At 45.5% G+C, this 72,089-nt stretch overlaps 1 protein-coding gene and 4 gene segments (V, D, J or C); 4 read left to right on the top strand and 1 right to left on the bottom strand.

The window, feature by feature from the left end:
- Positions 1-18,496: 18,496 nt before the first annotated feature.
- Positions 18,497-38,678, bottom strand: suclg1 (succinate-CoA ligase, alpha subunit). The gene is made up of 9 exons (NM_001030418.1): positions 38,578-38,678; positions 33,768-33,871; positions 31,493-31,609; positions 31,083-31,295; positions 28,983-29,040; positions 22,723-22,806; positions 21,188-21,339; positions 19,994-20,182; positions 18,497-18,734 (listed from the first exon to the last, which is right to left on the bottom strand). Exons 1-9 carry the CDS (start codon positions 38,609-38,611, stop codon positions 18,708-18,710), a joined length of 978 nt encoding a protein of 325 aa, NP_001025589.1. The 5' UTR covers positions 38,612-38,678; the 3' UTR covers positions 18,497-18,707.
- Positions 38,679-46,601: 7,923 nt separating this feature from the next.
- On the top strand, positions 46,602-47,367 carry LOC116408418. The segment is given in 2 exon segments: positions 46,602-46,671; positions 46,761-47,367. Coding segments are annotated over 2 exon segments (357 nt in total).
- A 4,529-nt stretch (positions 47,368-51,896) lies between these two features.
- LOC116408417 lies at positions 51,897-52,951 on the top strand. The segment is given in 2 exon segments: positions 51,897-52,020; positions 52,110-52,951. Coding segments are annotated over 2 exon segments (357 nt in total).
- Positions 52,952-55,887: 2,936 nt separating this feature from the next.
- On the top strand, positions 55,888-56,448 carry LOC116408262. The segment is given in 2 exon segments: positions 55,888-55,982; positions 56,072-56,448. Coding segments are annotated over 2 exon segments (369 nt in total).
- Positions 56,449-59,725: 3,277 nt separating this feature from the next.
- Positions 59,726-60,548, top strand: LOC116408415. The segment is given in 2 exon segments: positions 59,726-59,850; positions 59,940-60,548. Coding segments are annotated over 2 exon segments (366 nt in total).
- The last annotated feature ends 11,541 nt before the right edge of the window (positions 60,549-72,089 follow it).

Below are 72,089 nucleotides of genomic sequence, written 5' to 3'. Positions count from 1 at the left end.
TTTTTTAAAATTTTTTTATTTTAATCGGCGAGTCTGGCGTCTGTGGCAGGAAGGCAGTTCAGGGAGACGTAGAGAAGAGCAAGAAGATTTCAGTTTTTGCCGGTGAAATAAAACAACTTTCTTGTACTTGAAAAACTTCTCTTCTCTAATGTAACTGTGGGGCAAATGGTACGACCTTTGTTTAATTCTGTTTAATGTTATGTGTCGCAGCCTGAATTCCTGTTCTCCCAGGGTAACTGACCCTACTGTAACTGAACCTTCAAGCAGGCTAAACTGGGCATGCTCACCAAATGGCACTCCATTGGCCCAGTAGTATAGACTATGATTGGCACTATTACAATTCAGGGAGGCTTGCCACTACAATGGCCCACTGTCCGGCTTTGACCTGGACAATAGTGATATGTGGGTCAAGAAATACTCAACCCGCTCCCAACCCGAACCCTACCAAACCCGGCTTCCTGCCTCTATTTATAGACCTGCACCCACCCCGAGATGACGTCACAAAAGGGGGCGGGGCGTGCAGGGCGCTCGCCTATAAATTAGAGCTTAGGGAGTGTAAGGTTGCGGGAAGGGAGGGTGAGTGGACGCGCTCAACCTGAACCCACCTGCAAACCACAGTTGATGTGATGAGGTCGGTCCGAACCCGCCCAAATCATGGGTCCCATGGGTATGAGGCCGGCCCACACATCACTACTGGACATCCCTGTTTTGGTAGGGCTGTCCAGATCAAAACTGCCTGCCCTGTTTTCCCAGTTTGGAAAACCACGCAGGATTCTCGAAGATTGACCCGGCTATTGGCCCCGCCCCCCATGATGGTGACTGCCCACCCCCCTGGCTTCACTGCCCTGCCCAGTGATGTCACGCCCCGCCTCCCTGCCTGAAGTTCCTGTGCAGGAGAGGTGCCAGCCCTACTCTGTGCCTACTCAGCCCTCCGTGTTTGGCAGAAAGAATTAAACCCTGTTCTGCATTTATGACAGTAGCTGTTTCCTTTCTGGCTCACAAAGGCGGCTGCCAACAATTCCAACTTTGTAAGTCTTTTTCATACACAAGGAAGCTCACAGAGACTGCCCAGCTATACCCAGTGACCGACACTAGCAGTGCCCAACCCTGGCCCCCTCTGCTGGCAGAACCGCTAAGTGCAGGCTGCCTACAATAGAAACTCTATGGTAATAATATTATTATTATTAACATTTATTTATAAAGCGCCAACATATCCCGCAGCGCTGTACAATAAGTGGGTTCCATACATTGGACATACAGAGTAACATATAAAGCAATCAGTAACCGATACAGGAGGGGAAGGGAGCCCTGCCCAAAAGAGCTTACACTCTACAAGGAGTAACATATAAAGCAATCAGTAACCGATACAGGAGGGGAAGGGAGCCCTGCCCAAAAGAGCTTACAATCTACAAGGAGTAACATATAAAGCAATCAGTAACCGATACAGGAGGGGAAGATAGATAGATAGATAGATAATGGAAAGATTATTATTATTATTAACATTTATTTATAAAGCGCCAACATATCCCGCAGCGCTGTACAATAAGTGGGTTCCATACATTGGACATACAGAGTAACATATAAAGCAATCAGTAACCGATACAGGAGGGGAAGGGAGCCCTGCCCAAAAGAGCTTACACTCTACAAGGAGTAACATATAAAGCAATCAGTAACCGATACAGGAGGGGAAGGGAGCCCTGCCCAAAAGAGCTTACACTCTACAAGGAGTAACATATAAAGCAATCAGTAACCGATACAGGAGGGGAAGGGAGCCCTGCCCAAAAGAGCTTACACTCTACAAGGAGTAACATATAAAGCAATCAATAACCGATACAAGAGGGGAAGAGAGCCCTGCCCAAAAGAGCTTACACTCTACAAGGAGTAACATATAAAGCAATCAGTAACCGATACAGGAGGTGAAGAGGGCCCTGCCCAAAAGAGCTTACACTCTACAAGGAAAAAGGGTTGAGACACAAGGTGTGGGAATGGTATAAACCAATGTTCTCCCCTACATTACATACCCAGTAGCTATTTACCTGCTTGGAAATTGAAATTTTTCAAAACAATGTCCTTTTTCAGGTTACGATGGAACCAGCCAGGGTCCATGTCGTGAATAGTGTTTAACCCCCAGAGAAGTACAGTATGTGTTGCGTTAATCAGAACTTTTCATTAGGGCCCAAACCATCGGTGCATTAAAATAAATTCCGTACGCCGGGCTGCTTCTCTCCGCATCTTCCCATCAGTGGGGAGCTCGCCGAATTGCACTTTTTGTTTTCCCTCGCTCACTGACATATGTCTGGAATAAGTTCCCAATATACATTATATCACCTAATCCGCTTTTTATGACAGAGCGGAAAGATAGCGGGAATGGAATGTTAAGCAGAAGGAACGGTAATTCATTTTTTTTCTCCACGTATGGCAACTGCATTAATAACCTGATTATTCTTTAGTCTCTATATATAGATATATATTACTCTCGTAGCCCGGAATAAATCTGTATGTCGCTCCGTCTTATTGGAATTAAAAAAAGTGTCATTATTTCCTTGGCCCAATGAGACTTGGGAAATACAACAGGGGAGGGGTTTGCAGTAACATTAAACATGTAAGTGATGCATACAGATATATATATTATTATTGTTTGTCCTTGCGTTCTGCTCTCCAACCCGCAGGTCAACTTCATGCACATTCGTCATGTTACGACCCAGAAATGTCTGCACATCCGTGTTCCAAACAGAAACCTATTAGACTACAGGGGGTACGAAGGACCATAAGGTTAATAAGAGAAGGAGAGGGGGAGGTTTGTGAACTTCAGGCTCGAGAAGAAATCAATAAAGTCAAGGACCAGGAGTTATATTGGAAACCTAAACCAATAGGAACACTTTACAGGGTATTAGAGAGTAAATGGTTTGAGGGTAGGGTTATACTGGGAGATTAAACCAATAGGAACACTTTATGGGGTATTAGAGAGTAAATGGTTTGAGGGTAGGGTTATACTGGGAGATTAAACCAATAGGAACACTTTATGGGGTATTAGAGAGTAAATGGTTTGAGGGTAGGGTTATACTGGGAAATTAAACCAATAGGAACACTTCATGGGGTATTAGAGAGTAAATGGTTTGAGGGTAGGGTTATACTGGGAAATTAAACCAATAGGAACACTTCATGGGGTATTAGAGAGTAAATGGTTTGAGGGTAGGGTTATACTGGGAAACCAAACCAATAGGAACACTTTACAGGGTATTAGAGAGTAAATGGTGTGAAGGTATGGTCAGTCCAGGTAGAGCCTTTATTTATCCGAGTGCAGAGTTCCCACCATCAATACCCTCACACCCATCTGTATCCTGATAGTCCACTCCCTGCCCACTGGTGTTTATATTACTTTCTCAGTCCAACAGTTGCTCTAAATGCCCACAGTGTATCCATGAAGGTACGTTTCCCACGGTGACAGATCTCACTGGGCTTCTCCCTCCAATGGCTCCCTCAGGGAGTTACCTAGAACCTTGGCTGAAGAATGGGTGGAGTCTTTAGTATCCTATAATAAGCCTGGGTTGGCATCTTCTAAAGGGCACTGTACTATGGCAATACCGGATAGGTGGTTAATTTATAGGGTATGGATAAGAGGAAGATGCTGGGAGGGTTTGTGCTTGATCTGATGGATAATTCATAGGGATAGAGACATGGAGAAGGTGTTGGAAGGGTTTACGGCTGCTCTACAGTCATAGGAGGCAGTTTTATTCCATATACAATTCGGTTGCTTTCCTTTTCCTCCAATTCTAATGCCCAGTGGGTCTTTTTAAATCAGTAGCTCCCAACCAGTGCACGGAGGCAACATGTTGCTCACAATCCCTTGGATGTTGCTCCTACTGGCCTCCATTATAGGCTGCCAGTCCATATAGGGGCTACCAAATAGCCAATTACAGCCCTCATTTGGCACCCACAGGTACATTGTTCATGTTTCCTTCACTTCAAACCCTCAGATCTCTCTACTCTACCATTGTATCTCCTCTTACAGGGGACGGCTACCTACCTTTGCCTTAGTTGCCTTTGGGTGAAACTACCTTCTACCCAGCCAGGCTGCCTGCTCTTGTAAGTGCCGTACTGCTTTATTATTGTAGGAATGATATATGGCGGCTATAAGTGTTATGTATATCGGTTTGCAAGCAGGATTTCACATTTACATTTTTAGAACACCTACATTTCTGATTAATCTGCTTAAGCGCAAGTGCCATCAATCTGCGGCAAACTGCCGTTACCAGGGGGCGATGGAAGCCGAGGTTTAGAATAACGGCCAGTAACAGCCAGTCAGCTGCAGATGGAAATACAAATGGTTATTCCTATTGCCATAATTTCATCAAACGAGGGGGGTCCCGTTTGTCTCGGCACAACCCAATGGCAGCACCACCGGAGGAGGAGACGTTAAATGCAAAAATTTAGGGCTATAAGTTACTTTGTGACTATTCTCAGCGGTGTATCTGGGACAGCTGCCCCAATGCCCCCCACCCCTTGCCTATTCTGCACTTACCCAGGTTCTGGGGGGCCGTGGCGTTAGTGCCTCGTGGCTCAAACCAATCTTTAGTCTCCAGTAGGGATGCACCAAATCCACTATTTTAGGATCCGGCCGAACCTCGAATCCTTTGCGAAATATTCTGGCGAATTCCAAACCGGATCTGAATTTGCATATGCAAATTAGGATAAGGAAGGGTTAAAGACAACTGTGCGCAAAGTGCGTGGTGATAAACGTTCAACTTCCGTGTTTATGTGGCAGAAAATCATGATTTTAAGGATTCAATTTGGTTCGGCCAGGCTTGTGGATTTGGCCAATTCCTGCTGAAAAAGATAGATACATGATAGATAGATAGATAGGTAGATAGAGAGATAGAGATAGATAGATAATAGATAGATAGATAGATAGATAGATAGATAGATAGATAGATAGATAGATAGATAGATAGATAGATAGATGATAGATAGATAGATAGATACATGATAGAGAGATAGACGATAGATAGATAGATAGATAGATAGATAGATAGATAGATAGATAGATAGATAGGTAGATAGAGAGATAGAGATAGATAATAGATAGATAGATTGATAGATAGATAGATAGATAGATAGATGATAGATAGATATAAATAGATAGATAGATAGATAGATAGATAGATAGATACATGATAGAGAGATAGACGATAGATAGATAGATAGATAGATAGAGATAGATAGATAATATATAGATAGATTGATAGATAGATAGATAGATAGATAGATAGAAAGATAGATAGATAGATAGATAGATAGATAGATAGATGATAGATAGATAGATATAGATAGATAGATAGATAGATAGATAGATGATAGATACATAGATAGATACATGATAGAGAGATAGACAGATAGATAGATAGATAGATAATAGATAGATTGATAGATAATAGATAGATAGATAGATGATAGATAGATAGATAGATAGATACATGATAGAGAGATAGACAGATAGATAGATAGATAGATAGATAATAGATAGATAGATAGATAGATAGATGATAGATAGATAGATAGATAGATAGATAGATACATGATAGAGAGATAGACAGATAGATAGATAGATAATAGATAGATAGATAGATAGATGGGTAGATGATAGATAGATAGATAATAGATAGATAGATAGATAGATAGATAGATAGATGATAGATAGATAGATAGATAGATAGATAGATATAGATAGATAGATACATGATAGAGAGATAGACAGATAGATAGATAGATAGATAGATAGATAGATAGATAGATAGATAGATAGATAGATAATAGATAGATAGATAGATAGATAGATGATAGATAGATAGATAGATAGATAGATAGATACATGATAGAGAGATAGACAGATAGATAGATAATAGATAGATAGATAGGTAGATAGATGATAGATAGATAGATAGATAATAGATAGATAGATGATAGATAGATAGATAGATAGATAGATAGATAGTTAGATAGATACATGACAGACAGACAGATAAATGTAAGTGGTTGCTATAGAGACAGGGCTGCAGCAGAGGGAATGCTGGGAAAGTCCAGGCCTTTAAACATTCTAGGTTGCATGATAAATCCCCCGGTGGCGCAGCGGGAGAGGCTTTGGCAACCACATCTATTAATATTGTAAATAATTCCAGAAAGTGCTGCACCAGCGCTTGGCACGGACAGAGCCCGAAGCTTTTATGGCATTTTTTTTATTCTTATTTCTATTTGCCATTTTGTTTAATGTTTTTATTGGGCCGTATTTCAGCCGAGTGCAATTTACAGTAAAGTTCCGCTCAAAGTCCAAGCCGAGAGAATCTGCTAAACAGGGCGATATTGCCGCCGCCGCCGCCTCCGCCGCCGCGCTTACTGAGCTGTCAGGATAAATAGGCCCCCTCCTTTCCCTGTCAGCCTCCCCTGCCTTAGCCAACCATGAAATCATTTAGCCACAATAATGCAGGGCAACGGGGCCACTGCGATTGGCTTATATAACCTTCAGCTAAACAGCCGGCTCCGGCCACTTATAGGAATTGCTATAAATATAGAGATATATAACCGGGCTGGATTACCTATCAGCGCTATTACGGGGGGATTCCCCTTTAATAACTTTTTAGCTTGTTATCGATTGGCTTATTCCAAGCAACGTCTCAGGTGGTCTTAATTTTCATGGGTTTCAAATTATAAATCTTCCCAATCGATTTTCTTTATTTACTTCTAGATATTTTCAAGATTTATGAATGGGTTTTTCGCCAGTACTGGATTTTTCCGATATTGTTACTAAAAAAAATTCTAGTTTTTCAAAAATAATTTGTGATTTATTAACGTTTAGTTAACTTTTTTGGCAAAAAAAAAAAATTGGTAGGTTTCATCTGTCAAGTACCATTGAGTCCTATGGAGGAATACAATAGTCAGTAAATGGGATTAAATCCCCCTTGAAAATGGGTTAATAAAAAATAATGATGGGATTAAATTCCCCTTGAAAATGGGTTAATAAAAAATAATGATGGGATTAAATTCCCCTTGAAAATAGAAAAAAATTATGGGATTAGCTTCCCCTTGAAAATGTGTGAAATAAAAAACAATGTTGGGATTAAATTCCCCTTGAAAATGTGTGAAATAAAGAATAATGATGGTATTAAATTTCCCTTTAAAATAGGAAAAATTTATGGGATTAATTTCCCTTTGAAAATGTATGAAATAAAAAACAATTATGGGATTAAATTCCCTTGAAAATAGAAAAAAAATGATAGGATTAATTTTCCCTTGAAAATGGGTGACATAAAAAACAATGATGGGATTAAATTCCCCATTGAAAATAGAAAAAATGATGGGATTAACTCCCCCTTGAAAATGTGTGAAATAAAGAATAATGATGGGATTAAATTTCCCTTGAAAATGTGTGAAATAAAAAACAATGATGGGATTAAATTTCCCTTTAAAATAGGAAAAATTTATGGGATTAATTTCCCTTTGAAAATGTGTGAAATAAAAAACAATTATGGGATTAAATTCCCATTGAAAATAGAAAAAATGATGGAATTAACTCCCCCTTGAAAATGTGTGAAATAAAAAACAATGATGGGATTAAATTCCCCATTGAAAATAGAAAAAATTATGGGATTAACTTCCCCTTGAAAATAGAAAAAAATCATGGGATTAACTTCCCCTTGAAAATGTGTGAAATAAAAAACAATGATGGGATTAAATAGAAAAAAATATGGGATTAACTCCCCCTTGAAAATGTGTGAAATAAAAAACAATGATGGGGTTAAATTCCCCTTGAAAATAGAAAAAAATATGGGATGAACTCCCCCTGAACTTGTAATTAGAAGAGCCGAACCTGCAGTTAGAAGAGCTGAACTTGCAGATAGAAAAGCTGAACTTGGCATTAGAAGAGCTGAACTTGCAGTTAGAAGAGCTGAACTTGGAATTAGAAGAGCTGAACTTGAAGTCAGAAGAGCTGAATTTGGAATTAGAAGAGCTGAACTTGCAGATAGAAAAGCTGAACTTGGAATTAGAAGAGCTGAACTTGCAGTTAGAAGGGCTGAACTTGGAATTAGAAGAGCTGAACTTGCAGTTAGAAGGGCTGAACTTGGAATAAGAAGAGATGAACTTGCAGTTAGAAAAGCTGAACTTGCAGTTAGAAGAGCTGAACTTGAAGTTAGAAGAGCTGAACTTGGAATTAGAAGAGCTGAACTTGAAGTTAGAAGAGCTGAACTTGCAGTTAGAAGGGCTGAACTTGGAATTAGAAGAGCTGAACTTGCAGTTAGAAGAACTGAACTTGGAATTAGAAAAGCTGAACTTGCAGTTAGAAGAGCTGAACTTGCAGTTAGAAGGGCTGAACTTGGAATAAGCAGAGATGAACTTGCAGTTAGAAAAGCTGAACTTGCAGTTAGAAGAGCTGAACTTGAAGTTAGAAGAGCTGAACTTGGAATTAGAAGAGCTGAACTTGAAGTTAGAAGAGCTGAACTTGCAGTTAGAAGAGCTGAACTTGGAATTAGAAAAGCTGAACTTGCAGTTAGAAAAGCTGAACTTGGAATTAGAAGAGATGAACTTGCAGTTAGAAGAGCTGAACTTGCAGTTAGAAGAGCTGAACTTGGAATTAGAAGAGATGAACTTGCAGTTAGAAGAGCTGAACTTGGAATTAGAAGAGATGAACTTGCAGTTAGAAGAGCTGAACTTGGAATTAGAAAAGCTGAACTTGGAATTAGAAGAGCTGAACTTGGAATTAGAAGAGCTGAACTTGGAATTAGAAGAGCTGAACTTGGAATTAGAAGAGCTGAACTTGGAATTAGAAGAGCTGAACTTGGAATTAGAAGAGCTGAACTTGGAATTAGAAAAGCTGAACTTGAAGTTAGAAGAGCCAACATTGTAATTAGAAGAGCTGAACTGCAGTTACAAGAGATGAATTGCTGATAGAAGAGTTGAACTTGCAGTTAGAAGAGCTGAACTTGGAAATTAGAACAAGAGCTGAATTTACAACTGGAAGAACTGACACAAAAATCACACACACTGTAACTATTTGCAAGGAAATTTGGCTAAACTGCACGGTTCTTTCTCACTACAGATTATTACCTAAACAGCTTTTAATGAAATAATAGTAGAGGGTATGACCATAAAACGTAAACTACCAATGGGGGCACATTAACCCCTTCCTAACCAAGAGTAACGTAACTGTGTGTCCAAAGGAAAAAGGGGAACCCCTAGAGATTCGAATAAAGCAGGTAACATCCTCAGGGGTTTGTTTACAGTGGCAACACGGAAGAGTTTTCACCATTAACCCTTTGTTCTACTATGCACGTGGCACTCTCTTGCAGATCTGCCCAGTGGCGCCACTTCCATTTCTCATTTTTGAGTCAGGAGGGACTTTTTAGGTGGCTTTTCCCACTTTCCTGTTGATCATCTATAAGCTAATGATGAGTTCCTGTAGGGAAGAACTGAGCTGGATACAACATAACGGAACTTGTAACTGGCCATCTTTGTCTAGTCTCAAAGGAGAACTAAACCACCCATCCTGGATTTTCAACAAATATCACCCACACACAGAGCCACCCCCCCAAACACATTGCTGGCAGCACATAAACATCCAGGGGCCCCAAAGTACTGTCTCTCTTACAACATAATAGCAAAGTGGAGGTAGTGGCTGCCATCTTTGTTTGCATCTCATCTTTCTTTGATGGCTTCTACTGCCCAATTGCCAATCGCCAATGGCTCTCTTGCCCATCTGCTCAATGGCGCCACTTCCAGAGCTCCAAACCCGCATATCGAACCCTTAAAGACTGAGTGACTGCTCCAATTCTCATTTTTGAGTCAGGAGGGACTTTTTAGGTGGCTTTTCCCACTTTCCTATTGATCATCTATAAGCTAAGGATGAGTTCCTGTAGGGAAGAACTGAGCTACTGGATACGACATAACGGAACTTGTTACTGGCCATCTTTGTCTAGTCTCACAGGAGAACTAAACCACCCATCCTGCATTTTTAACAGATATCACCCACACACAGGGCCACCCCCCCAAACACATTGCTGGCAGCACATAAACATCCAGGGGCCCCAAAGTACTGTCTCTCTTACAACATAATAGCAAAGTGGAGGTAGTGGCTGCCATCTTTGTTTGCATCTCATCTTTCTTTGATGGCTTCTACTGCCCAATTGCCAATCGCCAATGGCTCTCTTGCACATCTGCCCAATGGTGCCACTTCCGGAGCTCCAAACCCGCATATCGAACCCTTAAAGACTGAGTGACTGCTCCAATTCTCGTTTTTGAGTCAGGAGGGACTTTTAGGTGGCTTTTCCCACTTTCCTATTGATCATCAATAAGCTAAGGATGAGTTCCTGTAGGGAAGAACTGAACTGGATACAACATAACTGAATTTGTTACTGCCCATCCTGGATTTTTAAAGAATAGCACCCACACACAGGGCCACCCCCCCAAACACATTGCTGGCAGCACATAAACATCCAGGGGCCCCAAACTACCGTCTCTCTAACAACATAATAGCAAAGTGGAGCTAGTGGCTGCCATCTTTGTTTGCATCTCATCTGGTATCCATCTTTCTGGCAGCCATCACTGATGGCTTCTACCGCCCAATTGCCAATCGCCAATCGCCAATGGCTCTCTTGCACATCTGCCCAATGGCGCCACTTCCCGAGCTCCAAACCCGCATATCAAACCCTTAAAGACTGAGTGACTGCTCCAATTCTCATTTTTGAGTCAGGAGGGACTTTTAGGTGGCTTATCCCACTTTCCTATTGATCATCAATAAGCTAAGGATGAGTTCCTGTAGGGAAGAACTGAGCTACTGGATACAACATAACTGAATTTGTTACTGCCCATCCTGGATTTTTAAAGAATAGCACCCACACACAGGGCCACCCCCCCAAACACATTGCTGGCAGCACATAAACATCCAGGGGCCCCAAACTACCGTCTTTCTAACAACATAATAGCAAAGTGGAGCTAGTGGCTGCCATCTTTGTTTGCATCTCATCTGGTATCCATCTTTCTGGCTGCCGTCACTGATGGCTTCTACTGCCCAACTGCCAACCCAGCTACCCTTCTATATGCCTTTCCCTTTATAGTTACACACCTGCATTTTATATAGGAGGAAATACATTTTACTTCTGTCTTATGATAGAAATAGGGTTGATAGAGAGTGAAATGTCAGTAAGTGCTAATGACAAGTGAGGATGAGCCGCCGTTACCTGGCTGGGCCTCCGATGCCGGGTCACATTCACATTTAGTCTGGAGGGATCCGCCAGTTCTCTAATGGCTGTTATTGTATTGTCAGGAAACATTTGGAGTCATTAAAGCAGCCAGCTGATTAGCTACTTCTTGACATTTCAGTTTTATTTTTAATACAATTTCTGGTATTAGGTAAATAGATTTGAGTCACTTAATAAGAATATCACATGCAGCAGCAGCGGCGGCGGCGGCATTGTGGCTTTGCTAATAGGCTGAACATATTCCAAGTGGCAGAGAATCCCCACAGGCTTGGCAGCTGCAAATTGCGCTGACTGAAATGAGCTACGGCGCCCCAAACCCATTAGCATAGCCACTGAGCCGACGGCGGCATCTGATCGGCTCCTATAATTCACATGGGTGATGTATGCCTTATATTATACATCAGCCTAATCTCCCATGATGGCGCGTAATAAAACATTCCGCAAAATAATGAAGCCAAACTACCTGTCCGTATTTATAATTGCTGTTTAGTAGCGCGGCCTGTATGGCGGCTTCTCATATATTTAACCTTCTGATTGTTTCAGGGGGTAACAGCAGCACCGAGGATATTACATGGGGTGATATAGGGGGGCAATTGCCCTTATTTCAGCACTGTCCAGGCCAGCTTTCTAAACAGAACCTTCACAGAATGGGGATTTGCCTTGATATCTGTTCATTGCTCAACCACTGGGGGGCGCATTTTGCAACATACATTAGTGGAATAGCAAGAAGGCTCAAGGTAGGGGATGGGAGACTGGATATAGAAGATGGAGGCACGTGTCCTGCTCTACCTAAAATCCAACAAATCCTTAACAGTATATTTTGCGTCCTGGGAATCACCTGGATCAGCCAGAAGACAACTCTATAGCCCTTACTTTTCACACACTTTTTTCTGGGGAGGATAGGGACACTAACACTCCTCACTGGGACTCAAAACTGCTTATCCCCCTATCAATTCTCTAACTCCTGTTACTATAGCAATATTCACATTACAATGGCACTATCTATAATCTCATTCACTGGTCAATTCCCAGCTTGATTTTCTACAAGGGGTTGTACATGTGCACAGTTTTCCACCACTTCACAAGGAGAGCAGAGCTGGAGCTTAACCACTACCTAAGAATTCATAAACGTGTGGGAATTTCTGGTACGTGTTGGACTACACCCTTCCTACACCCCCTTTCTAGGTGTATATATCACTTTGGGACTTTCTGGTACCTACTGGACTACACCCTTTCTACACCCCTTTCTAGGTATTTGTACCACTTTGGGACTTTCTGGTACCTATTGGACTACACCATTCCTACACCCACTTCCTAGGTGTATGTACCACTATGGGAAATTCTGGTACCTGTTGGACTACTCCATTCATACACCCCCTTCCTATGTCTATGTACCACTATGGGGCTTTCTGATACTTGTTGGACTTCACCCATTCTACACCCCCTTCTTAGGTGTATGTACCACTATGGGACCTTCTGGTACCAACTGGACTACATCCTTACTACACCCCCTTCTTAGGTGTATGTACCACTATGGAACTTTCTGGTACCAGTTGGACTACACCCTTCATCTTCACCCTTCCTAAGTGTAAATACCACTATGGGACTTTCTGGTACCTATTGGACTACACCCCTTCTATACCCCTTTCCTAGGTGTATGTACCACTATGGGTATTTCTGGTACCTATTGGACTACACCCTTCCTACACCCTCTTTCTAGGTGTTTGTACCACTATGGCACTTTCTGGTACCTATTGGAGTAGATCCTTCCTGCACCCCTTCCCCAGAAGATCCAACTTGACACTGAAGCATTAAAGTAGTCCTATGTGAGCACCTAGGACACAAAACTAAGCCCCAGTTTTATCTCAGGTTGCATATCAGAAGAAGCGAAATCCATGCAGGATTGTTGAGTGCTCCTCAGTGCTTCTGCTGAACATTAAACTGTGGTATAAAAACCATAGAATCAGCTCTGAGAGTCAATACAACAAAGGAGATGAAGATATCTATGGTCTATTGTTATCCTTAATACTCTATTTAATGGTGTAATAATAAGAGCGTAGATATGGAGTAGAGTTTATATTCTGTCTCATATGGAATACAAAGCACAGCAGGGGGATTAATTATGACCCTGTATTGAGAAGAAAAGAGGGGGAATAATATTCTCTGGTGGTTTGTCTTCTTTATTGGGCAGCAGAGTGATAACACCTTTGCGTTATCAACCATTGGCCGCTATTCCAGTGCAATAATTATCATGCCTCGTGTAATTGCTCTGGTTGTACACACTGGATCTAAAAAATATGTCCCTTAGAGCTTACAGTCTACTATCTGAAGAGCAAGGAGATAATATAATCCACCGAATGCCACAAGCCAGCAGCATGCTCTGGTCTTCTCCATAGGAATCTATTCAGTATGTGTAGCGCTCCTTCCATCCCTTTCAACACAAAGCCTGGAGCACATTATGAACTTAACTAGAAAGCTCATCTCTTTGATGAGCCGTGCCCTTAAGGGTATCCACAGGTAGCGTGTGTGTACTGAAGGCAAGAGTCCTAGTTCTCAGCCTTGGAAGCCATGTTTGGAGGTATCCCTTGGGGAAGGAATGGTTAGAGGGAATTTATTTTCTTAGAATGTGTAACTGGACTAAATTATTAAAGCAAAGTACACATCATATGCATTGGACTTCAAATGTTTAAGAAGAGTAACAACCAGAATTCAGGTTTCTGCAAGAACAAGGCCAGCTTTTATTTCACGCTCTTCGTCCCCTGCTAATTGGCTTGCTATCAGGACTCCCTAAAAAGATCAGTTAAAGAGGAGTCTACAGCAACCTTAATTTAATTTGGCTGAATTGTATGCTGAATACTTGCAACACATCTGTAACATGGAGAATTTGGTGGAGAATGCGGATTATTTGCAATCAAAAACCTCAGTTGTCTGATGGCTACTGTACATATATCATCACTTCTACGAATTTTATCTAAAGGAACACTGTTATTGGCCATTATTTACAGTATATAGAGCCAACATACTTAGCAGTCATGTTGAATTGTGCTTAGTTCTTATGCTGACATATATTTATGTTAAATAAAGGCTACAAGCACATTTATGGATCCCTTTATATAAAGTCTTAGGTTCGTTGTTTGTCAGTGGAACCATAGATATAACAAATGTATGGCTTGGGTCAAAGAGCATTAGATATTAGGGGGCATTTACCATGAACCTGAAGGCAAGTGCTAGAGCACTGAGGGGTTCAAAAAGCACTTTCTTGTGTCTTGGGTCTGGCTGAGCTCCACACCTATCAGCATATTGGCACAACTGGATGATGGCCAAACCAAATCCTGGATTCGGTGCATCCCTAGTTCAAGTTAGGGGACAGATAGGGGGACGTCTATGTTGATTTTACAGTCTGTTCCGCCTTGATAACTTCACGTCTATGTAAATATTACATTTTTTTAATGCATATTTTCAAATTACTGACTCCATGACATTGGTACCATTCTTGACCACAAACCGTTGAAGAGCAGGAGACTTTTCCCACCAATATGTAGACCAAGGCTGGGTAATTTGTTACTTTTTCTGTACTGCCAATGCCATCAGGGTCTGTGCACAACTGGCTTGTGTGAGTCATGTGACTTCATTCCTTTTGTTTAGTGCAGTTTAACCTTCTATACGTGTTGTTAGGCTAAGTTCCTTGATGAAGATTACTGTAGAACCCAACTGCACCCATGTACAAAACACTTACACATACCCATGGTGGCAGCAGGGAAATACTTCTGTAGGATATTTATCATGCCTTTAGAGTTGGGGTTCAGCATTAGAAGTTTGAATTAGACATTATTGCTGTTTAACCATAATCAATCCAAAGCCTTTCAGGAAAACCCAAGTGCCTTCTAAGCACTTCTATACATTGGAACCTCACAGAACCTCACATATTCCCCATATGATGACTACATGCACTTTTAATTATAAAATTCTGGGAGACTCCAGCTACACTCATGACGAACCACCATCTTGGAATTTTAATATAAATTATTTAGGTGGTAACTATGGTCTTCGTGCAGTAACATTGGGCTGATGCTGAGGCCCATAATACATTTAAGGTTCTAAAGTTGACTGCCATCACGTGATCCTTTGCAATTACTTATTAATTATGTTGAAAATTCTGTTTGAGTGAAATGATCTCAATATCTTGTTCATGATCACCCTCTTCCAATCTCCTTATAAGGAAATGGATCTACTCATAAACTGCCCACCCTAAAATTTGAATGGAATCAAATGGAAGGTCAGGTTGGCTGTGTGTAGGAATACCTTTGTTTGATTTCCTTGACCTCCATGAGAATCTCCTCGCCAACACAAGCCAAGAAGCATCAATACTGTTTTACGTCCTGCTTTTTTTTTTTTTTTTTTTAAGGCCCAACATTCTTGGCTTTCCTAGATTACGTGCATGTAAACACTTAGGGAATATATTTTATGAACGAGATACAATTTCATTGAGAAAGCTCTACAGAAACAGTGACTGGGAGAGAAGGCTGGAAGGACCACACTACAGGTTATTGAAACATCTGCTATTCTGTATCTTACCCAGTCTGTACCTACCCATTCCCCAGCCTCTACATATCCATTTCCCCAGTCTGTACCTACCCATTCCCCAGCCTCTACATATCCATTTCCCCAGTTTGTACCTACCCATTCCCCAGCCTCTACCTATCCATTTCCCCAGCCTGTACCTACCTATTCCCCAGTCTGTACATATCCATTTCCCCAGTCTGTACATATCCATTTCCCCAGTCTGTACATATCCATTTCCCCAGTCTGTACCTACCCATTCCCCAGCCTGTACCTACCCATTTCCCCAGCCTGTACCTATCCATTTCCCCAGCCTCTACCTATCCATTTCCCCAGCCTCTACCTATCCATTTCCCCAGTCTGTACCTACCTATTCCCCAGTCTGTACATATCCATTTCCCCAGCCTCTACATATCCATTTCCCCAGTCTGTACCTACCCATTCCCCAATCTGTACCTACTCATTCCCCAGCCTCTACATATCCATTTCCCCAGTCTGTACCTACCCATTCCCCAGCCTCTACATATCCATTTCCCCAGTCTGTACCTACCCATTCCCCAGCCTGTACCTACCTATTCCCCAGTCTGTACATATCCATTTCCCCAGTCTGTACATATCCATTTCCCCAGTCTGTACATATCCATTTCCCCAGTCTGTACATATCCATTTCCCCAGTCTGTACATATCCATTTCCCCAGTCTGTACCTATCCATTTCCCCAGCCTGTACCTATCCATTTCCCCAGCCTGTACCTATCCATTTCCCCAGCCTCTACCTATCCATTTCCCCAGCCTCTACATATCCATTTCCCCAGTCTGTACCTACCTATTCCCCAGTCTGTACATATCCATTTCCCCAGCCTCTACATATCCATTTCCCCAGTCTGTACCTACCCATTCCCCAATCTGTACCTACTCATTCCCCAGTCTGTACATATCCATTTCCCCAGTCTGTACCTACCCATTCCCCAGCCTCTACATATCCATTTCCCCAGTCTGTACCTACCTATTCCCCAGTCTGTACCTACCCATTCCCAATCTGTACCTACCCATCCCCCAGCCTCTACATATCCATTTCCCCAGTCTGAACCTTCCCATTCCCCAGCCTCTACATATCCATTTCCCCAGTCTGTACCTTCCCATTCCCCAGTCTGTACATATCCATTTCCCCAGTCTGTACATATCCATTTCCCCAATCTGTACCTACCCATCCCCCAGCCTCTACATATCCATTTCCGCAGTCTGTACCTTCCCATTCCCCAGCCTCTACATATCTATTTCCCCAGTCTGTACCTACCCATTCCCCAGCCTCTACATATCCATTTCCCCATCTGTACCTACCCATTCCCCAGCCTCTACATATCCATTTCCCCAGTCTGTACCTACCCATTCCCCAGCCTCTACATATCCATTTCCCCAGTCTGTACCTACCCATTCCCCAGCCTCTACATATCCATTTCCCCAGTCTGTACCTACCCATTCCCCAGCCTCTACATATCCATTTCCCCAGTCTGTACCTACCCATTCCCCAGCCTCTACATATCCATTTCCCCAGTCTGTACCTACCCATTCCCCAGCCTCTACGTATCCATTTCCCCAGTCTGTACCTACCCATTCCCCAGCCTCTACATATCCATTTCCCCAGTCACCCATTCCCCAGTCTGTACCTACCTATTCCCCAGTCTGTACCTACCCATTCCCCAGCCTCTACATATCCATTTCCCCAGTCTGTACCTACCCATTCCCCAGCCTGTACCTACCCATTCCCCAGTCTGTACCTACCCATTCCCCAGTCTGTACCTACCCATTCCCCAGTCTGTACCACATTAAACATTAATAAGATTAAGCTGCAGACACTAGAAAAAAGCTTCAGGGCATTGGTGCAACGCTGACTTCCAGTCCAGCGCACAGAGGAATCCAAGCTGCCTCACCTTTTTACCTTTCTCCTATGGGGCACTTTGCAAGTCAAATTCAAGTTGGAGATTTAAAAAATATCCAAGAGAAAGTAAGCCTTGCCTATCATTATAGCTGGTTTGGGGGAAATTATTTAAAAAAAAAAATGGAGTTACCGTTTCTTTAAGGTTTACTTATCCTTTAAAAGGTCAAATGAGAGAAACCTTACTATTCTTGGCAATGGAGAACTCCATTTTCACTGTCTTTCCTTTCCGGATGACACCCTTGCCGGCCTGGAATGTGTTTGGGTTTGGGCCGGTGCAACACATGGGGCAATATGAGCCAAGAATGCCCCCAGCACTAGATTCATTCTTTCTATCTCCGGCCGTCTGCCTGCTTTCCTTTCCAAACTCACTGGCGTCTGCTCTGTGCCCTCTGGCGGCGTCAGCAATGGGCGGGCAGGGTTCCCGTATGTGAGGGTGGAATAGCGTAGAAGGTTGGGTATAAACAGGTTAAGGACAGAACCTACCAATCACAAACAGTTCTATTTCCTAACAGGGCTGCATCCGATAGGGGTAATAATTGGCGCCAATGAAGGGAGACAGAGGTGACAATGATCAAATATGGTCACCGTGGAAGAACGACGCAGTATCAGACTCATTGGGTCGTGTTTTGGAGGTGAACGAATATCCCATTTCAAGTGGGGTAATTTTCCCTCTCTTTATTGGGCAGAGAGCGATTCGATTGGCTTTGGGTGTCCCTGTCACTGGCGCAAGAAGGAAAAACAAACAGAACCTCGTTAGGATCCAAAATAAATGGAAGTCTTTATTTGGGAAGGTTGAACAGATCAATCCAAGATGGTGGCGCTAGGAATAAAGACGGTACCGGCCAGGCCTGTATGGGTCTGAGCGACAGACTGAGGGGCGGGGCACGGAAGGTGACGGACGCAATTTAGAGAATACGGATAAGGTGGACGTGCTCTGTGCAAACGGCATCATCTCCTCCCGCGCTTACAGCATCTTTCTCTTCTCAAACTCCTGTAAGAGGGAAATCACAGCAATATTTACTAAAAGACCTCATAGCAACAAAGGGGAGGGGCTTATACACCACACGGGATTGGTACGTTGCTGTAGAGGCGACACACACGCAACCAGTGCACATCACCCCCTGCCTCAATTACTACGGAAGAAATCAAATTCAAACCTTATAAAAAGAATACAAAAAGTCTCTCGATTCCCAGCAATGTTTAATATGGAGGTGCTCTGCTGCCCCCTGGAGCCCGCCGCCGATATTACGCAAACATCTCACGTAGCCTCACAAATCACTCAGCAAAGCATTCGCAGCCGTAAATATGCAGATTTGTCAAGTGCTTTTATCCCGACTTGTACATTTACTGAGCCGAGCGTCTTTAAAAGCAGTTACGTTAAAGAAAACTTTTCACTTCTTGTCATTATTCATTTATAGCTTGTGCCTAAAAGCAGTGACGGGCAGTGTCGGGAATTGGCATCAGTCAGTCTTTGTGGGTTTATAAGGGGAAACCTGTAACAGAATTATTGCATCTCCAGGCTTATTAACTATATAGCACCCATATAATCTGCAGAGGTGCAGCCCAAACCCCAAACCCCCCCTAACTGGCCTTCAGGCTGGGCCCCCTTAGCCCATAACAAGGTTACAGATATATAGAAACATTGGGGTAACAGTCACCCCGCTATAGTTCCAGGGGTACCCAGGGCACAAATAAGCACTCACCCCAAATCCCCCCCTAACTGGCCTTCAGGCTGGGCCCCCTTAGCCCATAACAAGGTTACAGATATATAGAAACATTGGGGTAACAGTCACCCCACTATAGTTCCAGGGGTACCCAGGGCACAAATAAGCACTCACCCCAAATCCCCCCCTAACTGGCCTTCAGGCTGGGCCCCCTTAGCCCATAACAAGGTTACAGATATATAGAAACATTGGGGTAACAGTCACCCCGCTATAGTTCCAGGGGTACCCAGGGCACAAATAAGCACTCACCCCAAATCCCCCCCTAACTGGCCTTCAGGCTGGGTCCCCTTAGCCCATAACAAGGTTACAGATATATAGAAACATTGGGGTAACAGTCACCCCGCTATAGTTCCAGGGGTACCCAGGGCACAAATAAGCACTCACCCCAAATCCCCCCCTAACTGGCCTTCAGGCTGGGCCCCCTTAGCCCATAACAAGGTTACAGATATATAGAAACATTGGGGTACAGGAGAGGAAGGTATAGCGGGGGGGGGGGGGGCAATGTGCCTAGAGGGGGGCTACGTACCTTGTGCATGGTGCTGCCCAGCTGGGCAGGGGACATACTAACAACCACACCAGCTTTCTGCAAAGCTGCAATTTTCTCCTTGGCACCTCCTTTCCCACCGGCAATGATGGCGCCAGCGTGACCCATTCTCCTGCCGGGGGGAGCAGTCAGACCGGCGATAAAGGACACTACAGGTTTGGCATTAGGGCCCTGTCAGGAAGAAGAGGAAAAAATACAATTGTTATCTTTGAAACCTACAAGAAAAAAAAGTTGAACTGATGAAGCTGCTCGGATGAGTAGTGAAACGTCTTCAATGATTACCAAACAAGTCCAGTTGCTTTAGATTTATTTATACTAGATAAAAAAAGGAACATTTCCCACAAGCAGATACAGGACATAAATGCAGCACAGAACCTGTGAGCAGGTCAGCGGTACAGGCGGCAGCAGAACCAGGGGCAGATTTGTGAACGAAAAGCACAATCTGTACAGTGTGTAACCAACTGATTCACTAACCAATCAGATGTTCTGATTTAGGTTTTTTCCCTTTAAAAGTCCAGTTAACAGAATTGTGGCCCTCAGTGACTGCTAATATCCTTATCATTTACAGTAGGGGGTACATTATCCCTTATAATACATGAGTGATACTCAGAGTTCCCTGTATAACTCAGCCTGCAGCCTTGTGCCTTTATATGGGCACAGAACCCCTCAGTGACTGCTAATATCCTTATCATTTACAGTAGGGGGTACATTATCCCTTATAATACATGAGTGATACTCAGAGTTCCCTGTATAACTCAGCCTGCAGCCTTGTGCCTTTATATGGGGGGCACAGAACCCCTCAGTGACTGCTAATATCCTTATCATTTACAGTAGGGGGTACATTATCCCTTATAATACATGAGTGATACTCAGAGTTCCCTGTATAACTCAGCCTGCAGCCTTGTGCCTTTATATGGGGGGCACAGAACCCCTCAGTGACTGCTAATATCCTTATCATTTACAGTAGGGGGTACATTATCCCTTATAATACATGAGTGATACTCAGAGTTCCCTGTATAACTCAGCCTGCAGCCTTGTGCCTTTATATGGGGGGCACAGAACCCCTCAGTGACTGCTAATATCCTTATTATTTACAGTAGGGGGTACATCAGTAAGGAGATGTGGGCAAGAGAACCTTATACCTTAGGATAGGGGGGCGGGTGCATTTATACTCACAGCATTGTTGGTTCTCAGGAATTCAGCGGCATTTTCTTCGGCGCTGCCCCCAATCTCCCCGATCAGAATAATGCCCTCAGTTTTGGGGTCGCTCAAGAAGACATCAAGGCAATCGATGAAATTCGTTCCATTGAAGGGGTCACCGCCGATACCTTCAGGAGAAACAGAGGGGGGGGGGGAGGTTACTGCTATGTCTATTTAACATCATTTACCCCATTCAAGTGGCTGAATGGTATGGCCCATAGGGAGGGGCCCTCACAACTGAGGGCATTTGTCTCAGGCATTTATTTGCCCTTATTGCCAGGAAATGGAGAACGAGGAGCTGCAGGAACAGGAAATGCTCAGTACTAAGTATATTTATTCCCAAACATTGGCCTTTCAGAGAGAAACACATCATTTATTTCATGGATATAAGTTCAGGGAAACACAGGGGGCGTGGCTTATTTTGCACTAACACCGACCAGACTACTGGGCCGGAAAGCTACAGCCCGGGCACTAAGCTCAGACACGGGCCCTGTATGTATGGAGTGCGCTGCAGTCTGTAATGTCAGCTGACGGTGCCACTAAATGTATAGGCCCTGCGGGGGGTGGGGGCGGAGTGAGGGGATCTGAGCCAATAGGCCAGACTGTGCCCAATCAGATTCCCCTTCCTCTACTAATCTGTCCAATTAAACTTTCTCAAGACAAGGAACAGAATGAAAAAGAAAAAACCAGCTGCTTCCATATAAATGGCTAGTCAGGTGACTGTGCGATTTCATTGGCCGAGCCTGATGGGAGTACAAATGGCAGGGATCCCTCGAATCCGTGGGGGGGCCTGTACTTTGCACCCTGAGTGCAACTGTGTTTAACTCATCAGAGCGGACTGGGTTGGGGCGTGCTGGGGCACACCTAGGGTCGGGGGCGCACTGGGGCACACCTAGGGTCGGGGGCGCACTGGGGCACACCTAGGGTCGGGGGCGCACTGGGGCACACCTAGGGTCGGGGGCGCACTGGGGCACACCTGGGGTCGGGGGCGCGCTGGGGCACACCTGGGGTCGGGGGCGCACTGGGGCACACCTGGGGTCGGGGGCGCACTGGGGCACACCTGGGGTCGGGGGCGCACTGGGGCACACCTAGGGTCGGGGGCGCACTGGGGCACACCTAGGGTCGGGGGCGCACTGGGGCACACCTAGGGTCGGGGGCACACTGGGGCACTTGTGCTTAGATAGGAGCCTCACAGTGCAACTAGGGGGATATCCCCTCTAATCAGAGTATCGTTGGTATCCCCCACCCTACACATATATATATATATATATATGAGGGTATAGTTACCCAATCTGTGGCTGCCATCTTAACAATGATCCCCTGCCATTAAACAAGGAATACCCTGTGCCCTATTCCCTTCTGTGCCAGTAAATGTATTGCTGTACTGCGCTCCTACTGTATGGGCCCGACCCATCATGCCCTTATTCCCGCAGCTCATACTAGAACTGTAACTCAGCAATTGCCCCATCTGCCCCCTCCCTGAGCCCCAACAGGAAGCGCGAGGGACCTACCGACGCACAGTGACTGTCCCAATCCAACCTGGGTGGTCTGATGCACGGCTTCATAGGTCAGGGTGCCGGATCTGGACACGATCCCTGCCAGGGAGAGAGAGAGAGAAGAGAAAGTGAATCATGTGATCTGTATGGCACAGCCGCCACTTAAAGGGAAACTATACCCCCAAACAATGCATAAACCAGCTCATATGTAAAACCCTGCTTCATCTAAATAAACCATTTTCATATAAATATACTTGTTTAGCAGTATGTGCCATTGGGTAATCCTAAATAGGAAACTGCCATTTTAGGTACTAAGGGCCGCCCCCTGGGATCATAGGAGTCACAGTGCACACAAACAAGCCAAGGCACACATACATGCTAGGCCCCATCAGCCAATGAATGGGCAGAGTTCTGCCTTTTGCTCCCACACTACTTCCTGTTACAGTTAGAGCTGCATCACTTCCTGTCAGCTGATCTCTGAGGGAGCACACAGCCCATCACTAAATGGCGGCTCAAGGGAAAGGATGTAAAAGGGCAATATTTACTGATATATATATTCCAGTTTGGGGAGATTCTTTAATAGGCCACTTAACATAATATAAACTGTTGGTTACGTATTCATTCTGGGGGTGTAGTTTCCCTTTAATATCCCATACGCCGGTGATAGCAGTGTTTATTAATCATTTATACTCACACTGACATGTATGATTGGCCACAGTGAGTAAATGAGTAGCCGTGGGGTGGGTAGGGCCATGGGAGAGGGTTGTGGGGCCAGAGACACCCACATGAGCCAGACAGGCAGGCAGCACAGCTGTGGGGGGTGTATACGAGCAGCCGTATTATTATTTTGCTGGGGAGATCAATTCAGCGTGTAGTGCATTACAGTTAATTAAGGAACGGAAGGGAAATGGTACAGGCCGGCATAACAGATTAGCCTCACACTCCCAGCACGGAGAGATTCTGCACAGCAACCAGCCGATCCTGCAGTAACGGCGCCCCCTTGTGCTCCTACTGAGCCGCTACACGTGCAAAATAATTCTGTTTCTGTTGACAGCACTTTCCCCCCTCGCACTGCACCAAACACTGAGCAAGGTGACCCCGGGCAGCCGAGACGGGAGGCACAACTTGTATTATATAGTAGTCTTTACTATTCTCATCCAAACTGGCAGGAATGGGATGGCAAGAGGGGATACATTATAATCATGGTACTATGTGGGTCATGAGTCTGATAATGCATATATATATATGTGTGTGTGTATAAATATTATATATGTGTGTGTGTGTGTGTGTGTGTGTGTGTGTATATTATATATACGTGTGCAATAGTGTAACAAACAGGACTGAGAACATAGAGAACTGAGTAGCTCAAGGTGCAGACAGTAAATATACTGGATACTAGCGATACAAAGGCTTGGGGGATCAGCCCACCCCTAACCTGCCCCTTCCAACCAGCACCAAATGTTTGTCAGTATTTTTAAAATATATGCTGACCTGCCCCCAATGGCTGGGGGTAGAGGAGAGAGAGGGCTGGGGGTATAGCAGAGAGAGGGCTGGGGGTATAGCAGAGAGAGGGCTGGGGGTATAGCAGAGGGGGCTGGAGTACAGGAGAGGGGGCTATTATTATACATTATTAAATATATCATTTACAGTAGGGGGTACATTATCCCTTATAATACATGAGTGATACTCAGAGTTCCCTGTATAACTCAGCCTGCAGCCTTGTGCCTTTATATGGGGGGCACAGAACCCCTCAGTGACTGCTAATATCCTTATCATTTACAGTAGGGGGTACATTATCCCTTATAATACATGAGTGATACTCAGAGTTCCCTGTATAACTCAGCCTGCAGCCTTGTGCCTTTATATGGGCACAGAACCCCTCAGTGACTGCTAATATCCTTATCATTTACAGTAGGTGGTACATTATCCCTTATAATACATGAGTGATACTCAGAGTTCCCTGTATAACTCAGCCTGCAGCCTTGTGCCTTTATATGGGCACAGAACCCCTCAGTGACTGCTAATATCCTTATCATTTACAGTAGGGGGTACATTATCCCTTATAATACATGAGTGATACTCAGAGTTCCCTGTATAACGGGATTAGATGCCGTTACATGGAAATGAACCCACTGGACCCTTCTGATACCCTTGTATTGAGAATAGGGGTACAACATAAATAAAAGTAAAGCCTTATTATTCTCTAACCGGAGACAAATACAGTTTATATACAGTTTATACAGACTCTCTATGGGGATATTAAGGCAGTGGGGCAGTTGGCATTTCGAGCAAGAGAAGAAAATGAAAACAGGATTAACTGGGTGCATAGACTGAGCTATTTCCTATTGAATTTGCAACAAAAAGCCAAAATGCTTTATGGCCCCCTCTCCCGCGTTGCTCCCGCGGAACCCCCCGCACACAATGCACTCTCGCACGTTGGAGAGGCTTTTTATTCAGCTCCAAAATGGAAGTGGCGCTAGGACTAAACCATTAAGCTAGCGCTTTATGAGCGCACAAAAAATATTCTCGGCAAAATGTAATTGCATTCCTATTTGATTTTTCAATTTTCAGTTTTATGGGTCCTTTCCCGGGCGAGGAGATGTGCCGAATACTAATCCTCTTGTGGAGCTTTTATTCAAATTCAAGCGCAGGTTTGGGGGGGGGCAATGACAAAGCAACGAGTCTGAAAGCCAATTATCTCCTCGAGGGCCCAGAAGTGGTTTGTTAGGGGCTCTCACCTTGGCATCTATAAGGGGCACCGCCATACTGGCACAATGAAGGGGAATGTATATACAAGTTGCAATTGTCTCTCCCAGTTCCAGGGGCAAAACAGCAACCTCCAAACTCCAGCAAAGCCCCCTCCGTATCTCACATCAGTCGGGGGAAATAATAAAGCACTTGTACCGGCACCCCAGCTGGAATAGAACAGTGAGACTGGGGCAGAAACAGAAACTGGCCAGGCACATATTGCCCCGGGGGGGGGGAACTTTGCTTTAAAAGCTTCATTCTTCCCCTTGTAGCTAAAGATATTGGGCTTTACTGACCTTTAATCCCAATGGCAGGAGGAGTTTGGCCAGTTGGGGTTTGTGTTGGCCAAGTTCTGTTGGGCAGATGGTGGGGCTGCTGTGCGTTGATTGGCCGGCAGTTGATTGTGGTTCTTTCCCTAAAATTTGGACGATCTTTCTGTGCAATAAAAATTTGCCCCCTATCTTTTCATGCCCTTACCAAGGTGCCACGGGCCACAGGGACGCTCAGCAGATGGACTTGTAGCCTTGAGACCGTCTATGCTTTTTCTTTCTGTTCTCCATTTTGAGTGTAGGGGCGCTTCTTGTATGGCACCTAGGGCTCCTCCCAGGGGAGTAGCCTTACACATCAATGGCAGCCACTGGCTTCTCTCTCCTTACATTAGCAATGTGGCACATTTCTCCTCACCCTGTGTCCCTCACCCCGGTACAAGCCCAAATGGGAACTGCTCCCCAGGGCAGCAATCGAGCGAGAAGACTTTGGCCCAGGGAAATAGGGAGAAAGTGCCCAGAACATTCCTTCTCTGTATATTTGTATTTATACATATGGGTAGGGGATGACATAGTGTTTCCCTTAGACAGTACAGTATGGGGGTACAGCTTATTGTGTGCCCAGAACATTCCTTCTCTGTATATTTGTATTTATACATATGGGTAGGGGATGACATAGTGTTTCCCTTAGACAGTACAGTATGGGGGTACAGCTTATTGTGTGCCCAGAAAATTCCTTCTCTGTATATTTGTATTTATACATATGGGTAGGGGGTGCCATAGTGTTTCCCTTAGACAGTACAGTATGGGGGTACAGCTTATTGTGTGCCCAGAACATTCCCTCTCTGTATATGTGTATTTATACATATGGGTAGGGGGTGCCATAGTGTTTCCCTTAGACAGTACAGTATGGGGGTACAGCTTATTGTATGCCCAGAGCATTCCTTCTCTGTATATTTGTATTTATACATATGGGTAGGAGGTGCTATAGTGTTTCCCTTAGACAGTACAGTATGGGGGTACAGCTTATTGTATGCCCAGAGCATTCCTTCTCTGTATATTTGTATTTATACATATGGGTAGGAGGTGCCATAGTGTTTCCCTTAGACAGTACAGTATGGGGGTACAGCTTATTGTGTGCCCAGAACATTCCTTCTCTGTATATTTGTATTTATACATATGGGTAGGGGGTACCATAGTGTTTTCCTTAGACAGTACAGTATGGGGGGTACAGCTTATTGTGTATAGACTACACCAATGTATATCAATGGCCCAAGTGTAATACGATTTATACATATGGGTTGGGGGTGCCATAGTGTTTCCCTTAGAAAGTACAGTATGGGGGTACAGCTTATTGTGTGCCCAGAACATTCCTTCTCTGTATATTTGTATTTATACATATGGGTAGGAGGTGCCATAGTGTTTCCCTTAGACAGTACAGTATGGGGGTACAGCTTATTGTGTGCCCAGAACATTCCTTCTCTGTATATTTGTATTTATACATATGGGTAGGAGGTGCCATAGTGTTTCCCTTAGACAGTACAGTATGGGGGTACAGCTTATTGTGTGCCCAGAACATTCCTTCTCTGTATATTTGTATTTATACATATGGGTAGGAGGTGCCATATAGTGTTTCCCTTAGACAGTACAGTATGGGGGTACAGCTTATTGTGTATAGACTACACCAATGTATATCAATGGCCCAAGTGTAATACATGGTACATTCTTTCTTCTATAGCCCGTGGGGGAAAAAGACATTCCCTTTAGATTGGCGGAACTGCAGACAGAGAGACACGATCGCTCCTGTTTGATCGACTCCCGGGCCTGATGAAGTGCTCACTTTGCAGCAAACTCCGCCGCTTGAATATAAGGGAGAGAATGAGTAATGGGGAGACTAGAGCCGTTCATCTCTAAAGAACCCATAAGAATACATACACGGAGACCCCCGGGGACACAGGCGGCGTCCGGAGAAATAAAATAGCGGCGTCCCAAACCGCTTCTCTCCCGTTAATACTGTTTGGGAAGGGCCATCAATCTGCCCTGCCGGAATTTATCTTTCCCCCCGTCTCCGCTTGCGCTCGTATGGAATAAGCAAATACGCTTGGGCCGTAATGTATGTAGCGAGCGATCGGCAGGGCAAACGGGACAGAGTGTGTAATAAATACCGCGCTCCCTAAATGAAAGCAATCGCTCTTGTTTATCCCCCTTTGTGCCGGAGAAGGGATGATAGTCTCAGCGAGGACACAACATCTTCTCGTAAAAACCTACTCTTTCTGATGGAAACTCTGGGTGCATTAAGGAACGCTCTCAGGGGGCTGTAAATACACGGCGTATTTCATTCCAACGGGAAAGTTAGTTTTCCGCTATGCGGGAAGTAAAATACAGTATGGTGCCCAGCCCTGTAACCGGCCCAACAGCCAGAACTGGCATGGTTCAGCTTTAAAGGGGATGTTCAACTTTAAATTAACTTTTAGTATGATTTAGAGCAGGGATCTTCAAACTACGGCCCGTGAGCCGGATCCAGCCCCCCAGGGTAATTTAACCGCCACCGCTGCGTACTCATCCCTGGCCAGGGAGAGAGGACTCAGAGGGGAGTGGGAGGAGGGAGCTGGGAGGACAACGGAGCTGGCAGAGAGAGGACTCCGCAGGGAGCGGGACAGGGGAGCTGGCAGAGAAAGGACTCCGCGGGGAGAGGGACAGGGGAGCTGGGAGAGGGAGGACAACGGAGCTGGCAGAGAGAGGACTCAGCGAGGAACGGGACAGGGGAGCTGGCAGAGAGAGGACTCAGTGGGCAGCGGGAGGGAGGACTCAGTGGGCAGGAGCTGGGAGAGGGAGGATGGACGGAGCGGGGGGGGGGAGCTGGCAGAGAGAGGACTCAGCTAGTAGCAGGAGGGAGGAGCTGGGAGAGGGAGGACTCAGTGGGCAGCAGCAGGAGCTGGGAGAGGGAGGATGGATGGAGCAGGGGGGGAGCTGGCAGAGAGAGGACTCGCGGAGCAGGAAGAGGGAGGACGGGCGGAGCAGGAAGAGGGAGGACGGGCGGAGCAGAAAGAGGGAGGACGGGGTGGGAGGTTCTGGAAGAGAGTGGACTCAGCGGTGAGCTGGGGGAGGGAGGTAGGACGGACTGAGTGGAGCGGGGGTTGGGGGGGAGCTGGTAGAGGGACGATGGACAATGTGGGGGAAGCAGGAGCAGGGGGTGGGGTGGGTGACTATAGTCTGGCCCCCCAACAGTCTTTTGCATTCAGAAATAATAATATTACTTACCAATCCTCCCTTTTTTGTGAATGTGCCCAGGCATGATCCCAATTTTACATTCACCAGGCTAACAAATAAAGAAAACTCAAATTAAAAAAAACAAAAAAAAGAGGAAAAACAAAATCATAAAACCTCGGTGTATAATGAATGATATCTGAGATTTTATAAAAAGAACAATATTTGCCAATTTGCCGGATTATATTAGCGCAGAATCGCTTAGCAATGTATGTCAGTTGATACTACTCTGGGCTTCATAGAATCCTTTGAAATCAATGGGACCCATAGTAGAGGGGGGGGGAAATGCATTTAAAAAAAAAAAAGCTAATGCTTTTCAGCAGTGCTGTAAATTTTTACTATTATCTAACTTTTTGAAGAATGTTTTTTACTTAAAGGAGAAGGAAAGGGTTAATCATTGGGAGGTGCCAAATGTGCCCCCTCTTGTGATTGTGATCACTTACCGGATACCCCAGGGTCAAAAAACTGCACCGGCCTGGGGCACTCCTCAGTGAGTTATCCTCTTTCTGCTTTCTCTTTCTACGTGTACCCCAGGTCGGTTACAATGACTGGGGGTGCCTAACATTTTTGGGTTCCCTACACAAACACATCCCCACTTTTCTGATATTTATGGGGTACTTTTTATCTCTAAATGACACTTACACAGCAAATAATTCCCTCTGCCATTTAACCTTTTATTCTTGAACCAACAAATGTATTTGTAGCTGTAATATTGGTGTGTAGGCGCCATCTCAGTGCCTTGTGCCTGAGTCTGAGCTTTCAGCCAGCGCTACACATTAGAACTGCTTTCAGCTAACCTATTGTTTCTCCTACTCCCATGTAACTGGAGGAGTCCCAAGCCGGACTTGGATTTCTTACTATTGAGTGCTATTCTGATACCTACTGGGAGCTGCTATCTTGCTCCCTTCCCATTGTTCTGCTGATCGGCTGCTGGGGGTGAGGGGGGGATATCACTCCAACTTGCAGCGCAGCAGTAAAGTGTGCCTGAGTCTGAGCTTTCAGCCAGCGCTACACATTAGAACTGCTTTCAGCTAACCTATTGTTTCTCCTACTCCCATGTAACTGGAGGAGTCCCAAGCCGGACTTGGATTTCTTACTATTGAGTGCTATTCTGATACCTACTGGGAGCTGCTATCTTGTTCCCTTCCCATTGCTCTGCTGATCTGCTGCTGTGGGGGAGGGAGGGGGGGTTTGCTGCGGTAATCTGGCAGTTATGTTTAATTTTCATTTCAATAAAATTTTAAGTTACAAAAAACTGAATTGTATCATATATAATATATAAAAAGAGTTACCAGTGACTAATGCCCTATAGCAGTTTGGTCATTTCTCTATGGGACCAAACTAAATGATTTAACTATAACGGTGGTTAGTGATGTCATTTCGGTCACATGACTCACTGGAACTTGTATATTATAATAAAGTACCCCTTGTTATAAAATACAAGGATATCAGAAGTCAGCCTTCGGCCTTGTACCTTTATATGGTCATGGAACTCCTCGGTGATTTATAATATCCCTTTATGTTACAATAGGGGGTACTTTATTCACTATATATTATAAGGAACTCCTCTGTGACTTATAATATCCCTATATGTTACAATAGGGGGTACTTTATTCACTATATATTATAAGGAACTCCTCGGTGATTTATAATATCCCTTTATGTTACAATAGGGGGTACTTTATTCACTATATATTATAAGGAACTCCTCTGTGACTTATAATATCCCTATATGTTACAATAGGGGGTACTTTATTCACTATATATTATAAGGAACTCCTCGGGGGCTTATAATATCCCTATATGTTACAATAGGGGGCACTTTATTCACTATATATTATAAGGAACTCCTCGGGGGCTTATAATATCCCTATATGTTACAATAGGGGGCACTTTATTCACTATATATTATAAGGAACTCCTCGGGGGCTTATAATATCCCTATATGTTACAATAGGGGGCACTTTATTCACTATATATTATAAGGAACTCCTCTGTGACTTATAATATCCCTATATTTTACAACAGGAGGTAGTTTATTCACTATATAATCACTATATATCAATCCAAGATAGTCCATAACTATAAACTCACATTAATCACTCCGGGACAGTTGGGGCCAATTAACCGCGTTGTAGTCTGGCGAAGCAGCCTGTGTTTGACCCGCACCATGTCCTGCTGGGGGATTCCTTCTGTAATGCACACTACCAGGGATATCTCGGCATCTATAGCTTCGTGGATTGCAGCAGCGGCAAACGGAGGTGGCACGTAAATGACTGAGGCAGTGGCCCCGGTGGCTTCCTTGGCCTGCAGTGAGGGGGATTAGAGTTAAACGGATTGGCACGTACACACACACACACACACACACACACACACACACACACACACAGGGGAAACCCAAGCAATACCGGCACTATGTATATGTCTACACGAGTCCATAACGGATATGTTCTTACTGCCGGTAGTTCTGCAGCCCATATCAGCATGTTGTACAACAGACTAACCTCTGCCACGGAGTTGAAGACCGGCAAGCCAAGATGAGCGCTTCCACCTTTCCCAGGTGAGACTCCCCCAACTAACTTGGTTCCATATTCCAAAGCTTGCTGGCTGTGAAAGGTACCCTGAGAAATAAAAACACATAAATTTAACGTTTATTTTAGCCACGCAGCAAATTTAGCTTTCAGTTTTGGATTTGGCCAAATGCAGGCACTTTTTTTTTGCAGAATTTAGGCAAACTATTAAGGGCCCATTCCAGCTAATGTAAAGGGGCGGGTATCGTTGGGCGCCCCTGGAGCAATGGAACCCCTCGTGGACTGGACACATTGGATTTAGAGAGATTAGCTCTTTAACCCTATCATATCCTAATTCACATATGCACATTAGAATTCGGACGATTCTTTTACAAAGGATTGGGGGGGGGGGGTTCGGACAAATCTGAAAATAGTGGATTCAGTTCTGTAAATTCCTATGGGATTTTTTTAGAAGCTTATTTATCAGTGGGTGAAAGTTATGTCCCCATTTGATAAACACACTAATACAAATCCCATAGGAATGAATACAATGTGGGTGAGTTTTTATGTACTAAGCTCTAAACTCAACATTCTGATAAATCTGCCCCCTAGCCTTAGCCTCACCATCCTAATGCCGCAGTTCTACCAATCACTGAGGGGTCTTTTACTTGCTGGACTCCAAGGCAATAACTAAGAAGCTTGCCATATTGGCATAAAGGGGTCTGGCCAATTGTATTATGTTACATGTATGTATTATGTAACACACAGAGACCCATAGACAACAGCTGAACCCGGGGGAAGGGGACCCCTATGAATTGTTGGATAGTGTGTGTGTTTGGGTTTAATCAGCTTTACAGGCTACATGTATAGTGCATAGTTATGCTGCTTGTATGTGCTATATATAGTAGCAGTGAGTACACTGCCAGCTTTAACCCTTTGCATTCAAGGTGACCCAGGCGACACAGTTGGGCCTATTTGACTGCTTATAGTGTAATGCAAGGCTTGTTGGAATCTATACTGTATCTCTCTGATGGAAGGTAGGACTAAATGTTAGAGCGAATAGAATATGTGAAGCCTAAACATTCTGGGTTAAAGTCACAGGGGTAAAATTCTCTTGGGAATGAAGCCGGTTCCTGAGCAGAGCTAGCCGCACACCCAGGGACATGGGAGGCAATTATTTACTTGTCTGACTCCAGCCTAAAACTATATACATTTGCTTGACTTGTTACCTGATCACAGGCCAAACAGGTGAACAAATGCAATAAAATTCATATAACCAGCTGTTCCTATTTTCATGTATGTAATGGAGAATGCAGGCTTACACAGGCAGAAGTTACGTTGATAAAAAGTTCTATTTTGTTTGAGCACTGCAAAGGTTAAGCTGAGCTCAGGAGAGGAGGTTAGAACAAAAAAAAGACAGCTGAGCAGAATTTCTATGTCTAGTATAGTCTAGTATCTCTTTTAGGTGCAGAAATACAGCAGAGTCCTGGCCTGTAGAGTCCCCCCCCCCCCTCCTATACTGAGGCATTCGCTTGGAGAGCAGTTGCTTTGTCTCCCCAGTGTAAAGGTCTGTGCACTCCTCGCTACACTGGGCTGCGTATACAACATTGCTTTGTTTTTCCTTTGGTGTTGGATCCTTTGGGGGTACAAGTTTTTGTCTCAGTGTGTTGCTGGGTTTGAAAAACACAGGGATGTGGTGTTTGTTGAAAATTCTCCTGAGTTTCTCCGACACTCCTGCTACATATGGGGGTGACTATATTGCGCCTTCTCTCTGTCTCAGGACGGTTATTCCTCTTGGGGTTCAAATGCCCCCAGTTTGTGTTCCAGCAGATGGTGGGAATCGAACAACAGATATTAATCCGTATGAGTGGGTTCCCTGTATACTTCTGTTGTCAAGTTACCCCCCTCTTGGATGGATATCAAACAGTCCAAAAAACAAGTCCAGTTGCTTTAGATTTATTTATACTAGAGATACCATGACCTGGATGAATAGTGAGAATTTCTATGGGAACCCGCAATCTCTTTATTGGCTGCTAGACTGGAGGGCGTGTTTAGTAATCTGAGCTGAGAAGAACTGAGCATGCTCAGAAGCCAACAGAGGAGGGGAAGGAACCAAGTGATTCAGGGGGTGCTGCGGCCTTACTATTAACCTTTAAACAACCAGAGTGGCAGGTTTAAGGATTACAAAGAGGCTGTTCCCTTCATGGGGTTTACATGTCCTTTAATGCATAACAATGCTGTATAACATAATAAAGTAGTATATACATACCTGCTTCCCAGTGAAGCCTTGGCAGATAACCCTCGTGTCCTTATCTATATACAGGTGCTTCCTGGAAGCTGTGTAGGAGCATTGCCGTACTCCATTCTGCTGTACTGAAAGGCAAAAGCACAGATTCCTTCTCAGCCAGGGCACCAATGCAGCACTATCACATCATTCCCCCGTGCTATCTGGTTGCTAGGGTCTTGTTTACCTAAGCAACCAGGCAGTGGTGTGAATGAGAGACCGGAATATGCATAGGAGAGGAACTGAATAGAAAGATAAGGAATACAAAGTAACAATAATAATAAAACAATTTTTTGTAATTATTTCATTTTTTGTTCAGCAGCTCTGCAGTTGGGAGTTTCAGCAGTTATTTGGTTGCTAGGGTCCAAATTACCTTAGCAACCAGGGAGTAATTTGAACGAGAGACTAATATATGAACAGAAGAGGGGCTGAATAGAAAAATAAGGAATAAAAAGTAACAATAATAACACTGTAGCCTCACAAAGCAATAGTTTTTTAGCTGCTGGGGTCAGTGACCCCCATTGGAAAGCTGGAAAGAAAATTCTAAAGAACAAATAATAAAGCATTTCTTTGAGGTGAAAGGGCAAGGAGGGAATGCTTCAGCCAAGGGCACCTTCAGCTAAAAACTGTGCAAAAAAAACAAAATTGTTTTGGCCCTGAGAGGTCACTCACACTCCCCAAGAGGTCACTCACACTCAGCCAAGGTTCACAGTATAATTACACAGGTACGGCCAAACAAGAAATTCAGCTGTAGGCGCTGAGAGGAATGAGAGCAGAGGGCACAGAGTATCCAGTAAACACCGGCTCTGTATAAAGCTACTGGCACAAAGGTCCAACCCGGGGGTTTATACACCCAACTGCCTGACGGAGCAACTTCTACTCGCCACACTGTTGCACTTTGTACGTCACTGGCGTTAGGGAACCGGGAAAGGTAACCATTAACCTCTGTGTCTGCAAAGGGCAAAGGGAAAGTAGCAGCGCAACACTATGCAAACGCCAGCAGCGCAGGGAAAGGCTACTCTACTGAGGCCCCATTGCAACCCTGACAAGTACAGGTATGGGAGCCGTTATCCGGAAACCCCATTATCCAGAAAGTTCCCAATTACAGAAAGGCTATCTCCCACAGACACAATTTTAAACAAATAATTCACATTTTTAAAAAGTATTGCAGGTATGGGAACTATTATCCAGAATGAACAGGACCTGGTGTTTTCCAGATAAGGGATCTTTTGTAATTTAGGTCTCCATAGCCTAAGTCTGCTGAAAATCATTTAAACATGAAATAAACCCAATAGGGCTGTTCTGCCCCCAATAAGGGGTAATTATATCTTAGTTGGGATCAAGTACAGGTACTGTTTTATTATTACAGAGAAAAGGGAATCATTTAACCATTAAATAAACCCAATAGGGCTGTTCTGCCCCCAATAAGGGGTAATTATATCTTAGTTGGGATCAAGTACAGGTACTGTTTTATTATTACAGAGAAAAGGGAATCATTTAACCATTAAATAAACCCAATAGGGCTGTTCTGCCCCCAATAAGGGGTAATTATATCTTAGTTGGGATCAAGTACAGGTACTGTTTTATTATTACAGAGAAAAGGGAATCATTTAACCATGAAATAAACCCAATAGGGCTGTTCTGCCCCAATAAGGGGTAATTATATCTTAGTTGGGATCAAGTACAGGTACTGTTTTATTATTACAGAGAAAAGGGAATCATTTAACCATGAAATAAACCCAATAGGGCTGTTCTGCCCCCAATAAGGGGTAATTATATCTTAGTTGGGATCAAGTACAGGTACTGTTTTATTATTACAGAGAAAAGGGAATCAATCCTTTTGGATTTAATTACTGTTTAAATTATTTTAAAGTAGACTTAAGGTATGGAAATCCAAATTATGGAAAGATCCCTTATCTGGAAAACCCCATGTCTCACGGATTCTGGATAACAGATCCCATACCTGTATATGTACATTACTCTGAGTTTTACATTGGAACAGAAGTAAAAGTTTATTTTTTTGTTTTATAACAAATAAATGAATATAATGGCACAGTGGCAGTATGGGTAGAACACCTTCCCTTAAATGACAAGTCAACCCATATCATTTTTGCCTAATAAAAGAAAACCTAATTCTAAGCAACTTAGCAATATATATTCATTACACATTTGCAATGGGTGTTAAGTTATTTGTATATATAATTGCTATTAGAAGCAGTGTGTCCATTTCTATTCCCTGCCCCTGGGGGCTCTGACTGAAACAATGTAACACAAGGCAGCAGCCTGACAGACCTGACTCGCTGGGGGAGACTGACCCCTGAAACAGTGTAACACAAGGCAGCAGCCTGACAGACCTGACTCGCTGGGGGAGACTGACCCCTGAAACAGTGTAACACAAGGCAGCAGCCTGACAGACCTGACTCGCTGGGGGAGACTGACCCCTGAAACAGTGTAACACAAGGCAGCAGCCTGACAGACCTGACTCGCTGGGGGAGACTGGCCCCTGAAACAGTGTAACACAAGGCAGCAGCCTGACAGACCTGACTCGCTGGGGGAGACTGACCCCTGAAACAATGTAACACAAGGCAGCAGCCTGACAGACCTGACTCGCTGGGGGAGACTGACCCCTGAAACAATGTAACACAGGGCAGCAGCCTGACAGACCTGACTCGCTGGGGGAGACTGGCCCCTGAAACAGTGTAACACAAGGCAGCAGCCTGACAGACCTGACTCGCTGGGGGAGACTGACCCCTGAAACAGTGTAACACAGGGCAGCAGCCTGACAGACCTGACTCACTGGGGGAGACTGGCCCCTGAAACAGTGTAACACAAGGCAGCAACCTGACAGACCTGACTCGCTGGGGGAGACTGACCCCTGAAACAATGTAACACAAGGCAGCAGCCTGACAGACCTGACTCGCTGGGGGAGACTGACCCCTGAAACAGTGTAACACAAGGCAGCAGCCTGACAGAACTGACTCGCTGGGGGAGACTGACCCCTGAAACAGTGTAACACAAGGCAGCAGCCTGACAGACCTGACTCGCTGGGGGAGACTGACCCCTGAAACAGTGTAACACAAGGCAGCAGCCTGACAGAACTGACTCGCTGGGGGAGACTGACCCCTGAAACACTGTAACACAAGGCAGCAGCCTGACAGACCTGACTCGCTGGGGGAGACTGGCCCCTGAAACAGTGTAACACAAGGCAGCAACCTGACAGAACTGACTCGCTGGGGGAGACTGACCCCTGAAACAGTGTAACACAAGGCAGCAACCTGACAGAACTGACTCGCTGGGGGAGACTGGCCCCTGAAACAGTGTAACACAAGGCAGCAGCCTGACAGACCTGACTCGCTGGGGGAGACTGACCCCTGAAACAATGTAAAACAAGGCAGCAGCCTGACAGACCTGACTCGCTGGGGGAGACTGACCCCTGAAACAGTGTAACACAAGGCAGCAGCCTGACAGACCTGACTCGCTGGGGGGCACTGAGCTTTGCAACACTGAGTAATCTCAGCAGCCTGACAGACCTGACTCACTGGGGGAGACTGAGCTTTGCAACACTGAGTAATCTCAGCAGCCTGACAGACCTGACTCACTGGGGGAGACTGAGCTTTGCAACACTGAGTAATCTCAGCAGCCTGACAGACCTGACTCACTGGGGGGCACTGAGCTTTGCAACACTGAGTAATCTCAGCAGCCTGACAGACCTGACTCGCTGGGGGAGACTGAGCTTTGCAACACTGAGTAATCTCAGCAGCCTGACAGACCTGACTCACTGGGGGGCACTGAGCTTTGCAACACTGAGTAATCTCAGCAGCCTGACAGACCTGACTCGCTGGGGGAGACTGAGCTTTGCAACACTGAGTAATCTCAGCAGCCTGCACAGCCAATAGCCATTCCCTTATGGGTCCATTTGGGCTCTTTCCCTCCCACACAAGCCCAATACCCTGTAGCACTGGCCCAGTCCAACCACTTCTCTCCTGGCTGCGGAGACCCACACTGTGCCACTCACTACCCATTCATCCGCCTCCTTATCAAGGTGTTTACATTAACTTTTAGTATGATGTAGAGTGTGCTATTCTGAGGCAATATGCAATTAGTCTTCATTTTTCATTATTTGCGGGTTTTGAATGATTTAGCTTTTTCTTCAGTTTGGCATTTTAAGCAGCTATCTAGTTGCCGGGGTTAAATTTAACCTAGTAACCAGACAGTGGTTTGGAAGAGACACGGGGATATGAATAGACGAGGGCATAAACAGAAAGATAAATAATAAAAAGTAACAATAACAATAAAACTGGAGCCTCACAGAGCAATAGTTTTTGGCTGCCGGGGTCAGTGACCCCCATTTGAAATCTGGAAGGAGGCAAATAACTGAAAAACTATAAAAGATAAATAATGAAGACCAATTGAAAAGTTGCTAACAACAGGGCACTGTATAACTTAGTACAAGTTACCGTGAAGGTGAAGCCCCCAGGTTGGGGCAAGGTTACTGGCAAGCAGGTAGCACAGTTAGTATTAGTGCCCCCCTGTACCCCACTCCTGTACCCCACACAGCCCCACAGGTATAGGGATGTGCCCAGCAGGCTGTAGCTCACTTACAACTCCCAGCATCCCCTGCGACAACCTGTCAGTCACAGCTTGGACTCGCCTGCCTTAGTGCAACTCTGCCCCCCTCTGCCATTATGCCCTCTAACCCACCACCCACCAAGTATCTTTATCAAGCGGATCCCCCTAATGCCCCCGCACAGTACAAGCTATTGCCCCAGCCCCCAGGGCCAGTCTGGCTACGTACGGAGGAAGCGGGCGAACAGCCTTCCCTGCAGCATGGTGCGGGTCCTTCGCCAATGACAGCCCCGGGCCCAGGCTGGAAGGTTGGAGAGGTGGGAGGGTCCTACGAGATTAGGACCGCCAGGGTGCCCTCGTCATTGCCTGACTGAAAAGCATAGAGGTTCAGTCATGAATAGCTGAAACCTAAAAACCGGGATATTCGGTGCGGCTAAAGGACGTAGGGGGCATGGAACACATGGAAATTCCGATGGGCAGCACGAAAGCAATTGACCGGGCATACAACCGGTAGCCACGGAAACGTCACCACAGGTGACTCGCAGTTCATACACTAGGAGGGCGGGGCTGGGAGAGAGAGCGGCGGCGCGGTGCCCCCTGGGAAGTGTAGTTTTTGTTGCTGCTGTTTGAGGGGAATCGTTCTATTGCACCCTAGACAGGGTTGCCAGGTTGGCGGTTTTTCTGCCAAATTAGGCTACTAATTTAAAGCCCAGGCGGGTTTCCAAAGTACTAACCCGCCAAGGGACAGATTTGGGCTATTTTTTTTTAGCCTTGGCAGGTTTGTAGTTTGGAAACTAGCCAAAGTTTTTTCCCCTAGTAAACCTGACGTGCCTGTCCCAGTGCATGCTGGGTAATGTAGTTTGTATCTAACAATTAGCCTACAGCTAGGAATAATATAAAACTACAATACCCAGCATGCAATTAGTATAGACAGAAGCACTGTCTGCTCTGCAACCTGCTCCCTGCTCTATAGGGTATGAGATTGTTGGAATTACCAGCCATCCCACTGAAGAGGGGGCACAGGGCATGGGTAGTGATTATAAAAAGGCAGGTTTCCCATATATACTTTTTTTTTTAGAATTTTTTTCATTGCGCATATTGGGCTATTTTTGGGCTACTTTCGAAGTGGCTTTTGGCTAGTTTGGGGCTGGTTTTAGAACTGACTTTGGAAAAATAAATCTGGCAACTCTGACCCTAGATATATATATACAGTTTTGACCCAAACAGTTTGGTTTTTCTAAGGCCTGTTCGGGTCTCAACTGGCCAAAAATGTGGTTTAGTTATCATTGAAGGGGACCTGTCACCCACACATAAAAAGCTGTATAATAAAAGTTTAAATTTTAATAAAATCGCCCATACTTGTTCTAAATGTATTTAAAAATCTGAGCTGTCAATCATATATTGCCTGCCTGGCCTCTATGCCGCAGGCATAGAGGCGGGGCAGGCAATATATGATTGACAGCTCAGATTTTTAATTACAATTACTTTAACTTTCCATTCAGCACTTCCTAGATATCCCCCCGATGGCAAATGCATAAGATTTTGGGGGGATACAAAGCTTTGCCTTAATAACAGTGATCACAAAATGGCGCCGCCCTGCTGGCTGTGACTGTATATTCCAAGACTGAAGGGAACAATAATAATAATGTATACAGTGTAAGTAAATTTTATTTTGTTCAACTAACATGATAGAAAAGGATTTGGAATTATTTCTTAGGGTGACGGGTCCCCTTTAAACCGGACATCCTCGTTTTTCAAAGGGCTGCCCACTTCAAAACTTTTTATTTCTCATTCTAATGACCATATATTTTAAAGGGGAAGTACACCTTCATGTTGAATTTTAGAGGTACACAACAGGGTGTTAAAATTCATAAAAGAACTACTGCACTATATTAGTTTTTGTTAGTTTAGTTAGAGGTTACACCACAAAATGGGCGTGACACCTGGGGGTGTGGGCGTGGCCAAGAAAATTCTCCTTACACGCGGCAGAACATTCTGTCCCTTTTTTCTCAAATCCAATTCTATTTTTGGCCACGCCCCACCCCCAGATGCCACGCCCATTTTTGTGGTGTAACGTCCGGCCCTAGGGAGGGGTAGGTATTACATTCATGCATTTGGTCAGTTTTCAGACAAGTTGGAACTCATTTTTCCTGAAACTTTAACTCTTTCGATAGCAACACTATGCCCCTGCAGTGTGACCACAGACACCAATCAAATTCATTTCTCTCCATACATCCCACCCCCGCCAACTTACACTCAATGGGGCTGATTTATAAAACGCACGCAGCGCAGAGTGATTCACACAGTGAGAATATTCAACCCGCGTGGGTTTATAATGTATTTAAAACACAAACATAATTGCATACCTCCCAACATTTTAAACATGGAAAGAGGGACAAAAATAATTGCTTCACGTAGCACGGCCACGCCCATTTGTTTCAGCCACACCCCCTAAACACCACTCCCATTTGACTAAATTTGTCAGGTTATTTAAAGTTTGAACACATTTCTGGGGGTTTTGGGGTCTTGTTTCATGTGTTCTTACACTGTTTTGCTAATGAAGGTGAACTTGCCCTTTAAGCTTCAAAATCTCAGTCCCCCCAAGAGACCTGTTTAGCTTATTAGTTACAGTTGTATGCAGGGGGGCTTTTTACCTTTCTGGGCTCTGCCAAAAGCTACTTATTTAATTAAATGTGAGAAACAATGTATCTAAGTGCAGCTGAAGCTCCTTATCTTTCTGGGCTCTCTGCCAAAAGCTACTTATTTAATTAAATGTGAGAAACAATGTATCTAAGTGCAGCTGAAGCTCCTTATCTTTCTGGGTTCTCTGCCAAAAGCAACTTATTTAATTAAATGTGTGTCTTTTTTAGCTTCAGTGCAGGAGATCAAAGGGAAATGAGGGACTTTTCAGTAAGAATCCGGAAACTGGCGCCTGAGCTGTCAAAAGAGGGACTGTCCTGCGAAAATCAGCACAGTTGGGAGGTATGTAATTGTGAATTTATATTCATGTTACAATTCTCCCTAAGAGCTTTTTAAACACGGCATAATTGCAAATTGCAAATATTTATGTGTACGCGCTGCGTTCAAGTTCCGCCACTTTGCTCGTAGCGGTGTTAGAGATCTAACAAAACATCAGTCCTTCGGCTAAGAATGCCCCACTTTCTCCTTAAATCTCACCCTTGTTGGCCTTCACATTGAGCTCTGCAAGGGTCGTACCGGCTTCTGCAGGGTCCACCAGGACTACCGCCCAAGGCACCTCCAAATGGGCCCCCACCACAGCCTTACCTTTTTACTTGTCTTCGGCGCATCAGGAGGAGGGAGATCAGACAGCGCTAGAGGGCCATGGGGACTGGGTCTGGTCCCACTCGGTGCCCCACTGGCTCAGTCCGACCCTAAGCTCTGCCACTACCCTAATACCCCCAGCAGGTGGCGCCAGCCCCACACTGCATTAGGGATTTTTGGAAGTTCACTAGCATTAGAAATAAAATCCACACATATTGACCATAAGATTGAAATCAGTTGCACATGTATACGCTGAATTTCCCCTTGCTTCCTTAGCATCAACTCATATCTACTAATGGGCTTCTACCTCTCATAGTTTATTGTGGGTTCTGTAAAGGTATACAAGAACAAAAACTTCGCACAAGAAAGAGTGGGTGCACAGTGTGTTCAAAGGGATTACCAATATTAAACAAAGAAAGGTTACACTTTTACTGGCACACCACTGAACTTACAAATAAAAATATGTTTATTTAAGTTTATTTAAAATCACAAATTCGTTAAAACAATAGAAAAAGAAAGGAAATAAAGGGATAAAAATTCCTACGCAGTCTTTGTACCTAAGTATGAGTTCGTTCAAAACCAAAGGAATTGTAGGTTTAAATCGCTACTATCCCTACTGGATCGGGTATGAAGGCTAATAAATATGGCAATATATGTTGCCAAAAGCCTTACAAAAGGTTCTGTAAAGGTGGCCATACACGGGCCGATTGTAGCTGCCGATATTGGTCCCTTGGACCGATTCGGCAGCTTATCGGCCTGTGTAGGGGCAGGAATGGGGGGCATGCCTGAAATTGGCCAGATATCAATCGGACAGGTTAAAAGATTTAGTCGAATCGGGGACCGCATCGGCTCGTTGATGCAGTCCCCAACCGATTGCCCCATTGCCGCCATTATAATTCGATCGTTTGGCACCAGGGCCAAACGATCGAATTAGCCTACATTTTCCCCGATATCACCCACCCGTAGGTGGGCATATCGGGAGAAGATCCGCACGCTTGGCGACCTCGCCAAGCGAGTGGATCTTCACGTATATGGGCACCTTAAGGCAGAAATGATATTCTCAGCTCTCACAGTGATTTGTGAGATTACAAAAACCTTGTGCAATGCTTGTGTGTGTGTGTGTAGTGGGGCAGAGAGGATGTAAGAGTCTCCAGAGATTGCCCCGGGGGCAGCCCACAGACTCATGTAGAAAGGGAAACATGCTTCATGCTACTGCTGCCCCAGTGTAACACATATGTACTAGGGCGTAGGGCTTGCAATATACAACATTTACAACAATTTGGCCAAAGCAGTGAACTATCCAAAGGAACAAGTGTATGGCCCAGTCTTTTATGTTACATAGTAGATGGTCTGGAGAGAAAGATATCCGTATTTATAACTGATGCTTAATTTACTCACATTGTAAGCTGGTCAGTTGGCTGCTATGGAGAAACATGGATATGGGTAAATATAATAATGTGAAGGGGTAGCTACGAGGATGCGCGCTTTATATGAAAGGCTACTCCGAAGAGTAAAGAGACCATTATTGCTTCCCGGAATAATCAGGGTAATATTTATAAAAATATCATAACTATATTTACTTTTCTTTTTGGTCAAAGAAAAGTAGAAAGAATATTTTTTTTTATTTAACAAAACATCTTATACAAAGTCTTACCCTTTTCATACTTAATGCACTTACTCATAGCCCCCATAGCTAATCACTGTATTAGGGCGAGAGGGCGAGAGCCACTATGTATGTGGGTCCCTCTTTCTCTAAGTGAGCGAGAGGCAGAATGGTTTCACCTTCAACAAAAAGTACCAGTGTCTCTTTAACCCTTTTACTGCCAGCCGTTTTGGTCAAAGCGGAACTTGTATTGCCAGACAGTTTTTGAACATTTTGCACTGTTTCACTTTAGGGGCCTTTCCAAGGGGGGACATTTAGTTTACCCAGGAAAACAATATATCATTTTTTTCAGAACAACCTAAGCTTTCAGAATATGGTATAATTTTTGTGTAATTCCAATTCTGTAACAAGATATAGGCGTCTAAATGTTTAAAAATGCAAAAAAAAATCAAATTTTCAATAATATAAACACACATACCAGAAACAAAAATTATTTTATGCACAAATATACAACTGATTTGGAAAGTCCCATGTCTCCTGAACGTGCCAATACCAAATATATATAGTTTTATGGAGATTTCTCACTTGTATAGGTCAAAAACTCCCAGCAGTACACTACCAAATTTCCAAAGCACTGCTACAGAAAGCTGCCAAAAATTCCACTAACAGAAGGTTTATCCCAGAAAATTGTACATTTTTGGAAAGAACAGATTCTGGGGAATCCAGAATAGTTAGAATTGTCTGTCTGCTCCAAACTATCAAGTCACAATGCTTTCCTAAAGTTATTGGTTTTTATCAAAATTTGTGATTTTTTTTAAAAAAAAACCCTTTCAAAGCTTCCAGTCTATAGTATCTTATCTCCTGCAGGTCATAAAGTAATCAAATAAAACACCCTAAATATGGTCGCCAGGGGTCCCCTGAACAGTTTGATGCCCAATATGTATAGGTTTACCTAAGCATGTGGCATGTAGGGGCCCCAATGGGAACATACCCCCATATGATTAATCATTTCTGTTATTTCAACTCCAGCAAAATCAACACATTTACATCATTATATGTGGGATAAAGCTAGTAAAAAGTACGCTCACCCCAGAAAGTCATATATTTTTGGAAAGTACACATCCCCTCAAATCTAAAATGGGTACCCATGTCTTTCTACTCCAAAGTACCAAGCCACACAGCTTTTCTAAAGTTAGCAATTTTGATTTCCCAAAATGCCCTCAAAGCTTCCACTTTGCAGCATCTTATCTCCCACATAGTGTTAGGTACCAAGATAAAACACCCTAAATATGAATGCCAGGGGTCCACTGAACAGTTTGATGCCCAATATGTATAGGTTTACCTAAGTATGTGGCATGTAGGGGCCCCAATGGGAACATACCCCCATATGATTAATCATTTCTGTTATTTCAACTCCAGCAAAATCAACACATTTACATCATTATATGTGGGATAAAGCTAGTAAAAAGAACGCTCACCCCAGAAAGTCATATATTTTTGGAAAGTACACATTCCCCCGAATCTAAAATGGGTACCCGTGTCTTTCTACTCCAAAGTACCAAGCCGCACAGCTTTTATAAAGTTAGCAATTTTGATTTCCCAAAATGCCCTCAAAGCTTCCACTTTGCAGCATCTTATCTCCCACAAAGTGTTAGGTACCAAGATAAAACACCCTAAATATGAACGCCAGGGGTCCACTGAACAGTTTGATGCCCAATATGTATAGGTTTACCTAAGTATGTGGCATGTAGGGGCCCCAATGGGAACATACCCCCATATGATCTATCATTTCAGCTCCTGCAAAATCGACACATTTACATCCTTTATGTGGGATAATGCTACAAAAAAAGTACACTTACCCCAGAAAGCCATATATTTTTGGAAAGGACACATCCCCCCGAATCTATAATGGGTAAACATTTTTTTTTCTCCAAAGTACCAAGCTGTAAAGCTTTCCTAAGTTTGCAGATTTATATGACATTTAGAAAATCGCATAAAAATGTTGCAATTTGCCGCATTTATCTCACACAATTTCTTGCGTACAAAGGCAAATCACCCCAAATAGGAACACCTAAGGTCTACTGAACAGTTTGATGCCCAATATGCATAGATATACCAAAGTCTGTGGTATGTACTGAACCCAAAATGAAAATAGCGCATATGGATTTCTCGCCTGCCAGCTCAGCTTTTGCACACAGAGCCCCCTTACAGCATATTATGTGCAGTAACCCCCCCCCCTAACTATACAGAGACCCCCAGAAAACCATATATTTTTGGAAAGTACACATTCTGATGAATTCAAAATAGGTAAAGTTATTTTTGTACACCAAAGTTACACCTGGCAAAGCTATGCTAAAAACAGATTAGGAACACTTATACAGGGATAAAATGCGATAAAACCACAAAAATTGTGCAAATCAGTGAAACAACAAAATAAGTCACATGACAGTGTAATTAGTGGTCAGAATATCTGATCCAATAGTCACGCTGTCAAAATAAACAGTTTTTAGGTAAAAGAAACTAAAAACAAAGTGGTAAAATGAAAAAAAAAAACAAAGTGTTTGTGTATACATGTGTGTACATGTGTAAAAGTTGTGTGACACAGGATTTCTTGTCTCCTTTTTTGTGAACATGTTCATCGGTATCAGACTTCCTTCTCTCAGAAAAACCTTTCAGGGCACAGGCACGAGTCTGCTCAGTTTGCTTCCCTCTCCCTTCTCCCCCTCCCATCCCAACTCACTCCCCCTCCCAACTCTTCGTAATCTGAGCTACTGGCAGCAAGAGCTGCAACATGGAAGCTACTGAGACCGAGCTAAAATGGCAGCTGCTATCTTAAACAAACAGAGGGAGCTTCTAGGGCTGTTACTCAGGTATGGTAAAGCTTTCTGCAGAATACATATAGTGTTCTGGCTAATCTATTGGCAGTAAAATGGCAAAATGTCTTTCCTTCTCCTTTAAAATAGATATACCAGCATTCTTATTGTGAAAATCAGTAGCCACTGGCCCTGCGCTGTCCATCAAGCCCAGGAAAAACTGGATTGACCCCTGAAAATGGGGTGGTGGGGAGGCAGGTTGACTATGGGATATGGGAAAACTGATTGTATTTTCTACCTTCAGTTTTATAAATAAGAACAAACAAACAAAAACATTAGTTAGTTAGTTTAATAGCTACGGTCTACATAGACTTTATTTAACAATACATTGATTTAGGTACTTATAATTCATTAATAAAGCAATGACAATTCCTGGAAAAGTATTCATATGCTCATGTAACTGTTGCCATGATGTTTGCATATAATATACATGTGCTTGTGGGGGGGGGATATAAATGTGAGTGAGTGCAGGCAGGGGCTCAGGGATCTGTTTCAGCCCTGTGTGCAGTGATCACTATGGTGTCCCACAGCTGCTGGCTGCCTCTACTCATGCTCTGGCTTCCCGGTGAGCACATTCACTATACACATAATAATAAGGGGCATTTTATATAAATATGTATTGATAATAGATTTCATATCTGTTTGTGTCCTCAGGTTCCTATGGGCAGATTGTGCTGACTCAGTCCCCAGATTATGTCTCTGTGTCACCGGGAGAAACTGCCACCCTCACATGTAAAGCCAGTAGCAGTGTTGGGAGCAGCCTACACTGGTACCAACAGAAATCAGGGCAGGTACCAAAGCTGCTGATCCGTTATGCAAGTACCCGACACACAGGGACCCCAGAGCGGATCAGCGGCAGCGGTTCTGGAACTGATTTCACCCTTACAATCAGCAGAATGGAAGCAGAAGATGCAGCAGATTATTACTGTATGCAGCGTAGCAGCTGGCCACTCACACAGTGATACAGAGCTGAACAAAAACCTTCCCCTTTATGAAGATCTGTGAATACAAGAAAGTGACAGTCAGCACCTCACTGGCTTCAGTTCCGTTGGGTGCCGGTCCCACCAGTAAAGTGATGCAAATGCTCTTCAAGCTGTTGGAACACGGCTGTATGTCAAACTAACTCACCATCATAATAATATTTCCTGATATGTATAAACTGGTTAGGTTTAGTATGAAATGTATTACATTCTGCAGTCATATTTTTAGATTAATGTTTATTATGATTTAGTGCCAGCCGGTCTGTTGAGCTAAGATGAAAGGAAAGAACACAAACCAGTAGCTACATCCCCCGAAAAGAGCCCGACAGCCCCCCATCAGCTCCCATTCACTCACTGAGAAACACTGCTCAGCCCAAGGTTACTCACCAGAGCATGTTTGGGCTGGAAACAGTCAGTACTGACACTGCCAGGGGTTTGCCAGTTACGGTAACGGGGCGGCAGAGGCAGATCTCAGGCAGTTTCACATAGATGAGCCCCCCGAGTGCTATCAGCCTAAAGCCGACCGTACATAATCAGATTAACTGCCTTCCTGACATTATCTGGCCCAAAATCAATGTTGGGCAGGTTTGAACTTGCTGTTGGATGAAGACCCCCATACCTGCCTTATTGTGATCTTCTCCCAATGGGCCTGCATAACCCCTGTTATAACCCAATCAGTGTAATAGTGCCAGGGCCTGAATATCTGCCCTCAGTACCCACTGTGTCTCACTGTATATAATGTGCTGGTTTTGTAAATACAGACTGCGTCTCACTGTATATAATGTGCCTGGGGTGTCAGTACCCAGTGCCTCTCACTGTATATAATGTGCCTGGGGTGTTAGTATCCACTGCCTCTCCTCACTGCATATAATTGAATGTGATAAACAATGTATCTAAGTGCAGGTGAAGCTCGTTATCTTTCTGGGCTCTCTGCCAAAAGCTACTTATTTGTATTTTTTTTAGAATTCGGTGCAGGAGAAAGGAAATAAGGGACTTTTTAGTAAGAATCTGGGACTGAGGGCTGAGCTGTCAAAAGAGGGACTGTCCCTTTAAAATCAGGGTCGGCCAGGGCTACTGCATACCTCCCAACATTTGAAACTGAGAAAGAGGGACAAAATGAATTATTTTGGCCGCACCCACTGTGGCCACACCCACATATGCCACACCCATTTTGTAAAAACACACCCCTTTTCCATGGTTGGAATAACAGCATCAGACACACAGTGTGCACTAGTATTTTTAAGGCCCCCATCATTTTTATGACAGACTCAGACTTTAATTTATTTTATTATTTATTTTATTAAACTTATAAGCTTAAATGTCTTTCGTTTTACAGTCTCTTGGCTGATATATGATCAATCCAAATCTGCAGAGCTACAGACAAATCAAACAATAGGTTGTTTTTTTTTTTTTACAAATTATAATGCCCTATTGTGCACCTCTATAAAATTCAATGAGGTGTACTTCCCCTTTAAATATCATACCGTCATTTGAATTTGAGAAAAAGGGATCACAAAGTTATTTCTATTCTGATGTAGTGTTGGCAGGGCTGCATATGATGTTTTAAAGGGAAAATCCTCCTCCCAGATCCCATACTCTCATCTCGCGAAACTTTCAGGAACCGAGACGACCCGAAGCGCCTGAAAGAGCCGGAGAGAAGCTGTGAAGATCCGAAGACTGCGGTGACAGAAGAAGCCGAGAAAACCCGGAGAAAGCTGAGAAGACACAGAGACAAACGGGACACTTAAAGGCACTGCGGGACAATTCTGTATCCCGGACAGCGAGACAGGGCGAAAAAATCAAGACTGTCCCATGTTAAGCGGGACAGTTGGGAGGTATGTTACTGCTCAAGGATCCCCCACACCTCCAAAGGGGCCCCCACCACAGCCTCCACACACCCCCAGAGGCCCCCCGCTGCACACCCAATCCCCTCACCCAAGGGCGCTTACCTTTTTACTTAACTTCAGGCAGGGTCGGACTGGGGGGTGCAGGGCCCACCGGGTCTACAGCCCCAGGGGCCCCGCACCCCCCAAGGTATCTCCACTGGATGTGTCCCCTGCAGGAGCCCCCACCGCGCACCCCTTAACCCTGCCCCCACAGGGCCCCCCGCCCGACATCCTCCCCTGAATGCGTGTATGTGAAACGCATCAGGGGAGGACATCAGCGGCCAGGAGAAGGGGCAACAGGGTCGGGTCTGGACCGCTGGGGCCCACTGGGTATTTTCCCCGTGTCTTGGAGGCCCAGTCCGACCCTGTCTTCGGGGCATCAGGAGAAGGGAGATTAGATAGTGCTAGAGGGCCATGGGGATTGGTCCCACTTTGTTTTTTTTTTTGAGCCCTGCCACTACTCTAAGACCCCCAGCAGGTGGCGCCAGCCCCACAGTTTGGGAACCACTGCATTAGCTTTTTGGGACATTCATTAGCATTAGAAATAATAAATCCACACATATTGACCATAAGATTGAAACCAGTTGCACATGTATACGCTGAATTTCCCCTTGCTTCCTTCATATCTACTAATGCGCTTCTGCTTCTCACAGTTTATTGTGGGTTCTGTAAGCCAGAAACGATATTCTCAGCTCTCACAGTGATTTGTGAGATTACAAAAACCTTGTGCAATGCTTGTGTGTGTGTGTGTGTGTGTGTGTGTAGTGGGGCAGAGAGGATGTAAGAGTCTCCAGAGATTGCCCCGGGGGCAGCCCACAGACTCATGTAGAAAGGGAAACATGCTTCATGCTACTGCTGCCCCAGTGTAACACATATGTACTAGGGCGTAGGGCTTGCAATATACAACATTTACACCAATTTGGCCAAAGCAGTGAACTATCCAAAGGAACAAGTGTATGGCCCAGTCTTTTATGTTAAATAGTAGATGGTCTGGAGAGAAAGATATCCGTATTTATAACTGATGCTTAATTTACTCACAGTGTAAGCTGGTTAGTTGGCTGCTATGGAGAAACATGGATATGGGTAAATATAATAATAATATAATAAAGGGGTAGCTATAAGGATGCGCGCTTTATATGAAAGGCTACTCCGAAGAGTAAAGAGACCATTATTGCTTCCCAGAATAATCAGGGGCATATTTATAAAAATAGTATAACTATATTTATATTTATAATAATATAAAAATATATATATATACATATATAGGAACCCCAGGGCCACCTCCCAAAATGTGCTGCCCTAGGCACAGGCCCTTGGGTGCCCCCAGTCTCCACTGCAGATTTTCATAGGAAATGTGGCGACAGAGCTGGGGGGGTAGGGGGTTGTGCATTTTGGGCAAGTGACATCACACGCACAATGTAGGGACGTATTTAGGTCCGGTGTCCCGGGCAGTCCCAGACTTAAATAAGCCCCTGGGAATAGTAAGTGCATGAAGCTCATATATGTGGTCCAAGTCAGCTCTGTGGTTAGGTGTGGTGCCACCCTAGGCACCCTGTGCCCCTCCCCCTTCTGGCGGAAGTGATGTAGTTCACAACTGTGTCACATCCGCCTGCCATCGCCTTCTGACCCCTCCCCCACAACTTTGGATTTGTGCAGGTAGCAGCTGTGGAGGTTTTTATTTTTATTTATTATAAATGTATCGATTATATTGGCACCCAAGGGGCACCCCCCTAGGCACAGGCCCTTAGGTACCTATATATAAACAGCACCCTGGTCCAAATGCTCAAGCCCCAGACCTTTAAACATCTCCAAAAAATGAGGTAGGTGCCTACTCAAAATTTTTTGGTCAAAGAAAAGTACAAAACTTATAAGAATCCAGAGCCTTTTCATAATTAATGCACTTACTCATAACCCCCATAGCTAATCACTGTATTAGGGCGAGAGGGCGAGAGCCACTATGTATGTGGGCCCCTCTTTCTCTAAGTGAGCGAGAGGCAGAATGGTTTCACCTTCAACAAAAAGTACCAGTGTCTCTTTAATGCCTGTTTCTGAGAAACTGAAATTGACCGCTCCCCTAATCTGTCCTGGGCAAGTCGCCCCTTTGAAGGAGAAGGAAAAATAAAAACTAAATAAGCTTTATCAGAAAGGTCTATGTAAATACAGCGATAAGCACTCACAGAAATGCTGCACTGAGTTCTCTATCAAAAGAATCACAGGATTTCTTGTCTCCTTTTTTGTAAACGTGTTCATCGGTATCAGACTTCCTGCTCTCAGAAAAACCTTTTAGGGCACGGCATGAGTCTGCTCAGTTTGCTCCTCTCTCCCCCTCCCTTCTCCTGCTCCCCCTCCCATGAGAATTCGCTCCCCCTCTCAACTCTGTGTAATCTGAGCTACTAGCAGCTAGAGACCAAGTTAAAATGGCAGCTGCTATCTTAAATAAACAGAGGGAGCTCCTAGGGCTGTTACTCAGGCAGGAAAAGCTTTCTGCAGAATAAATATAGTGTTCTAGATTATATTATTGTGACTAATCTATTGGCGGTAAAATGTCAAAATGCCTTTCCTTCTCCTTTAAAATAGATATACCAGCATTATTCTGAAAATCAGTAGCCACTGGCCCTGCGCTGTCCATCAAGCCCAGGAAAAACTGGATTGACCCCTGAAAATGGGGTGGTGGGGAGGCAGGTCGGCTACGGGATATGGGAAAACGGATTGTATTTTCTATCTTCAGTTTTATAAATAAAAACAAACATAAAGATTAGTTAGTTAGTTAGTTTAATAGCTACGGTCTACATAGACTTTATTTAACAATACATTGATTTAGGTACTTTCATTAATTAATAAAGCAATGACAATTCCTGGAAAAGTATTCATATGCTCATGTAACTGTTGCCATGATGTTTGCATATAATATACATGTGCTTGTGGGGGGGGGATATAAATGTGAGTGAGTGCAGGCAGGGGCTCAGGGATCTGTATCAGCCCTGTGTGCAGTGATCACTATGGTGTCCCACAGCTGCTGGCTGCCTCTACTCATGCTCTGGCTTCCCGGTGAGCACATTCACTATACACATAATAATAAGGGGCATTTTATATAAATATGTATTGATAATAGATTTCATATCTGTTTGTGTCCTCAGGTTCCTATGGGCAGATTGTGCTGACTCAGTCCCCAGATTATGTCTCTGTGTCACCGGGAGAAACTGTCACCTTCACATGTAAAGCCAGTAGCAGTGTTGGGAGCAGCCTACACTGGTACCAACAGAAATCAGGGCAGGCACCAAAGCTGCTGATCCGTTATGCAAGTACCCGACACACAGGGACCCCAGAGCGGATCAGCGGCAGCGGTTCTGGAACTGATTTCACCCTTACAATCAGCAGAATGGAAGCAGAAGATGCAGCAGATTATTACTGTATGCAGACATACACTTACCCTTTCACACAGTGATACAGAGCTGAACAAAAACCTTCCCCTTTATGAAGATCTGTGAATACAAGAAACTGACAGTCAGCGCCTCACTGGCTTCAGTTCCGTTGGGTGCCGGTCCCACCAGTAAAGTGATGCAAATGCTCTTCAAGCTGTTGGAACACGGCTGTATGTCACACTAACTCACAGCTTGGTACTATTTCGTAATATGTATAAACTGGTTAGTTTTAGTATGAAATGTATTACATTCTGCAGTCATATGTTTAGATTAATGTTTATTATGATTTAGTGCCAGCCGGTCTGTTGAGCTAAAATGGAAGGAAAGAACACAAACCAGTAGCTACATCCCCCGAAAAGAGCCCGACAGCCCCCCATCAGCTCCCATTCACTCACTGAGAAACACTGCTCAGCCCAAGGTTACTCACCAGGGCATTTTTGGGCTGGAAACAGTCAGTACTGACACTGCCAGGGGTTTGCCAGTTACGGTAACAGGGGGCGGCAGGGGCAGATCTCAGGCAGTTTCACGTAGATGAGCCCCCCGTGTGCTATCAGCCTAAAGCCGGTCGGGCTTTCTGGGCTCTCTGCCAAAAGCTACTTTGATATCTTAGGAGATCAAAGGGAAATGAGAGACTTTTCAGTAAGAATCCGGGACTGAGGGCTGAGCTGTGAAAAGAGGGACTGTCCCTTTAAAATCAGGGTCGACCAGGGCTACTGCATACCTCCCAACATTTGAGACTGAGAAAGAAGGACAAAATGAATTATTTTGGCCACGCCCACTGTGGCCACACCCCCATACGCCACACCCCTTTTCCATGGTTGGAATAACAGCATCAGACACACAGTGTGCACTAGTATTTTTAAGGCCCCCATCATTTTTATGACAGACTCAGACTTTAATTTATTTTATTATTTATTTTATTAAACTTCTAAGCTTAAATGTCTTTCCTTTTACAGTCTCTTGGCTGATATATGACCAATCCAAATCTGCAGAGCTACAGACAAATCAAACAAGAACTAATACAGTGTGCAATAGTTTTTTTTTTACAAATTATAACACCTCTATAAATTCAATGAGGTTTACTTCCCCTTAAAATATCATACCGTCATTTAAATTTGAGAAAAAGGGATCACAAAGTTATTTCTATTCTGATGTAGTGTTGGCAGGGCTGCATATGATGTTTTAAAGGGAAAGTGCTCCCCCTACTAAATTCTAGAAAGGTTTTTTTACAAGTTTGTACTTAGTCCCATACTCCCAGATCCCATACTCTCGCGAGACTTGCAGGAACCGAGACGACCTGAAGGAGCCCGAAAGACCCGAAGAGAAGTGCGGCGGGAGAAGCTGTGAAGATCCGAAGACTGCGGTGACGGAAGAAGCCGAGAAAACCCGGAGAAAGCTGAGAAGACACAGAGACGAACGGGACACTTAAAGGCACCGCGGGACAATTCTGTATCCGGGACAGCGGGACAGGGCGAAAAAAACAGGACTGTCCCACGTAAAGTGGGACAGTTTGGAGTTATGTTACTACCCAAGGTGCCCCCACACCTCCAAAGGGGCCCCCACCACAGCCTCCACACCCCCCTAGAGGCCCCCGCTGCGCAACCAATCCCCTCCCCCAAACGCGCTTACTTTTTTACTTATCTTCAGGCAGGTTCGGACTGCCCCATAGGTATCTCCACTGGAGGCGTCCCCTGCCCCACCCAACCCTGCCTGACGTCCTCTCCTGAATGGGCGTATGTGAAACGCCTCAGGGAAGGACATCAGTGGCCAGGAGAAGGGGCAACAGGGTCGGGTCTGGGCAGCTGGGACCCACTAGGGCCGGGGCCCACCGGGTATTTTCCCGGTGTCCCGGCGGCCCAGTCCAACCCTGTCTTCGGGGCATCAGGAGAAGGGAGATCAGATAGCGCTAGAGGGCCATGGGGATTGGTCCCACTGGGTTTTTTCTCAGTGCCCCACTGGCTCAGTCCAACCCTGAGCTCGGCCACTACTCCCCCAGCAGGTGGCACCAGCCCCTCAGTTTGGGAATCACTGCATTGGGGATTTTGGGACATTCATTAGCATTAGAAATAATAAATCCACACATATTGACCATAAGATTGAAACCAGTTGCACATGTATACGCTGAATTTCCCCTTGCTTCCTTCATATCTACTAATGCGCTTCTGCTTCTCACAGTTTATTGTGGGTTCTGTAAGGCAGAAACGATATTCTCAGCTCTCACAGTGATTTGTGAGATTACAAAAACCTTGTGCAATGCTTGTGTGTGTGTGTGTAGTGGGGCAGAGAGGATCTAAGAGTCTCCAGAGATTGCCCCGGGGGCAGCCCACAGACTCATGTAGAAAGGGAAACATGCTTCATGCTACTGCTGCCCCAGTGTAACACATATGTACTAGGGCGTAGGGCTTGCAATATACAACATTTACACCAATTTGGCCAAAGCAGTGAATTATCCAAAGGAACAAGTGTATGGCCCAGTCTTTTATGTTAAATAGTAGATGGTCTGGAGAGAAAGATATCCGTATTTATAACTGATGCTTAATTTACTCACATTGTAAGCTGGTCAGTTGGCTGCTATGGAGAAACATGGATATGGATAGTTCTCCCCTAATCTGTCCTGGGCAAACCCCTTTCTTTTTAAAGAGAAGGAAAGGTAAAAAACTCAGTAAGCTTTATCAGAAAGGTCTATTTAAATACAGCCATAAGCACTCACAGAAACACTGCACTGAGTCTTCTATCAAAAGAATCACAGGATTTATTGTCTCCTTTTTTGTAAACATGTTCATCGGTATCAGACTTCCTGCTCTCAGAAAAACCTTTCAGGGCATGGCATGAGTCTGCCCAGTTTGCTCCTTTCTCCCTCTCCCTTCTCCTGCTCCCCCTCCCATCTCAACTCACTCCCCCTCCCAACTCTGTGTAATCTGAGCTACCAGCAGCAAGAGCTGCAGCACGGAAGCTACTGAGACCAAGCTAAAATGGCAGCTGCTATCTTAAACAAACAGAGGGAGCTTCTAGGGCTGATACTCAGGTATGGTAAAGCTTTCTGCAGAATAAATATAGTGTTCTGACTAATCTATTGGCATTAAAATGTCAAAATGACTTTCCTTCTCCTTTAAAATAGATATACCAGCATTCTTATTGAGAAAATCAGTAGCCACTGGCCCTGCGCTGTCCATCAAGCCCAGGAAAAACTGGATTGACCCCTGAAAATGGGGTGGTGGGGAGGCAGGTTGGCTACGGGATATGGGAAAACGGATTGTATTTTCTATCTTCAGTTTTATAAATAAAAACAAACAAAAAGATTAGTTAGTTAGTTTAATAGCTACGGTCTACATAGACTTTATTTAGCAATACATTGATTTAGGTACTTTCATTAATTAATAAAGCAATGAAAATTCCTGGAAAAATATTCATATGCTCATGTAACTGTTGCCATGATGTTTGCATATAATATACATGTGCTTGTGGGGGGGGGATATAAATGTGAGTGAGTGCAGGCAGGGGCTCAGGGATCTGTATCAGCCCTGTGTGCAGTGATCACTATGGTGTCCCACAGCTGCTGGCTGCCTCTACTCATGCTCTGGCTTCCCGGTGAGCACATTCACTATACACATAATAATAAGGGGCATTTTAAACCAACATTTATTAATAATAGATTTCATATCTGTTTGTGTCCCCAGGTTCCTATGGGCAGATTGTGCTGACTCAGTCCCCAGATTATGTCTCTGTGTCACCGGGAGAAACTGTCACCATCACATGTAAATCTACTACCAACCTTTGGACAGACCCCTACTACAGGTTGCACTGGTACCAGCAGAAATCAGGGCAGGCACCAAAGATGATGCTGTATTATGCAATCCACCCAGAAAAATGGACCCCAAAGCGGATAAGTGGCAGCGGTTCTGGAACTGATTACACCCTTACAATCAGCAGAATGGAAGCAGAAGATGCAGGAGATTATTACTGCCAGCAGAGTAAGAGAGACCCACACACACAGTGATACAGAGCTGAACAAAAACCTTCCCCTTTATGAAGATTTGTGAATACAAGAAACTGACAGTCAGTGCCTCACTGGCTTCAGTTCCGTTGGGTGCCGGTCCCACCAGTAAAGTGATGCAAATTCTCTTCAAGCTGTTGGAACACGGCTGTATGTCAAACTAAATCAAAGCTTGGTACTTTAGTGTAGCCCACCTGTGCAGCCACTGTGGTACTACTTCTTTACTTGGCGCTACAGGAGCCCTGAGCCCCCGCTTACTGTGGGGGACAGGCGTTTCCCAGCAATGGCGTGCCTCCACCCAGGGATAGTGGTATGGACTTATGTCCTACCCCCTGGGAATTTCATAGGTTGGTGTTCCCCTCCAGACTAATAGATTTCACCACACGGGATTATAATTGAAGTAACTGAAAAGGGTTTATTGGACGGACACCTCTCCAGGAGCAGCTTGATAATAATAAACAATGCAGGGTATATCTCCATACGTCTCATTGAGTACCATCTCCTGTTGGCCTACCCAACGGTACTCCCGACATGTGTTCCCATCTAGGGGCTCTCCCCGGTACTCACGGCAAGACACTCTACCATAGAGTTCCCCCGGTACTCACGCTAGGACGTTACCCCACAGGGACCCACACCGGTACTCTCACTGGGACTCCTCAGATCCGGCCTCCTGGACTAGTGGTGCCTTGGTACACCTTCCCTAGCCACTTAGTTCCCTGCACTCCGGCTGATATAATGCCGGGAGGTCTTAACCTCGCTTACCACTCCTGGAGGGGCCATGTCCGCCCATTCTAAACTCGACTACTCTACATATCACTCCTAGAGCGATCTATTACAAAACTCCTATATCAGAACTGTGCCCGGGGCACCCACTCCATTACTGGAGCAGTCCCTGGACTAACCAACCAAAAAAACCCACAGCACATGGCTGCGTTACTTATATGGGCCTATGTACCACCCTGTGGCCATAACCCGAACTACAGGGATCCTCCCCATTAACTATTGACAACCCAGTCACCCCAGTGTCCCTGTTTCCCAGCACCACCCTGTGGTCTGTCCTAGGGGTTCCTGTCCTAAGGGCCCGTTTTTGGTAAACCCCTACATTAGATTAATGTTGATTATGATTTAGTGCCAGCCGGTCTGTTGAGCTAAAATGGAAGGAAAGAACACAAACCAGTAGCTACATCCCCCGAAAAGAGCCCGACAGCCCCCCATCAGCTCCCATTCACTCACTGAGAAACACTGCTCAGCCCAAGGTTACTCACCAGAGCATGTTTGGGCTGGAAACAGTCAGTACTGACACTGCCAGGGGTTTGCCAGTTACGGTAACAGGGGGCGGCAGAGGCAGATCTCAGGCAGTTTCACATAGATGAGCCCCCCGTGTGCTATCAGCCTAAAGCCGGCCGTACATGATCAGATTAAAGGGACATTCGGGCCCTTCAGACTGAGTTGGCTGCAAATCTGCCTGTGTATGAGCCCAGTTTAACTGCCTCCCTGACAGATATCTGGCCAAAAATCAATATTGGGCAGGTTTGAACTTGCTGTTGGGTGAAGACCCCCATGCCTGCCTTATTGTGATCTTCTCCCAATGGGCCGGCATAACCCCTGTTATAACCCAATCGTTGGCCCAATCAGATCGGATTTGGCCCAGCACATAGGTGTCGTAGCCATTGTGCCGACCCGAGTGCAGGCACAGAGCGGACTTCAGTCCAGAAAACTACATTTTGTGTTGAGATCCACTCCATGTGCCTAAACCCGGGTCGGCACGATGGCTACAGGCGCAGGGAAAGGCTGACGCCAGGGTTGGGGTTGAGCCCCGCGTGGCCTTGGAAGTAGAAGTGCATTAACATTAGAGAAGGGCATCAGTGAAGGCCATTGCTTTTAGTGGGTTCCCACTGGGTTCATTGAGTAACAGAATTATTTATTTTCACCTGGCATTGGGGGGGAAACAAGAATTAAGGTAAAAAAAATCCTTTTAGTTAGTTCCTTTTAAGTTACAAGGACAGAGCAGCACCCACAGATAGTTGGCTCTCTAGGCTGTGAGAGCTCCCCCTAGAGGAGGAGATTATAATAGATTATTACTTCAAAAGAGATAATGTGCATTGCCAAACTATATACCCCGGCTCCGATGGGCCTAAATGAGAATCTCAGGTTTTTTTGCTTCTTTTAATATGTGTAACCTTTTCAGTTGTATCATGGAATCATGATGGACTGGGGTTCCTGGGGCCCACCAGAGAGCCTCACCCCAGGGGCCCCCCATACACATAAGGGCACCCACTAGCTGCTACATTATGTACTCGTATGATCAAGGAGTCTGAAGAAATATGGGTCCTAAGAAAGGTCAGCGCAGAAAATGGGCAATATGAGCTCAGCAACCAAGGAAATGTATAGAATGAAAGGATTCCCCCACTAACGGCTGCATAACAGAGCGCTCTCATTCTGCTTCTCTGCCTACCGCTACTTTACTGAAGCTCCGGCAAAAATGGAAGCTGGTTGTGAGTTCCACAGTGGAACGCGCGGCCATCTTTGCTTTTATTTCAGCTTTGGTTTCAGGCGCTGGTTTCTGTTTATCAGTAGCGAGCGGCTGGTTTATGGCAGCGGCAAGCAGCAGGGGCCAGCAGGACTGGGGCCCAATGGGATTGTTCCCAGTATCCCGTTGGGCCAGTCCGACCCTGATGATGACTTACATGGATTTACTATTAGTGATCACCATTTTTTCTTTACAGCCACAACTGTATTGTCATGGATGGGACTATGTTTTAAAAATGGACAGGGTTGTAATATTGGGCTCTTTAAGCAACTCTGTCCTACGTAATGTTTGTTTGTCACTGATAGGTATTGTTTTGTACTATTATGATAATGTAATTAGTATGGAAGCCGTACACTTATTGGCTTAATTAGGGGGAGGGGTTTTCCCTATAAATAGCTGCAGATAAGGTATAGTGATGGGAGACCAGGGGAGTCATAAATTGGTTAATTCCAAGGGAAATTGGGGGGGTGACAGGTTACTACTCAGCCCTGATAGTCGGGTACTTGGCAGCTGGTGCCATGGATTTTATACCATAGAGCAAGGAAATGCCGTGTCCTTCTGCCTCTTCTCCAAATATTGCTCTGATCAGAACTAAGGTACATGGGGCAATTATACTGGTGAGAGATTTCAGTATGTATTTATACAGAGTGACCACTAGGTGTCAGTACCAGTGTGTGTGTGTATAATGTATGTGCCTAATCTGAATTTCCTCCGTTACAGCTGTGAAACATCAAACTGTGGGGAAAATACTTTATTACATAGTAACTATCTATTTTGCATACAGTGTACATGTCCCTCTGTGCTTGTGGGGGGGGGATATAAATGTGAGTGAGTGCAGGCAGGGGCTCAGGGATCTGTATCAGCCCTGTGTGCAGTGATCACTATGGTGTCCCACAGCTGCTGGCTGCCTCTACTCATGCTCTGGCTTCCCGGTGAGCACATTCACTATACACATAATAATAAGGGGCATTTTACATAAATATGTATTGATAATAGATTTCATATCTGTTTGTGTCCTCAGGTTCCTATGGGCAGATTGTGCTGACTCAGTCCCCAGATTATGTCTCTGTGTCACCGGGAGAAACTGTCACCTTCACTTGTAAAGCCAGTAGCAGTGTTGTCAACGCATTAGCCTGGTACCAACAGAAATCAGGGCAGGCACCAAAGCTGCTGATCTATGCTGCAAGTATCCGACACACAGGGACCCCAGAGCGGATCAGCGGCAGAGGGACTGGATCAGGTTACACAGATTACAGCCTTACAATCAGCAGAATGGAAGCAGAAGATGCAGCAGATTATTACTGCCAGCAGTATCAGAGCGACCCACACACACAGTGATACAGAGCTGAACAAAAACCTTCCCCTTTATGAAGATCTGTGAATACAAGAAACTGACAGTCAGCGCCTCACTGGCTTCAGTTCCGTTGGGTGCCGGTCCCACCAGTAAAGTGATGCAAATGCTCTTCAAGCTGTTGGAACACGGCTGTATGTCAAACTAACTCACCATCATAATAATATTTCCTGAAAACCTTCTGAAGCAAATGTTTGAAGCTCCCAGTTTTAGTGCTGAGTCTGCACTTACCTCCTTAGTGAATTATCTGAATCAGCAACTTCTATCCCAGTTACAGCCCCAGGGGGTACAAACTCCATAGCCTTTTCTGGGCATATTTGTCAGATATGAGGAAGGTAAACTCTTTGTCATAAACCAACTGAGCCAAATCCCTTATTTCCTGCCTGTAAGTTTCACCCACCGGCTCTAATGAGGGAGGTACCATTTCCCAATGAGTAGAATTAAGCGCATTACGTGAGAGCCCCATGAACTTACCCCTTCACTTTCTACTATGGCCTCCGAGAGAGGGAACTGTCAGGGTATCACTGAGCAAGCACTCATTGGGGTAAATAGTAACACTGAGACAGGGAGAGCAGTGATGGGCTTGTGTGTGAGTGTTGGAAAGAGACAGAGTAGGATGAATGAGAGTTTCCCTTTACTTACACTTTTGTGTCTTTACTTTGACCCATTGGGGAATTCCCCCATACCTCTAATTGCTGGGTTTCCTTGCTTTTATGGGTGCAATCCCCTAGCCTGACTGGGGAACAGCAAAGCTTTCATGTACTGAACGGGAGGAATGAAAATAGCAATGAGATCTTTTGTGTTGTAAAGCCGGGAATATTTGTTCTTTTAGAGCAGCGCTGCCCAACTTATTACATGTAGTGGGCCAGTTATTTCCCATATAGCATGTTTGAGGGCCAGAATACATTAAAATGATGATATTATACAGTAAAGTCTAAGGAGCCTTTGAGTAAACTGGGGGCCATATAAATCCTTTGGAGGGCCACATCCGCCCAATGGGCCTCTGATTGGACAGCCCTGTTTTAGAAGCTGCTGCCTAATGGCCCCTATTGATAGGTCAGTATCAGATCATGTGATCAGCTTCTTCTTGGCCAATAGAGACAGAGAGGGGAGAGCCAGGAAGGAGTAGAGGCTGCAGTAGTCTATGCAGATAGGGTGAGGGCTTGGGGGAGTTTAACCATAGTTTAAGAAGTAAAGAGAGATCCTGACATGCTGTGACTGGGGGTATGGGCTAAAGTATTGCACTAGGCCCCTATAGCACGTTCTGCCCCAGGATTAGAGAAAAGCTAAAAGATAGATATACTGTAAGCCGGGAGAATTGCTGGATTCCCAAACCTGAGTCTGCACCAATGTCCTGCCTCCTGAAGAGTTATAAATTTGAGAGAAATAGAAATTCTAATTTCAGTGGTTATTAGGACCTGGGAAACTGGGGGATTTACTCCCCCTAATGAAGTACATCAGTACCGAGCAGAACATCTATGGGCTAAACTGTGGGCACCTGGTACGGCTACAGATATTTATAAAGACTTGTTACCCAGATATAGTCTTAGAGACATAAAATAGATTTTATTGGAGTTCCCTACAGCTCTCCTGGTATTCCCCAACCAAAATCCAGGGATAATTCCTTGTTCAGTTCCAGGAATCCCCCCCATGGGCAGAAGGGACGGCTGAGACCAACAGGGGGGGCCCATTATCCTCCCCCCAATCTTCCTTACTCCTCTACTGAACATTACCCACATCTATCTGTTGGGGGCCTGTTGGGGGGGTAGAGGAGTAATAGGAGGAATTTCCAAATTGAGCAGTGATTCTTATCCTGCCAGGTATAGAAATGTGCCATAGCCCTCTCTGTACCCCCCTTTATAGGCATATAAAATCATGGTCAGAAATAGCCCCTCCTACAGGTATGTTAGCCCCGGAGCAGCAAAGTCGGAGGAGGGGCTGCATGACCCAGCCCTGCATCACTAGCGGGGATAGGTCAGTTCAAGGCAAAAGGGGGGGGGGAAAGAAAGGGGGAGGAGAGGGTATATAGGAGAGCAGTTAGGGCTGGCTATCCACCATCTTGGAAGATAGCAGCAGAGGAAAGGTCGTGATGGCTACCAACCTCGATGAGATGCTGGCCCGGATCAGAGAGGAAGCTGAAAGAAGAGGGGACGACTGGCTGCGGCAATTCCTGCCCAGTCAAGACGAGCAGCCCCCACCGACACCCACCAGAAGATCCCGCCGAACCAGGGCACCCAGCAGGCTCAGCCCATCACCCCCAGCCCGCAGGAGAAGGCCGATATCACCCAGCCCGCAGCCGTCCACCAGCAGGAGCACCGGCCAGCGCAGACCCGCCAGAAGCAAGGGACCCGAGCCCAGCAGTCTCCCAGCCAGACAGAGGGAACCGGACACCCCCACGGGAAGGCCACGAGGCAGAGGCCCAGCAGTGCGGCGCAGAGGCAGAGGGCCCGACGCGGGCAGTGATGACGTCACCGGCGCATCCGGCGGGGAAGACCACGTGGCCGAGAGGAACAGCGCGCCCGGGACATCCACACGGCTCCGAAGGCAGGCGAGTACTGGGAGCCCAGGGGGAACCGGCGCCAATCGGGCCAGGCAGGCAGAGGCGGCTGGGCACCAGGGAGGGCGGGGGACAAGAGCGCCGGGCCGCAGGGCGGGCGGGCCGGCAAGCGGGGAAAGCTGGGCCCAAGGAGCAGCGCCGGATGGGGGGGCGGGGGGCGCAACGGCAGCCCAAGCCATGGGTAGCGCAGGGGCAGGCACACCGGGAGTGGCGGGCGGGCCGGCCAGCGTAGAGTGCTGGGCCCACGGAGCGGCGCCACAAAGGGGAGGGGGAGCAGAGGGGGCACAGGCCGCATGGAGCGCAGCAGGCCCAGGGGCAATACCAACGGGCGGCTATGCAGCAGCGGGCGGGCCATCAATGGGCAGTGGATGGGCCCAGGGCACACCACCAGCGGCCCAGGCCGCATGGGCCACAACCAGGCCTGGGGCAGACACGCCAGGAGAGGTGGGCGGGCCGGCCAGGGTGGAGAGCTGGGCCCATGGAGCAACACCAGACAGGGAAGGGGGAGCAGCTGCGGCCCAGGCTGCATGGAATGCGGAGGGTACTGGGGCAGGAACACCAGGCAGCCAACCAGGTTGGGCCCAGGGCACACCATCAGCGGCCCAGGCCACATGTGACTCAACCAGGCCTGGGGCAGCATTCACGGGGAATACAGGAGGAGCGGGCAGATACAACAATACCCAAGAGGGTGGATCACTAACGGGTTCGCACGGGGCTATCCGGGCGGGACCCATGGGTGCTGCAGCGGGGAGGGAGGGAACAACGGCTGCACAAAGCGTGGCAGCCCAGGGTATGCCCCACCCGCTTTATACCCTACAGGTGCAGGGACCAGACAACGGGATACCACAACAGCAACGCAGACCTACACCAGACGCGACAGGCCAAGACAGCACGACCACAAGCAACAGCGCAGGTACGCAAGGCGGGCTACAAGGACACGGTCAGCAAACGGTAAATAACACTCCACCGATTGCAGCAAGGGGGGGGCAGGCGGGGGAACAGGCACTAGCAGCATTCATGGATAGCTTGCGCCAGCTCCTAGGGCAATGGGACGGGAAAAGCCAAACGCCGGAGTACCCAGCGCAGTAACGCCACCCCCGGCTCAGGCTGCAGCAGCACAGGGGCCAACAGGAAGCACAGGTGGAGAGGGGAGTGGGGAGAAACGGGGGGAGAAACCAGTACCACTTTCCGACTCGGCTAAGGGACATGCCTACATTTGCTTTGAAGGCCCACTAGGGTCACACCTAAAGCCGGAGGTGCGGGAAAGGATCTGGAAACGGGAATATATAGACATTTTCACACTGCTCCCACTGGAGAGGTTTAATATTGAGAAATTCGAGAAAGGAAAGGAGCACAGGAAAGAGGAGGATGAGGACAGGCGTCGCTTTAGGCTCATACCCAGGACATTTGGCAATTGGCTACAAGCATTTGCTATCCTGGCCAGCATTGTGGGGGAAAAATACCCCGAACATTGCTCAGCCCTGTTTTGCTACTTAGATGGAATTTGGGAGGCACACAGGGTCTACGGGGGCTTAGCCTGGCTACGGTACGACGAACAATTTCGGCAGAGGATGGCAGCGAGACAGGACGTTAGATGGGATCACCGGGACATCAGCCTATGGATGAGGCTGATGAACAACAAAGGGTACCAAGGGTATGGGGGCCCAGGGGCGGCAGGGCAACAGCCCTTTCCAAGTAGCTCCAGCGGGCAATCTTCCAGCCCAGCTGGAGCGCACAAAAAAGGAGTTTGCTGGGCATTCAATGATAGCCAATGCAAATGGGGAGCATCCTGCCGTTTTAAGCACGAATGCTCCCTATGCGCTGCAGCACACCCACTCAGTCGGTGCTTTAAAAAAGGAAAAGGGACAGGGGGGAAATTCAGAGAGGGATTTGGAAAAGGGCCAGACACCAGTGAGGGTAGAGGCGATGCTCCCATGGCTAAATAAATACCCGGCCAGGGAGAAAGCAGAGCTGCTAATAAAGGGTTTTAGGGAGGGTTTTAGGATTCCGGGAAGGGAGGTAACACAGGGGAGTCACCATAAGAACTTGAGGTCAGCTAATGACAACCCGGGGCTGGTACTGGAAAAGCTGCAAAAGGAGGTGAGCCTGGGGCGCATGGCGGGCCCGTTTACGGATCCGCCATTGCACAACTTGAGGATATCCCCTTTGGGCCTCGTGCCAAAGAAAGAAGCCGGGAAATTCAGGCTTATTCACCACCTATCACACCCAAAAGGCAGCTCGGTTAACGACGAGATCGATAAAGATTTAGTGCGGGTCTCTTACACATCATTCGACGAAGCAGTAAACTTAGTGAGCAGGGCAGGTCAGGGGGCCCTGATGGCGAAGGCGGATGTAGAGTCAGCGTTCCGGCTACTGCCGGTACATCCGGAGTCACTACACTTGCTGGGGTGCTACTTCGAAGGGAAATACTATGTGGACAGGAGCCTGCCCATGGGTTGCTCAATATCATGCGCATATTTCGAGGCGTTTAGCACATTCATAGAGTGGGTGGTACGCAAGAAAGCAGGAGTTACCTCAGTCATCCACTACCTGGACGACTTCCTCTGCGTGGGCCCCCAAAACTCTAGTCTGTGCGCAGTGCTGCTCGAAACGTTGCAGGAGATTGCGGAGCAATTTGGGGTACCATTGGCAAAAGAAAAAACGGAGGGCCCTATCACATGCCTAAAATTTTTGGGCATCGAGATAGACACGGTCAGGCAGGAATGCCGGCTACCAACGGACAAAGTGCTGACGCTAAAAGAGGAAATAGGGTATGCCAGGCAGGCAAAAAAGGTGACACTAAAACAAATGCAATCCCTCCTGGGTAAACTTAACTTTGCATGCCGTATTATCCCCATGGGGAGGGTATTCGCTAGAAGCTTGTCCCTAGCAATGGCAGGCATTAGGCATCCACATCATTTTATCAGGCTAAACGCTGAACACAAAGCAGACTTGGCGGTCTGGAGTACTTTCCTCCAGGACTTCAATGGAAGGGTATACTGGCTAGAGAACGTAGTGGAGAACCCAGAAATCAGCTTATTTACGGATGCAGCGGGGGCGACAGGTTTCGGGGCATACTTTGCAGGGAAATGGTGCGCGGCAGGGTGGCCCCAAGAGTGGGCCGCATGCAAACTAACTAGCAACTTAACCTTTTTGGAGCTCTTCCCAATAATAGTAGCGGTGGAACTGTGGGGTCGGGATCTGTCCAATAAATCGGTCTTGTTCCGCTCAGACAACATGGCAACGGTCTTAGCGGTTAACAACCTGACTTCCTCTTCGCGCCCGGTACTAGCCCTATTAAGGCACCTGGTACTGCGCTGTCTGCAGCTTAACATCGATTTTAGAGCAAAACACATCCCAGGTGAAACTAACGAAATCGCTGATGCTCTATCTCGGTTTCAGTGGGACAGGTTCCGGGGTCTAGCGCCAGCAGCGGAGCAGGAAGGAGAGCGATGCCCAGACCTCGTATGGAAGCTGTTGCTTCAGGTATGATGGAATGGGTAAGGCGGTCCGTAGCCCCAAAAACATGGAACTCATATAACAGGGTATGGCAAGAATGGTTCCAATTAGAACAAGAAATGGGGGGAGCGGAGACTAACGCAGAGAAGTTGGGTCTTCTGGCTTGGCAACTGTCTAGGGATTTTGGGGAAAATGTGTCAATTAGCATGATTGAGAAAAAACTGGCGGCATTAGCGTTTTTATTCAAATTCCGGGGCTGGACGGACTTTACCAAGGACTTTGCAATTAAGCAGGCAGTAAAAGGTTTCAAAAAAGGTAAAAGGACCACAGACCATAGGAGACCAATCACAATCAATATACTAAGGGGCTTATTTGATCAGCTTGGGGAGTTGGCTAACTCGCCCTTTGAAACAACACTGTTCAAACTGGCTTTCTCCTGGGCCTTCTTCGGGGCCTTTAGGATATCTGAACTAGTCAGCCACAACAAAGGGGGGACTGGGGGGATCCTTGCGAGGGACATCAATAGGCTAGAAGGGGGTGTGTCCATCCTGATTAGAGACTCCAAGACAGACAAACGCGGGACAGGGTTCAAGGTGGAATTATACGGGATAGAGGGCCACCACACCTGCCCAGTTCACTGCTTTGACAATTATAGTAGGGTCAGGCCTGACCAACAGGGCAGTTTTCTGATACATCAAGACGGCTCAGCACTATCTCGTTACCAGTTCATAGCGGTATTTAAAAAGGCTCTACAAGGGCTACACTTGGCCGCGAAGGAGTATGGGAGTCACTCCTTCAGGATCGGGGCCGCGACAGAAGCAGCAAGATGGGGCCTGGGGGCAGACGTGATAAAGAGGATAGGCAGATGGGAGTCGAACAGGTTCAAGGCCTACGTAAGACCCACGAGAGTAGAGAGATAAACAGCAAGGGGGGTGAGGGTTGTAAATAAGAGTACAGTTTATTCTGTGTTAATTTGTTTCCCATTTTTTCAGATGTCCGTCAGTGCAAGGTATGGCTAATGGGACATTCATTCATACACTGGGCGGAAAGGAGGGCAGCAGTTCGCCATGCCAGCTGCCAGTTGGGTTTCCCGGTCTCTCAGGTGAAGCTACAGTGGGTCAGTAGAAGAGGGCTCAGGTGGGATGAGATTGTGCCTAGGGCAGTACAGAAGGCAAAAGAGTCGGGTCCGCCTAACATTATATTGATTCACGCAGGGGGTAATGACCTAGGTTTGTGTCCCATGAAAGCGTTAATTACAACCATTCGCACAGATTGCTTTAGGCTCAGATCACTGTTCGAGGGGCTGATCGTAATATGGTCAGAAATCATCCCCAGAGCTCACTGGAGGGGGGCACGTTCCCACAGGGCCATCAACCGGGCTAGAATAAAGACAAACAGGGCAGTGGCAAATAGCGTGCAGAAGAACGGTGGGTTAGTGGTTAGGCACAGGGAACTTGAGAATAACATGGCCTTTTTCCGCACAGATGGAATCCATCTGAATGATGTTGGGTTGGATTTGTTTAATTTCAATTTACAGGAAGCCATCACTTTGGCTTGGAAGTCGTGGCGGCGTATGCAGAACTGAAGGGGTCCAGCTCTGCATACTGTGGCGGGTCCTTGTCAGTCTGCCGGGGAGGGAAGCTTGTTCTGGTATGCCAGATCAGGTAGAGTGGATGGTCTAACCCCTAAGGTGGGTGACCATTGGTGGATGGAATAAGAAAGGTGCGCTATAAAGCGCTGGGTGGGTACTGAACATGGCTAATTGAGAGAGGGGACCGGATAGGTCCCGGAGTGGCGGCGGTTATCCTCTGAGCTAGGGATTTGGCGGCTGGAGGATAGCATGGCTCAGGGTGGTTGTGGAAGGGCAGACTGGCAAGGGTCTCGGGGTCAGTGTTTCCGGTTCGTTAATGTTTTGCACTTATTATTGATGTATTGTTATGACTAAATATGTTACAAGTTTGTATTTAATCTATTTGCACTGTTTGTATTTATAAATAAAGCTGTGGCCATTATCATTTCCAACAATGATATCGTCACGCAGTTTTTATTGGTGAGTAAGGTGTGAGCAAGTGTAGGTGGATGCGTGGGTCATGGGATCTGTTATATGGAATGCTTGGGAACTGGGGATTTCTGGATAATGAATCTTACCATTTAGTGGATCGCCATAACTTATAAACATTTAAACATGAATTAAACATAATAGGACATGGATGTGTGCAGCTTAGTTCCCATTAAGTACAAGGTGCTGTTTTATTATTACAGAGAAAATGGAAATCATTAAAAAAAGATTTGCTTCAAATAAAAGTTAAAAATGAAGTAGAAAAAAAAGTTATAAGAAGTAAGAGATGTGGAGTCTTCAGTTCCTTGTGCCCCCCAGAAATGAACTGCTCGGGGCTTGTTATTATAAAGAATGTTCTATTTAGTATGGATAGACTTTACTCATGGGAGTTCATTGAGCCTAAACCTTTCCCTATAAAAGGAAATGAAGGAAATGCAGCCATTACATTGCAGCGCCCAACCCAACCCAAAAGGCAAAGTCATTTAGTAGTTACAGTAATCCCATCTCTTTTCTTCATGTAAGATCCCACTCTAAATTGCCCTTGTGTAACCCAGACACTTTCATTCCTTATGTGACTTTGCATACACAAACTGTGGGTGAGTTGCCTGTAGATATAAGGGGCTATAAATGTTCTATTTCCTATGTGACTCAGTCTCAGGGATCTGCCCCTGCACTGCTCCTACTGTCAGTATGGGGAGATACTTACTGCTTGGCCTCTGCGCTCTCTTCTCTCTCTCTCTTACAGGTACTTATAGCAGCACTCACATACACACATTTGCCCACTGCTTTACAGCTATATAGACTTACTGTGTATTTATTATCCTCAGGTTCCTATGGGCAGATTGTGCTGACTCAGTCCCCAGATTATGTCTCTGTGTCACCGGGAGAAACTGTCACCCTCACATGTAAAGCCAGTAGCAGCCTCGTAGTTGGCTCTTATAACTGGTTAGCCTGGTACCAACAGAAATCAGGGCAGGCACCAAAGCCGCTGATCTATTGGGTAAGTACCCGACACACAGGGACCCCAGAGCGGATCAGCGGCAGCGGTTCTGGAACTGATTTCACCCTTACAATCAGCAGAATGGAAGCAGAAGATGCAGGAGATTATTACTGCCAGTATCATTACAGTTCCCCACACACACAGTGATACAGAGCTGAACAAAACCCCCCCTGTTACTGTGCCAGGGAGTTATTTGCATGATATAAAGCTACAGAGCGGGGCAGGATATTCTCAGTAGGGGGGGGGCACAGGGGTAACTGAGCTCTGTGTATATATAGGTATAAATCCTACTTACACACATAGAAAGGACACTCACAGCTAAATAAAAAGATGTGGCGTTTCCCATACACCCTATCAATACAATTGTTTAGGCTCCGTGAGCTCCCACTTTCCTTGTTTTTAATACAGAACTCAGTGAGGCTCTTTTATTATCAGTAAATGCCCCGACAGATGCAACACTGTGTGAGGCCCAAACACAATACAGAAAGAGAGCGCGTATATGATGGAGTGTCAGTGACTCTGCCGGTGTCGGTGTTAGTTACAGGGTTTGAAAACTGGAAAAAAAAATTACAAAAATACTGAATGAAGACCAGTTAAATAATTGCTAAGAATAGCACACTCTATAATATACTAAAAGGTGAGTAAAACTTACTGTGGATTCCCCACTGGGTCACTGCCCCACTGACGCCATTGTTGGGGCCAAGGCTATTGTTCTTTTTAGCTTGGTTAATACTGAGATGAGCGCTACTAACCTGCCACTGATTAGCCCTATGGCAGAGGGATAGTTACATTGGCCAAATAAGCTTTTCCTACCTATCATTACCCTTATAAAGGGGCTATGCCTTTGGCTCCCCCTGTGGGCCAGTAACTGTAAGTGGTGCCCAGCCAACAGCCGACCTACTGCCCAACATAGGAAATACAATGAACTATGTGCAAAAGCATTTCCCCCCGTACAGGAGCTGTTATGCTCATACTGATATAAGAATACTGACAGGGAGAGGCCGAGCACAGTGTCCATATTGTATGAATGGCCCATGACAGTCAGTGCATATATGTCCTGCAGGGGGCAGTAGCTCCAGGGTCCCACAGGCAGGTTGGGCCAACTGGCACCACTGACTTGTTCCTATTGGATCGGACGCTAATGCCATTATTAATTCTGTGAGGCAGAAGGGATGTCGTTCTTACACAAACACATGGGCATCGCATCTGTCATTTAATCCCACACTCCTCCTTGTTACAGTTAGAGCTGCTTTATTATTTTATTATGGCTCAAAGGGAAAACATGTAAAAGGGTCATATTTACTGCTATATATTCCAGTTTGGCGAGATCGGCCACTTAATATGATATAAACTGGCTATTGGGGAGGCGCACAGGGCCTGGATCCACGCTATGAATGTGGGGGGGTTAGTCCCATTGGTGTAAGTGGGGCCCATCGGTATTCCCATTCCCCGGAATCGAAGGCCTTTTCATTGTCCAGGGAGACAATATTCCTGTTTCCACCATTGTCATGTTTAATGGATACGTTTGTAAAAAGTCTCCGGATATGAGTGTCGGTTGAGCTTCCAGGCATAAAGCCTGTCGGGTCGGGGGGTATTAGGCCTGTAATGCGCTCAGTCAGCCTAGTGGCACTTTGGCTAGAATTTTGCCATTTACATTTATAAAGATACAGGTGTATAGGAAGAGCACAGCAATGGCTCCTTTCCTGGTGTGAGTATAAGGAATATTAATGTTTCTCTCACTGACCGTGGGGGAGGGTTCCCTTTTAGTTTCCCATTATAGAGTTGGGCTCGTGTATTCTCTTGTATCTGTAATTAGGTTTTCAGTAAGTAGAACCAGAGAACTAAGGCACACACTGGGACAGTTTCATGATTGGGTTTAGTTCCCCTTTAAGATGGTTACTCAGCAGTTATGGGGAATGGGGCCCCTAGTGGCAGGGGGCAGGGGATGCACGGCCATACTGTATTGCTGCACTAACAGCCCCAGCATTCCTTTATCCACTGTCCCCATGGGGTGGGGCTGAACAGTCAGGGGGAGCCCCCCAATTGCAATTATTTCTGTGCCCAGATGAGGGGGGGGCAGATATCATTTGCCCAATCAGAGGAAAGTCTGTAACATTTGCCCAATCAAGGGGCCCATATACCTTCAGAGCTTCGGCAAGAGGGTGGAATTAGGACAAAATGGCTGACAAATTCTTTTTGGATATTGCAACCTTTAGGGGCAGATTTACTTAAACTTTATCATTTTTCATTTTTTTTTATCATTTTAAAACTCAACTAAACTAATTTCCTTCAATGTCTGACATTTACTAAAAAAATCCAATATAAAAAGTCCATGTGTGAAAAACTGATTTTTTTTAATTGTCGCTGCAAAAACTCAAATTGTTCCAGTTGTCTCCCCAGAACCCCTACTTTCTTGAATTGTCGCACAAAAAATCAGCGTCAAATATCTGAAACCGTTAAAATTTCCAGATAAAAGACGGAATTTCAGGGAAAGGGAAGGGGCCTCTGCCATTGGCTTCTACATGATCTCGGCAAGTTTAATCCGGCAAATTCTCAGATTTGGATTTTTAGCCATTGGGACGCATAATAAATCTTGAAAAACCTTTTTTCTCTGCAACTTTTAGAATCAAGAAAACAAATCCGATGGTCAATAAATGTGCCCCTTAGTGTGCGGCCCCAACCTATAGCCGATACCTGTACTGGGTCACATGATCAGTAATTCCAACTATAAGAACATTCTAGTTT

This window comes from Xenopus tropicalis, chromosome 1, assembly GCF_000004195.4.
Source record: "Xenopus tropicalis strain Nigerian chromosome 1, UCB_Xtro_10.0, whole genome shotgun sequence".
NCBI classification, from domain to species: Eukaryota; Metazoa; Chordata; class Amphibia; order Anura; family Pipidae; genus Xenopus; species Xenopus tropicalis.
The sequence above is the reverse complement of the archived record's forward strand: the minus strand, read 5'-3'. Positions and strand labels throughout refer to the sequence as shown.

What these genes read in the sequence shown, in the direction of transcription:
- suclg1 (NM_001030418.1), bottom strand. Translation starts at nt 38,611, where the DNA reads ATGCTGCAGGGAAGGCTGTTCGCCCGCTTCCTCC. An exon ending in GCTGTTCGCCCGCTTCCTCC is followed by an intron (nt 33,872 to 38,577) that starts GTACGTAGCCAG and finishes TTTGCCTTTCAG; the next exon opens with TACAGCAGAATGGAGTACGG. An exon ending in TCCTGAGAACCAACAATGCT is followed by an intron (nt 20,183 to 21,187) that starts GTGAGTATAAAT and finishes TCTTCCTGACAG; the next exon opens with GGCCCTAATGCCAAACCTGT.